General features: G+C 32.2%; 2 protein-coding genes across 2 annotated transcripts; both read left to right on the forward strand.

Moving 5' to 3' along the window:
• Positions 1–15,390: 15,390 nt before the first annotated feature.
• Positions 15,391–29,339, forward strand: LOC132745989 (uncharacterized). Its single transcript, XM_060735023.1, has 3 exons — positions 15,391–16,496; positions 21,270–21,455; positions 29,118–29,339. The coding sequence occupies exons 1-3, from the start codon at positions 15,837–15,839 to the stop codon at positions 29,292–29,294; spliced, it is 1,023 nt and encodes a 340-aa protein (XP_060591006.1). The 5' UTR covers positions 15,391–15,836; the 3' UTR covers positions 29,295–29,339.
• A 5-nt stretch (positions 29,340–29,344) lies between these two features.
• Positions 29,345–47,795, forward strand: LOC132745988 (plexin-B1-like). The gene is made up of 19 exons (XM_060735022.1): positions 29,345–29,787; positions 31,304–31,421; positions 31,838–31,988; positions 33,143–33,248; positions 33,616–33,721; positions 35,080–35,178; positions 37,080–37,178; positions 37,521–37,626; positions 38,378–38,538; positions 38,932–39,116; positions 39,338–39,440; positions 40,135–40,304; positions 40,978–41,151; positions 41,502–41,589; positions 43,310–43,573; positions 43,919–44,080; positions 44,644–44,812; positions 45,885–45,981; positions 46,774–47,795. The coding sequence occupies exons 1-19, from the start codon at positions 29,741–29,743 to the stop codon at positions 47,099–47,101; spliced, it is 2,733 nt and encodes a 910-aa protein (XP_060591005.1). The 5' UTR covers positions 29,345–29,740; the 3' UTR covers positions 47,102–47,795.
• The last annotated feature ends 24,294 nt before the right edge of the window (positions 47,796–72,089 follow it).

The following is a 72,089-nucleotide window of genomic DNA, read 5'->3' on the forward strand; positions in this document are numbered from 1 at the left end:
TGTAGAAAACAATGTTATAGGCAACTGAATATAAAAGAAGAGGTGGTCTTATGGTAATGGCGTTTTCCTGCTCCTGAAAAAAAAATAATTAAGCGGATGACAAGTATACTATTTATAGAGAGAATAGAGTTCTAACTCAATCGAAATCCTTGCAGAGTTAGAAGTCTTGTTAATGACCTACACTTATGACCTGGAAGACATGCGATGTTTTCACAGGAAATAAAACATGCAGTGTATTGGTGAAAATAAGGAATCAAAAATCACTGCACAAAAGTTGCATCAACCCAATGTCCAAAGAAGATTGCCACAAGTCCCATACTAAATAAAGCCTCACTACAGTTGTTGTCTTGTACTGCTTAAATTTTCTTCTTCAATCAACCCTTGTTCGATATTTGCGAGAAATTTCTGAGTTGGCAGCCCCTGTCTGAACGGCCCTATGGACAATCGCTGACATCCAAAATCTGTTGATACAAATATCAAGATTAGAAACGTTAAATATAGTAACTTGATTAGTATTTGTTTCCGAGGTGAGGTAATATACTTATCCTGTAAAATAAAGACAGATGAGGTAAATATGAATCTTTATGATTTTAAAGTTTAACACGTGTGAGCAGAAATATGATCTTATACGTTTTAAATTAAACAACCGAGTGAGCTAAATATCTTATTTGTAAAAAACACGTGTGAGTAAAGGATCTATATTGTATATAAACAAACCGATGAGCTAATATGAATCTTATAATTCGTAAATACAACACCGGTGAGCTAATGATGACTGACATTGTAAATTAAACACGGAGGAGCTAAATGATCTATATATTTAATAACCCAACGAGTGAGCTAATATAGAATTAATTGTAAAATTAAACCCAAGTAGCTAATGACTTATATTTGTAAATTAAACACAAGTGAGCTAATCATGATCTATATTTGTAAATTAAACACCAATGTGAGCTAATTATGATCTATATTTTGCAAATAGATCACCGAGTGAGCTTGATATGGTTTAAAACTGTACATGAAGTACCGAGTGAAAGGTATCGGTGTTATACTTGTAAATTAAGCCACCGACTGAACCTATTATAATCCATATTGTAAATCAAGTACCGAGCTGATAGGTTTCTGATTAAAATTTCGAAAAATTTAAAAGCACCCAGTGAGCATTGTCTTATATTTGAAATAGCACCCAACTGATATGGTCTTATATTTTAAAAATTTTGCACCCAGTGACTGTTGGGCTTATATTTGTAATTTTAAACAAAAGATGGCGATTGGGCTTATATTTTTAAATTTAACACGGAGAGCATATGGTCTTTTATTTGTAAATTTAAGCACCAGGAGTGAAAAGGTCTTTTATTTTTAAATTAAAACCCCGGGAGCTGATAGGTTTTATTGTAAATTTGCACGATGAGCGATATTTGTCTTTATTGAAATTAGCACCGGGGTGAGCTGATATGGCTTATATTTTTTAAATTTTGCCCGATGAGCTGATATGGCTTTTTGTAAATTAAGCACCCGGGGTGAGCTGATATGGTCTTATATTTTGTAAATTTAAACACCCGGGGTGAGTGATATGGTTTTTAAATTTAAAAGCCCATTGAGCTGGGTTTGGGTTTTTTTTTTCTGAAATTTTTGGAAAGGGGGAGCTGATTATATTCTTATATTTGGGAAAGTTAAGCCAGGGGGACTGGGTATGGCTTAAAATTTGTAAATTTTAAGCACCGGGGTGAGTGATATGGCCTTTTTTACTTTTAAATAAGGGGAACCATGGTTTATAAAGGTTAAACAGGGGAACAAAAAAAAGGGAAATTTTAAACAAAAATAAATTTTTCCCCTTTAAAAAAAAAACCAAAATTAAATTTTTTTGTTTTCCCAAAAAATTTTTTTTTTGGGCCATCAAAATTTTCATTTAAAAGCACAAAAAGGGGTTTTTAAAAATTTTTAAAATAAATGTAACTAAATAAACAAGTTTTTAAAATTGGGGGGAAACAAGCCGGGAAAAAGGAAAACATGGGAAAATTTAAAAATTCCGGCAAGTTATAAATTTAAAAGTTTTATATTTAAAATTAAAAAAATTTTGGAAATATTAAAATTTTCAAAATGAAAAATTTTTCCCTTAAATGAAAATTTAAAAAACAAATTTTTAAAAGTCTGGCTTTTGGGGAAACAAAATTTTTGTAAAATAAATTTTATGGTTAAAAAAATTGGAATTTTATTTAAACAAGTAATAATTTTTGTTTTAAAAAAAATTTTGTAAAATTTTTTTCACTGAAAAAAACCTTAAAAAAGGGTTTTAAATTTTAAAAAAATTTAATCATTAAAAATTTATTTTTAAATTTTTAAATTTTGGAGTGGCCCCGGAAAACATTCCCAAAAAATTTTATCCCCCAAAAAATTAAGGGGCACTTTTTGTATTAACCAACACAAAGTATGGAAAATTTTTATTTTTAAAAAATTCATTTTTGAAAATTTGTATAGGAAATAACTGATCTAAAAAATTTACCTGTTTCCCAAAATTTTGGGTTTACGCCCGATCCCTTTTTTAAAATTCCCTGTTTTTGTGGTCCTTTGAACTTTTTTACTGCTAAAAAAATTTTAGGTTTTCCCCCAAACCCACAACTAGCCAAGGGCTTTTTTCCAAAGTTTAAAAAAACGGTTCTTAAACATAAAAAAGATAAAAGATTAAAAAAAAAAAGGAAAAAAAACTTTAAAAAAAAAAAAAAAAAAAAACAACAAAAACCAAAAAAAAGGGGAACCCAAAAAAGTATCATAAAACTATTTTGCAAAACTCGGAAAATTTGAAAGGGGCAAAATTCTTGTTTAAAAATTTCCCAAAGAACTGTTTTTAATTTTTAATGCCTTTAAATCTAAAAATTTTTACAAAATAAATTAAAAAATAAAAATAAAAAAAAAAAGGGAAAAAATAAAAAAAAATAAAAAATAAAAATTTAACAAAAAAAACCCAACTATAAAAAAAATTTAAAAAAAGGAAAAAAATTGATACTTTTAAATTTTTTAAAAAAATTTTTTTTTGCCCAAAAAGGTTGTTTAAAACAAACGAATAATTTTTTAAATTTCAGTTTTTTAAAAAAATGGGATTGAAACCCCTCATTCTGCCCGTTCGATGTTTCATTTTTTAGTTCCGACACCCAATATTAAATTAAAAAATCTTAAAAAAAGGAAAAAAAACCCCCTATAAAAAAAATGTACCATTTGTTTTAAATGTCCCCTCCCGCTTTAAAAAAGCACCCCATCCTTTTTCCCCCTGTCACTAGAGACGCAATTTAAATTTTTCACATTTCCCCGTGAAAACCCCAACAAAATTTTTTTAAAAAAAATCAAAAAAAGTGAAGCCCAGCTGTTTTAAAAAAATACATAGAATATTTCCAAACCCCCTACAAAAATTAATATTTCTTTTAATTTTTTATTTCAACCCTGCAATGAAAAAATTTTTATTTTTAAATTTTCGTTTAGTTGAATAAAAAAAAATTATCTTCATTTCTTTTCTTAATATGAAAAAAAAAACAACAACAAAAAAACCTTACTACAACACAACATCAACAACACGAAAAAAACACGATAATTGAACGAACTAACAATAAAATGTTCAAATTGAACAATCTGGCTGGAACAAATTAAAACTTGACTTGTAAAGCAAAATCGAACGTTCGTTGTAAGAAATCCCTTTCATTCATACAAAGTCGTTATATAATAAAAAAAAAACTTATCATAAGCCGCTATAAGAATATTTGTTTTATTACACGTTCTGATTCCGATAAGTCAAATTTATTTAACATAGAGAACACATTCTAATATCTAATAAAAACATAGCTTTTCACACTTTAAATGTTCGATATATCGATAAGCCAAACACTTTTCCAATATTAACAACCATTAACGACCATTGACTAAGAATTCCCATTTTTATTTTACAAACTATATATTATTTTACAAAGTATATATTGTTTTACAAAGTATATATGAGTTTAAATTTGTATAAGCTATTTTCTATATTGTAGTTTATATGATATTTCAAATTCAATATTATACAATTTGTTATAGTATAAAAGAAGAAAAGTCAACCTTTAACCCGCCGTATATGTATTTACCCTGCATTGAATTTTGCCTTGCCTTAAATCAATTTAAAATCAAAATACAAGCTTCACAGAGCCCGGTCAGAGTACATGGATGTGCAGACTGGCCTGGCTCCATACTAGCGGCAAAGGCTGGTCACTGCAAATTCCAACAGGTTAAGAGTGAAAAAAATATATATCGCATGTTAAGTATCTCCAAATTTTACAAAAATACAAACTTACATATGTATATATAACACTTTTAGCACAGATGGCGCACTTGAGTTACATTCCCAGTACATAATAAAAAAGTTCATGTTTAAAATGAGAAGGGGAAATCAATAATTACATAAAATTGTTACAAAGGTTAATCCATGTGTGGATTAACCTCAAACCAAATAATCAGCTTAATTTAAGTATACAACTTTCTTTATAACTCTGATACACTAAAATATCGAACTTAGGTAATCAATACAATTAAATAATCTAAATCTAATTCTAGATCGGTCAAGATTGAGACCGAATTAATAGAAAAAAATCCAGCCCGCCTTCAGGTTTAATAAGGGGTTTATATCGGTGGTTCTAAATAACCCCGATACCAATAACAGCAGAGGCTTTGTATCATCTGATGTGGTAGTGCTGTCAAGCTGTCGTACGGTAGGTAGGCTGGTTCCTCGTGGGTACCCGCTCGTGCATGATTAAATAAATGGAGGCCTTCATGTACTTATGCTTTAAAAATCGATGTTTGTGTAAGTTTATATTAACCCTTTCTTGTGAAAAATGGCCGTTTTCATTGAAAAGCCTCCTGTTACAAGTTCAAACTGCTATATCAAAAATTCCAAATCGGTAAGATAACATTATGACGCTGGTTCTGATTTTATCTTTTTAATGATTTTGTTGCGTCCTTTCTTATTTTATGCATTTCTGCAACATAATCTATCAGTTTTAAAACTTAATGAATTGGCAAAACTTAATGAATTGGCAAAAATGTAAACTAAAATATTTCACTTAAGATAAAATATGTACATAAGATGCTGTTGATGTTTCATAACACTCTTTTTCTAGGATAACATGTTTGACTGGATCTTCCAAGAACCTGTCATATTGTCAGTAAATAGACTAATTTCCAGCTCGGCTGTCATATTCTATTACATATGTGATATGTTTTGATATTAATTAGCTTATAAATATCCCGTTCTCATTTATTAAACTTTCCCTGTCAATATACTATTATATCTCAAAGCAGTATCGTCTAGTTAACATTCTCTTGAATTCAAAGGTCAGCTTTTTAAATAAAGATAGTGATCCGCCTTTTAAATAACCTGACATTTGAAAGATTTAATATATTTGTTATGTAGCAGGTATAGTGGACGTCTCTGGATGTCTAAAAAAATGAGTTGTCCCCACTTGTATTACGTTCTAATTGGTGAACAACGTGGTTCTATTGGGACCTCGTACTTGTTTGTTTGTTTTAATTGTGATATAATGAATACTATGGTGGCTGATTTGGGCCATTCGTGTTTTCGCCCCGTGATCCCGCCAAGCGAAACATCGAAAATTAGTAAGTTAAAATGGCAAGGGCGCGGAGCGAAAACACGTTAATAAGCGACGGCGCGGGACGAAGTTTAATAAATGAAACGTGTTTTCGTTCCGCGACCCCGCCAAGCGAAAACTCGAGAATTAACAAGTTAAAATGGCAGGGGGCGCAGAGCGAAAACACTTATTAGCGGGGACCCTAATTAGCATGTTTTCGCTCCGCGCCCCTCCGTTTTATTTCTTAAATCTCGTCCCGCGGCCCCGCGGGGCGAAGTTTTATGTATTAAACTTCGCACCAGGTCCCAGCTAATTAATGTTTTCGTCCCGCGACCCCACCGTTTTAACTTGTTAATTCTCAACTTTTCGCTTGGCGGGGTCGCGGGCGAAAACACGAATGGCAGACATCAGCCACCATAGAATGCAGTTATTCTATAAGCTGTATACATTGTTCGCTACGCATTTGCCCAATTTTTTTTTTCATGTTACTTTGACCAGTGATGTAGTGTTGTATTATGAATAATGTGGTCATTTAATTGAGGGGTGATGCTTGAAGCATGTACAAAATAAAACCGAAAAACTCTGCATTGTCTGTTTTCATATATATTCTATAAGCAGTTAATTACATGTATAACAAAAAAGTGTAATAGACAAAAAAACCCCATCAAGTTCTATAATAATAGAGCAAGAATTGTTTTCAAAAGAATTCTTTTCTAAACCTCTTAACTAATTAGTTAATTAAGAGGTTAACTAGTTACGTAACTAGTTAATCTCTTAGTTAACTAGTTAGTTATATGGTTATCTGGTGGCAGAAATATGCTTCCATACATGTGACATGTTGCGATTTTGAAATTATGTTGCCAATCATTTTATCACACATTAAAGGGATAATATATTTACTACACCCGCCATAAAACATCAACATCAACATAAAACATCAACCAAGACATTACATCCTGAAAGACCTAGTAAATCCCACCTTAATGCAGCACGCCTCCAGATTCATACTAATTTTAATGAAAATTTTAATAATGTATTTAAAAGTAAAATATTGTGAAATGAACAAAGAAAATAATTTTCACTTTGCTCACAGCACTTGCAATCCATGTAAATTACGAAAAAGATGTAAAAATAAGCAAAATAAGCACTTACTGCGTTACTAACGGAGTAGAAATGTGGTGATAAATACCGCAATCAGTCCTTAATAGCACAAAACATGTACATCATTACTTGAATCCTTAATAGTTTTACTTTTCTTAAAATATTAGTCCATTTTTCACAAGTTTGACTTTTTTGAAATATTTTGGCTTATCTGGAGGCATGCAGTTTTAAAAGAAACATCAAGTCATTGCACTTTAAAAGGGGAAATTCATTTACTACACCCCGATTTTTAAACATTAGTTCATAAATCAAAATGTTTCTTCGCACCGCAAAGTCATGCATACTCATACTCATGCATATATGTCTTGATTTTTATCTTTATTTAAAGCATCAATAAACTCTACAATTGTTTGCACGGTTGTTGAAAAGGAAAATAACACAGCAAGCAACAAAACAGTTTATGTCTGGATGGATCGCCGCATGCTTATTATACCCGATCCATTTACATATGTCCCCGATCCGACTCTACATCCTTCAGTTCCCAAAAAAGCATTTCAAGGTATTTTTTAGCTTCTCTGTACACAAAACTTAATATTATCAAGTTGGATATATGCACCTTGATTTTTCAATCGCAAAGAGATGGAAAGCTCTTATCTTCTGAAAAGTTGACCATTTGAAACTCAGATGAGAGTGTTTTATTGCACAAATTCAAAATTGACATGTCTTTAACTGCTTTAAAGAATTTGTTGCATCTAATATTGCTTTTAGAATGAATAGGTAGTATACAGTCTAAATTTTTAACATCTTTTTTATTGGTTAGATTTTTTGTTTATTAAACATTTTGATGACTAACATTTTCGGTTAGGAGTGCTCCTAATCAAATTCAGATTGAAGATAATTAGTATAACTCGATTGAGCTAAATGTCTTTTTTGCCTTTCTTAGTGGAGGAACTTAAATTACAATTGAAGGAACACATTTAGACAACGCCAATAGTGCAAGATTAACAATAATTTACATGCAAGACGTCGAGGTAATTTTGTAATATTTTACTGGATACACTTACATGTACCTTATTGAAATATTTGGAAGTCTTTTAATTCTTTGCCCAAGTAGGGTATAAGCAAAAAGTAGACTCTTGGTGCTCATTTCACACAGCCCGACGGAAAAAAGTAGTTGATGTTATATTTTGTATTTATGTATACCTTGTATCAAATTGCGAATGAATGATTTACCAATTTTCATGTTATCTTGATGTGATTAGTCCTTCCAAATGGTTACCTCTTTTCAGATGTTTATACTTCACAACAGCAGGTGTCAAGTACCGGGTGGCAGCTGTAAAAAAGTTGTCATGTACTTCTCTTCAGTGTTGTTATACTTTTCTACTGAATCATTAATTCCAGTACTGTTCGAGAGAGATGTTGCATTTTCTCATTATTCCTCATAATGATAAATATTATTCGTTTATTAAAATGTATTTCAATGGTTTACCTAAAGAAATATTATTATTGTAAATATTGCTATAATCTGTTATGGCTAGTGCTCTTAAATAACTTAAACCGGACGGACTAGGTATTTAAACAGCTGGTTCACTAGAATTGAAGAACATTTCATTTCTTTTTTAAGAATAAGGGTTGCTGTTATATTTGCCTCAACTGCTAACTATTGAACTAAACCTGTGCGGCGTTTAATAGCACAGGCGTACCGCTCATTGTGCGCAATACGCATGTGTGTATAAAAATTCACGACCAATCGTCATTTTAAACAGGCTAACAATTTTTGGAATGTAAACGGAAGTTTCCTTATTTAAAATGTGTGGTCTGTTGTTTCAATAATTTATAATTAAACAAATCATTAAAATATCACAAGAAAATGGCTGATTTTATAACACGATAATTGTACATAATTGTAAAAATATTACAGAAAATCTTATTTCGTTTATGCTGTAAATATCAAACATATTTGTTGTTGTTAGTTTATATAACTGCTACAAAAGTTTAAAAGAATTCAAAACTTATCAGACAAGATGGTAAACTTTTGTAGTTTTTTGCATTTGTGTCAAGACTATGTAAGGTAATAAATAATGATCAAAAAGTTTTAAATTACACATTAAACATTGTCAGTTATACATCTAATACCTTAATACACAACATGCTGTTTATATTACAGACTGGCGACTGCATTATACTGTCAGAAAATTTGGCATGTTGTGAAACCCCAAAAGCGCCAAAAAGTATTGAAGATCAATTATTTAAATTGGAGAATTCAACTGATCGATTATCATAACATGTAACAGTAGTGTGTTCTATTCATCTGGATAACGTTCAAGGCAATATTGAAATAAAATACTATCAAGATCCAATTATCAAACAGCTAGCTTAACATGACCATATCGTAAAGTTTGAAGCTGATGAAAGGCATCTTAATATTACTTTACGTTTTTATCAATAAATGATTATTACTTTCTTCTTTAAGCGTTCTATTTAAAAACATAAATTAAGATAAAATCTTAATTCAATTTTCACTCATTTTAAGATTAATCAAATTCAGAGACAATTAATATGATGGCTATGAATTAGCATGTTTACATAATACCTTTACTATTTTATTGCCTTTATTATAGTTACCTTAATTGACATCTTATTTACATTGAATCATTGCTGTTATTGTAAAGTTAATTCAATTGTACATTCACGGAACGTTATTGAAAGACATATTTTTAGACATATTGCTAACAATATAGCTACAATTTTGACTGTGGGTTTTAAAAGACGGCGAAACAAGAAATGCTTCCATTCCTTTGTTATTTCAGGGTAATATGCTGAGCCGCGACAAAATTTTATATAAATGTAACAGTCGGCGTGGAATTATGTGTCGTAGTGGGGCTTAATCTAACGTGCCTCTAAATACGAACCAAGGAGTGGAATACCAAATGCAACACGACCGGAGGTTAATGTGAGGAATATTCATTTTCCTGATAACGTTTTGACTTTTTAAATTATAAATCAAGCATGCAATGCACCGACTGGTTTTAATTAATTTCCTATTTGAAAACATAATTAATTAAATAGAAGTGTCAATACTTAAAGTATTTGCAGGTGCATATGAATATTTATATACTGGACGGTTCATCGTGTAAAACTGTTGTATTAATTTCCGGTGTAGCATTGGTTGTGTAGAGCTTGACAGACTGAATGCAATACCCGCCGTAATAAAAATATATCTCTGTGCAATTCCTGAACGTTTTAGCGAAGAAAAAACTGATATTTTTGTTGTGTACGTTGTCAGTTCCATAGCAATGTATAACTGTTGTTTCGAGGTCCTTATCCGAAGTCTGATGGAAAGGGCCATAAAGTTGCGATCGAGAAATACCCAAATTGATGAGAATATATCTCTGTGCAATTCTCGAACGTATTAGCGAAAAAGATCAATAGGACTGTACATTGTAACATGACAAAGAGACATGAGTAACAGCCACACCCTTTTACTGTGGAGAATAAATCAGTACTAATGTAATCGTGCTAACGTCATAGGAGCCGAAAATCGTATACAATCTTTCTCAGCCTATAAAACCACCAAAACGTTTACTTTCTTGTCTCCTGGTGCTCTGTCATGCTTTATGCAACCATATCTTATATGATATAATAACCTTGGTACATTTGTGAACATTTTTGTACGTTACCGTTCAATTCTAGGTAACAATAGGAAACATACACAAGATGTGTTGAGTTTACAAAAAAGTCGCCGGACACTATCAGAAGTTCTTCTAGTTCTCCAAGTACTTCAGTTACTTCTGTTGTACTGTCGGCGACTGGAGCGGGTGCTGCGCTCATTTTTATCAGTGCAACGGGTAAAGTTGTCACATATACATAGTTTCCAACTTCGTTCATTTTATAGCTTGTGTAAACGCATGTGTGTTCATTGGAATTTAAATTTAGCTATGTTTTGAAATCCATTGAGTGTTTATAACAAAATAGAAAACAATCAGAATCCCTAACAAACGCCCAAAACGGCAAAATTGAAAATGCTGCAGGCCTGGTTTGATTGAGCCAAGCATTAATGTCATTTGTGTGTAACTGTTAATTCACTGTCGCAACTGGGATAAATGTTTATCAAAATACATTCGTGACAGAACATTTGAAATAACATGTATTTTTCTTTTCTATTTTTATTTAATGTATACATGTTGTTTAGCACAAGTTTATTTCATGTTTGCAATCGATAATTGTAAAATATACTTGAAGTTAAACCGATGTGTGTGCTGCTTATTTCAGAGAATACAATCAATTTTGCATTCTGTAAAGTGAGATATATTAACGATTCAGAGTACAATCATATTCAATGGAATACAACAATTTCTAGGTAGTTTTGCACTCTCTTTATAATCTCTATAACAACGGAAAAAGAGAATGGGTTGTTGGTTATGTAGTATTTGTTCAATATTTCAGTAAAAATTGGATTGCATTAGGCATACTGTACAGAAATCATTCTGAATGACATTTTAATTGATTTATTTCGAATTGTCTTATCTAATAACATTTATTTCATATTTACATCTGCAGTTTTGATATGTCAACAATACAGAAAATCGAAGTCAAGAGCACAAAATCTAGTAAACCAGAACAGTACGAAAGAAGAAATCCATTGTGAGTTACGATTGAGAAGGTATATTATTTCATTGCAATATATTCAGTTGTGATATTCATATTTGGTATCCTTTATGTTAGATCCAATCGTATCAATTTAGGTTCATTATCATTTCCCGATTGCCAAAAAAAAAAAAAAAAAAAAAAAAAAAAAACAACACCAACAACAACAAAAACACAACAACAACAACAACTGCATGTCAAACAAGAAGTATCTTTAAAAAGATTCTCGGCCGAAGTCAAACTTGTTAACTTGCATAGGATAAGCTACTACTAACCATACTAACCGCAAACAGAACATTTTATTCGTCCTAAATAGTTTTATATCAGTTTATTTTTACCCGCAATGTTTTTCCCAACTTAATTGTCATCTTAGATTTAAACAATATTACTTAAATTATTTGATTTTAAGAAAAATGGACTTTGGTTTGAATAGGAATTTATAATAAACAAAGATTTAGTAGATACTGTACACTAATTCCACGGATAATTTTGCAACTGTAAATTAGTCGAAAGTAGTCAACAAGGAAAGGCGGCGTTCAATGAACGCAACCCCTACACGGCCCAGCAACAAGAACCAGCGTTAAGGAGCCCAGGCGTACATGGACAGGACATGACACAAGACAGAGCACGGACAGGTTAATCACTAAAAAGACTAAAAGATAAATAATTTGTAACTGATACGAATCCAAAGAAAACAAATAAATGATTGAATAATAGGAAATAATTTGTAACTGATAAGGAATTCAAAGAAAACAAATAAATGATTGAATAATAGGCCCACAAAGTCAAAGGGCACAGGGGAAGGAGACAGGAGACCGGGGAAAGGGGGGGGGGTTGGGTAAAATCAAAGAAATAAAATCTAGGGGAAAAGGGGGAAGATGCTTACCGTAGACGAGAAAACAACAATGGACACAAACAAAAGTGTCACAAAAACAGTATAAAACAACATAGACATACATCTGAGGAACACAGAGGGGCGCTGCCTTGGAACAGTCAGCAGCACAAGTACTGCTGGGGAGTTTAAACCGGTTAATGGTGCACCAAATCTCACTCTTAGCCCCACCATGTTCCTATAAATGAGACAGTGTAAATAAAATGAATCCCTGTCAAGTTAAAATTCTAACAGTTGTTATGGTTACAAAAGGTTAAATAAGTAAAACACCAAAATGATCATGTAGAAACATATAAAATTAAACCCAATGACCATAACAAAAGTACTCAATGTTCTAAAGGAAGACAGAGCAACAAGAAAATCACCTACAAGGACCCGACGTAGCAAGACAGAATACGAACATCAAGGCAATTCAGTCCCAAAGGGCTATAAAACTGTCCATCATAGAGTCTCCCACTTGGTCCGTCAGATTGAAAGTTCGTTTCAATCGTCTTATGCACGGTTCGAGAAGAGAATATAATGACTAGAACAGCTTAGAAGAGGAACCCAATCAAACGCAAAAGTATCAAAAAGACGATCTGACTACCTATAACGGAAGCTCTTCTAAAGTATCAATCGAACAGGCTATAAGTGTAAAAATGACCAATAAAAACTCTGCCTATATTCATTTCTTTACTGTTAATTTTAGCGGAAGTCAAGGTGAAATCCGACGGCCTTCGGCCGAGAAATAGAGAACGGTATCCCTAAATGAAGTACAACACTGCAAAATTGAAAAGGTTGCAGGCTCGGTTTGATTGAGCCTGTTTATCGGTACTGTCAAGTGCAATCTACCGTCAACGCTACCTATCACCAGCTTAAGCAGAGTTCAACATTTAAAGACGAAGATGGTGACATTTTGAGTTAAGAAACACCCGTAGATGATTTCATATTAGTGTCATTCTAAGAAAAACGGCGTCTGGTCCCCATGTAATTGAAAGATATTGTACTCCATGAAGTCTCGTTTTTCATTTTCAAGTTCAAAAATCCGTTTCAAATTCATGTAACTACGTCTTGTCTTTTTAATTAACTTACATTTTATTAGGTGTGATATATGCAGCAAATATAGTCCTGCAAATAAAAGTGATTGATAAAAGTCATATATGTTGGAAAGGTTTGGTTTAGAAGAAATGTGTGGTTACCAGCTGAACACTTCTCCTGAAGACCTAAATTGAACAAGAAACGAAATGAGATCTACTACCAATATAAGGCAATTGCAGTCAGTGTTCAATTCTGGTAAAATGAAACTGCTATCGAAAAGAACTGTAACTTTTTGATACTTCGCCGATGGAATCAGGAGGGGATATTGTTTTGGCAGTCAGAATTTCGTTTCCACACGCTCTTTCTCTGCAACTTCTGGCTGGAAATCAGCGAAATTTTATGAGAACCATTAATACCAAGAGAAAATGGGCACATTGTCACCTTGTTTGGGTCAGACCCTTCAACACAGTTATGGCCTTTGATAAGTTATGCAGTATGCATATAGAGCAATAATCGTTTCCGTGCTACTTCTTTGCAACTACTGGCTTGAATTCATTTAAGATTCACATATCGTCGCCTTGTTTGGGTCAGACCCTTCAATACAATTATGGTCATTGATTAGTTATGTAGTGTGCATATACAGCAATTATTGTTTCCTTGCTATTTCTTTGCAACTGTTTGATTGATTTCAAGAAAACTTGTGAAAACAGTCAATACCAATAGGGAATGCGCATATCATCACTTTTTTCCAGTCAGACCCTTCAACACAGAGTTATGACCCTTGATTAGTTATGCAGTTTGCAGATAGAGGAATAATCGTTTCCGTGCTATTTCTCTTCAGCTGCTAGATGGATTTCAAGAAAACATTGTGGAAACAATTATTACAAATAGGAGTTTTTGCATATCATCACATTGTTCCGGCCGCTCACTTCAATACAAAGTTATGGCCCTTGATAAGTTTTGCAGTATGCCTTAAGAGGAATATTGCGAAATTTTCCTTGCTGAATTTATTTCAAAAATACTTTATGGGAGCCTTTAATAAAAAAGAAATTTGCATCTCATTGGCATGGCAAGATAATACCTATATAACACGGAGTTATGGTCCCTGTTATATCCCGGAATTTTTATCAAGTACATAGAATAACATGTTTATGCAATTTATTTTGCAACAACTGACTGAATTTCAGCAGTTCTATGTCAATCATTAAAGACTGGTTTTAATGAATATATATAAAAAAACTTTGTGTCTCCAGTTGTTGTGTTAGTGATAATGAGTGCCTGCCAGGGGATATTCCGATAAAAAACGTTATCCTTGATCATAATTTTTATGTCTTGGTTTATTGTCTTCATATTTAGCCGCGCAACAACCGTTGGGGCAAGGCCATTAAGTGGACCAGACTAGATTTGACCTTCATTCATAAGTGACCTTGATCTTCAAGGCCAAATGTCGGTTTGCATTTCTGATTATGACTCATGTATGACGTTGAACTTGAAGGTCAAATTTAATTATTTTCACTGATTATTGCTATAATTGACTGTAAATTGGTAATTTATCTATGGATTATCTTTATACTTGGACAAAACAACCGTTTGGAAGAGACCTTGTAAAAGGTTGAACTAACCTTGACCGTCAATGTCAAATCATTTAATTTTGGTTCAGTTGTCATATATTAGTTATTTATGTACGGATTTGATTTATACGTAGATAAAATAACACTTGTGGCCAAACAAACATGTTAAATAAATTCGATAAGACCTTTTATACTTGGACAAAACAAGTGTGACGAGACAGACCTATTAAAATGAAATAAATGAATGAATCGGTGTCCTTTGAACACTTTTTTTAGTTTATATTACTATTTACATTTGTAATATATAAAAAGAATTGATATGATAGAGGAAAACAAAATGAATAATCTGAAATGATCATATAAAATAAATTGTAATAATTTAAAACTATCACGAAATGTCGCTGTAACAAGAGGCAAATATCTCCAATAATGAGCAATAATTAGAAATAATCTCTTTTTAATGAATACTGACGTGTGTATTGCTTGTTGTTTTTATGTATTTAATTTCCTTAACTTTTGGAACAATTGCAATTGGACGTGCCTAACTAATGAATAATCTTCCGCGTTGAGTAGTTCAAAATAATAATGTCTATGATTCATGTCTTTAGTAAGAAATGAAATTGTGTTCCATAGCACTAATGATTGTCGATGTTATTTGTTTCATGTCATATATTTTCTAATATGCCGAGTTACAAAAGGATATTATGTTTTATAATTTTCATTTTATTTTTCCTGACCGCCAATGCTTTGATTGAGCGGTTTAGGTCTGTGACACTTAGTGGACCGTTGCAGAATCTCCGCGTATTTAATGACAAAATCTACATCGGAGGCACCAATATGCTGTACATACTTAATAATGACTTAAGTATAAGTTAGTCAGCCACAATATGCTCCAATTCTTCGGATTTGTGCCGAAATTTGAAGAAAATTTTACTTGTGCTGGAAGATAGAAACGAAATTTTCGTATACAGAACTGACAACAATGGCATTTTTGAAATACGAATGAGTGATAAAATCGAAAATGTTGTGAGAACAAGGGAAATATATAATTTTTATTTTGACAGGTATGAAAGTGTACCTGTGCAAGGTATTGTAACAATGGATGGTCATATTACGGTAGCTGTTTCTCTGGATGCGCGACAGCAATACACTCGCTTTTCGTTTGATGATTTTATCTGTATAGTGGACGTAGTAAGCTTAAGGTACAAAAAACGTCTTGATACTTTTCATATAAAACTAGATTTTCCAGAATTCGTCTGCTATTTCAAAGACGTGTTTCAATTTAACTGGTACACCTATTTTGTAACGATACAAAAGAAGAATCTTAAAAGTACAAACTATGTTTCTAAATTGATTAGTCTTAACCAAAATGATACTAATTTTGATTCATATACGGACATAATTCTTAGTTGTATATTTGATGATATTGAGTATAATCTTATTCAAAAGGCAGTACTAATAGATGCCCCAAGTTCCTTCGGAATTTTGAACAACGATAGAATTTTTGTGGGCGCGTTCTCAAGAGGAAATGATCCTACCAATCCAACCGGTAACACTGCGATTTGTGTATCAAAAATTAGTGACATATTTCAGGACATACTAAATGCTAAAGAAAGCTTTGAAAGTTTGGCCAAAGGAAAACATGCAAGTTTCTGTGCTAAGGTAATGACATTTTTAACGAGGTTCAAAGTTTATGATTATAAAATATAATACAAGTAGTCAATAATATATATCAATAATCATTGAAGCTAAAATATAAAAACAAAGTAGACTAATTCATGATATTCTTGACCATACTCATAATGATATTGGTAAATGATTATCAGGAGGAAGAAAAGATTATGATGATGATTATAATGATATTGACGATGTTTATGACAATGATGTATATGTGAAGCAAGAAATGGCCATTTTCTAGAAATGGCAATACAAAATGATAATGATGATTTAATTTATTTATGTAAAGCTTTTAACTATTTCAAAAAAGAAACAACAACAAAAAAAAATAATATCAAAAATTTAAATTCATAATGTGTCAATAAACTCTTTACTTACTAATTTGATGACAAAAACAAAATTTTATTAAAATAAAAAAATCTAAATTTTATTAAAGCCACTCATAAATAATTTTAATAAAAGTGCTTTCAAGATATTTCTACAAAATATCGGCCTTTTTTTAAATTAAATGCTCTTTGCGTTCACTATTTTCTTTGTTCATTGACCCGATTTTTATCAATTAATCCATTCGATTTACAGCTAAAATGAATTCTGAGTTAAGAATTCCTTCCGATTTCTATTATGAAAAGTCAAATATTGGTTTCCCATTCGGTGATTCGCAGCATGTCTTATTAACATGTTTCACGCCTCCATCGCTGGGAAGACAGTATTAAATACAAAACAAAAAATAAACTAAAATTCGGTAATTTATTTCTTACATTTGTATCTTCTACATGAAACTACTAATTATTTTGTAGTACACAGTGCGTAATTGTATACTTAATTGATTTTATTGCTGTAGCTATAAATAGATGAACAGTCCGAAAATCTATTTATAGACTGAAGTAGTTTTACTTTTACGAAACGGTCATTCATGTCATGCTATGGTAATAAATAAAGCACTGGGGAATTTTGCAGAAAATTAAATGCAAACATATTCAAACAATAAATTGCACTCTTTATTTAAAGAAAAATTTTAAGAAGGCCATGTTATATCATAGTATCATCATTCTTTTATGGTCTTTTTCGTAGGTTCTTTTCGGTCCCTGATTGCATTTATGACATTTTTTACCGTGAATATTTAGATCGACCTGGTTTTGGCTTCCATAACTTTATATGTCGCTGTGCAACAGTAAACAGGTCTAGCAATAGTAAACTATAAAACCTACTTGATGTTTAAAGTCGACCCTTATTACCCGACGCTTTGCTGTTCTATATTTTGTTTGAAGACAAGCTGTTTTATAAATGGTATGTTGATTTGCCGAATTCTGTGACATTTTAACAACAGAAACTTTCGTCTGCAATTTTATCATGAGTTGTCATAGGTTTATTGATAGGAATGTAAAACACATTGGTGAGTCTGACGAGATTTTTGAAGAAATTTCATGACCTCGCAATAAATCAGTTAACTAACTTTGTTCATTTTGACTTCAGTTTGTATGTGCCAAAGAAAATACATTTAATATTCTAATCTCTAGCATGCCTACCAAAGTTCATGATCGACGCCCATTCATAAATTATATACAATCGTGGTAAAATCAAATTAACCAATGAACAGTTTTTAAGAATATCTGGCCATCAGATGGCTACCAGTTCATCTTCACTTGCTGCATATCTTGCTTGGGCGTCCTTTGATGCATTGCATCAATGCTTTTCTTGTTATATCATGTAAAATCGTTTGCCGCAAAACATGTAACGGACATTTCGAAAAATAAACTCAGGATCGGTTTTTTATCGTTCAGGCACGTCGTACAATGTTTTTGATGGCAACGTCTCTTCAAAATGACATTGCTAACGCTGCAGGGGTGCGTGTTTCCACGCAGACGTTACGTAAAAGGCTGCATGTCGAGAAGGCCTAGCATCCCATTGACGCGTCGACATCGCCAGGCCCGTGGATCATGGAGGATACACGAGGACCATGCAACACGAGACACGTTCTGTTTGATGAGTCGTAGGTTGTATGCTGGAGCGGTCATCGATCAGTTCATTATAATGGACGATAGCACTCTCCCACATAGGCTAAGGGTGGTCCAGGACTACCTAGAGAAGGAGTCTATTGAGGGCATGGACTGGTCAGGACGCTCACCTGACTTAATTTCAATAGAATACATGTGAAATCAGCTGCAGGTTAGTAATTCAGCTCGTCAGCTGCAACCCAGAACCATCCAGCTTAGTTGGTCCAAGAATGGGTAGCCATATTCGTTAGAACAATCAGAAACCTAATAAGGAGTATTAAAAGGCGCTGCCAAGCTGTCATTGAAAGTCACGGGTCACACACACGGTATTGAGTCTAAAACTGTAAACAAACAAAAAACAATTGAGTAAATTTGGAAAACACGCTGCATGTTATGAAATCTCTTCATCCTCTTTTCTAACACAAAATCAGTGTAAAACTCATTTATAAGGTTAAATGCGTCTTTCAGCTGAATTGATAAAACAGAAAACCAACATTTAAAACCTTTTGCACGGCGTTAATAAAATTGTCCGAAAATATATTCTCACTTAAACATATGGTGCTTAGAAAAAGTAGTTGAGTAGTATTAATATACCAGTGTAGCAATACCACGTGACCGAGACTTCATTTTCGGCATCATTTCAAAGACAAATATTGCTTGATTCGAAAAAGAAAATAAGAAAGTATTTTATTTGTTGGAATATGCACGATTCTATAAGCTTGCCATAGACTATTGTATCTTCTTCAGTATATGAGACGTTTTTTCAAATACTGTGACTTCAGTTGCAAACTACATGTATTTCGTTTTCTGGCTTTATCTGATCTACGCCATGATTTAAAAGTCAAGTTTACATCGACCGGGAGTACAGAAGACAAAATCCTACCAAAATAATTATGTTCATATTGCTATTATATTTCGCGTAAATCTAACCATTTTCTCAATTGTAAATTATGGCACCAGTTCGGAATTATCTAAGCAATAATAAGACAGTTAGTTACAAACCAGCTTGAGTGACAGAAGATATAAAGAGCATTTGGGGAAATATTATCAGTAGAAGAAGAAAGAAGAAGAACATAGTAATGTAATAAAAACGGAATAGTTTTAAATATATGGCGTATATGATTTATTTTTCTAAATAACATTTTATTCAATCTTTGGCATTTTATGGGCACGAATTCATTAATAAAAAGCAAAATGGTTGGGGTAACGGGCATACAAAACCCAAGTGACACAACATTAAAACAAGCAAATGGATCAAACATTATGTTTTTATTCTTCCCATTTGTTTTCATTGTTAGACCATTTGACGTCAGCGTTAAAAGGACATGACGTAACTACAGTGCTTACGTCATTACAATAGCAAGGCAAAATTTATTTCCCCAAAAATATTTTTTATAGAAATAGCCATTCTTATAGAAAGAGAATGGAGGACATGTTGCTTTGCATTTGAAACCAATACTGAAAACTGCTTTATTTATTTGTTTTCTTTGACTTCCTTATCAGTTACAAATTATTTTTATTATTCGATCATTTATTTGTTTTCTTTGAATTCCTTATCATTTACAAATTATTTATAATTTTAGTGATTGGCCTGTCCGTGCTCTGTCTTGTGCCCTGTCCTGTTTTTGTTTGGGTCCGCCTGGGCTCCTAACGACTGGTTAATGTTGTTGGGTCGTATGGGGGTTGCGTTCATTGAACGCTGCCTTTCCTTGTTGATCTTGTTAATCATATTTTAAACTAAAGTCAGTTTTTTTGGCTTGGAACTGGTGTGCATAATTGGTAATAGAAGAAAAAGGTAAGGCTTATACCAAAAATTATTATACTTTAAACATATTTAAGTAGGTTTTTCTCTTCCGTACTCCTGGTTAATGTAATTGTGAATTTTAAATCATGGCAAAGATCAGATAATACAAGAAAACGAAGTCCGGTCTTATACAAACAACTTCCAGAGTTATACAAAGTGTTTGATAAAACGGCTCATATACTGAAGGAGATACATTATTCTATGGCAAGCTTATATTTTTCTCCGTAGAAAGGTGTATATCTCAAAGAAATTGGTAAAGAAATAAAATACTTACGGCTTTATTCTTTTTCAAATCGAGCAATATCTGTCTTGGAAATGATGCCGAAAATGACGTCCTGGTCACGTGGTAATGCTACACTGAATACAACGGCAAAATATTTGTGCGTGTTTTGGTGGGTCGTGTGTTGCTTGAAGGTTTATACGGCAAGAGTACTTTAATAAATTCGTACCTTTCATGAATTTTATTATTTATGTCTTGTGTATATTTAAGCTACGGTGGCATAAAAGTGACCTTTCCAAATTATTTTGTTTTTGTTTTTCATACTTATATTTGTTTTGTTTTTCATACGTATTTTCTTTATTTTTCCGTACATATTTTATTTTAAAAATATGTACGAAAAACAAAAACAAAACAAAAATATGTGCGTAAAACAAAAAATATGTATAAAGAAAATAAGTACGAAAAACAAAACAAAAATAAATTTGCAAATGTAACTTTTATACCACCGTAAAGCTGATAACAAATTATATGTTGCATTAATTTCTATTAAAAAGAAATGCATTTATCATGCATCAATTTCGCTACGCAGAAGTAGTTAATAATATTATCAATAAAAATAATGTTAAGATCCACCTTCAGGGTATTCCATACATACATGGTGATGAAGATGATTGTGTTGATGTTGATGATATAATACTGATGATGATGTAGTAAACTATGTTTTGTTGCATTTTTTCCAGTTGATTTCTTCTGGCTTTATGGAGTATTTCAAATTGCTATGTGGGAGCGGAAATTATTCGCATAAAATGACAGCGACATATCTACATCAAACGAAGACAGGTCACGTGTCCGCGCTTGATGGTACTTCTATTGGCAGAGATTATATCGTCCTTATTGCAGGACTATCGACTGGATCTTTAATACAGGTATGCCTTTTATTATTTAAAGGTATGTTAAGATTAATAAGTATTCAAAATCAGTATTTCTTGAAAAAAGAAAGATCACTTATTCATTTGCTTCACCTTGTCTTGCGAGCCTATAAAATTCAATGTGTGGCATGTCTTGTGATTACTTCTGTCTTCTCCTCGTAATGTGCATGTAGTGCAGAAACACATGGCGTCGGCATGTGAGTAAAGGTCCACTGCAACGTGTAAGTAGGCTAGTTTACATAATTTTACATTTCGATAACGCTTAATAAGGCGTCACGACTTCTGTATGAAGTAAGCTGCCTATGGCCTGACCTACTACGTGGAGAGTGACCCTAAAATGTGGCAGAGGCAACGAGTTAGTATACTGGGGTGCGTAAGCTCCTAATTCGAAATGACAGCTTGAATGGTGGTGTCATTTGCTCGCACTAACAGCCCTTTTTAGGTTCTAGCACTGGTGAAGGAAGACCTCAATTGTACCTCCATACATTGTTTCAGGCACAAACAATTTAAGTTGAACCGTCAACGTTTCGTAAGCTAGTTTGATGCAAAGATAAGTTTTCCTCAATCCATTGCAGTGACACTTAAACTTACATGAATTAAACAACATTACTTTTAAATTTTAAAATTAGCAAGCTATGTGTCTGGTGTATTTATATTATAGTTTTATAGTCAAATAACATTTTGATTGTATTATTTTGGTTATTACCGACGTTTCCAACATATTTTTGATCATAGTTTGACGGATAACTAATCTATGATGGCTGATTTGGTGCACTTTGCGCTTGACGTTGTCGATAGCTACAGCACAACCTATATCGTTATCGCCTTTTCGTCTTGGTCTTCTTGTCGCTAGCGAAAACTGCCAAACGGCGCATTTGCACTGTCGTCTTGTCGTCCTGTCTCTAACGTTGTCGTGAGGCGCGTTGTCGTTATTTTCCCCATGTCTCTTTTCTAATAAGCTACTCCGAGCGACAATGTGACATCACGATAACTGCCGCACGACAACGCACCGTTTGGCGTGAATCGTTAGCAACAAGACGACAAGACGAAAGTCCGACAATGCGGCGTTTGGCGCTTTGTCGTTCTGTCGCTACAAAAGCGTTCCAAATCAGCAACCATACTAACCAGTACGTAAAATATTAACTATAATTTCTCCGTCAAAATCGACTTTTAATACCACATGATTACAATATCAGCGGTGAGAGACAAATGATAATTAGACACAATGTCTGATGTCATATGTCACGGAGTAATGTAAACTCGTCGAATAACAATCGCCCACTGGTTTACTAAACAAAAGGTATCCTATTGAGCTTTAGAAGCGGGTAGACAGTCAGTCGAGTAAGATAATTCTCAGAACCGGGAATGGCTCATTAAGTACTTACAATGTTTTAGATATTTTATTTAACAGTGTTGGTATGACAAGAATGTTACTAGTTAATATATGTTTGATATCACAGATGCATATATGTATGGAAGGGTATTAACGCAAAAATTACATATTGCCTTCTTACGTTATATTGTGCTTTCTGACTTGTACATCTTGGATTTTTACTATTACATTTTGCATTATGACATGCACACAATGCATTATGACTTGCACATTTTGCTTAAAATTGCATGAATCGTTCATTATTTGACTATCTTTAAATTTGTCTACATTAAAGTTATATGTTTGATTCTTAAATTAGTTCAGTTTAATTATAATGATCGTAAACTGTCAACATTTAATGTGTACAAAAATAGGAAACCTATGTTAATCGATTATACATGTATAAATAATACATGGAAGCACGCACTGTGTGTAATACAACAAGGCAGGTTGCAAACTACACTCTTTTTTCAGCATAGGGCGCAAGTTCGGAAACATGTACGGAACCATATGGAAATTACCGAAAATATACGAGTATCCGGAATATCGATCACCTTCCATACCCGAGCACTTTGAACAACTGTTTTATTTTATAATTATTTTGTTGATAAAAAAGGTTAAGTTATTGAATTAATAAACCAGATCAACAAATGAATAATAATTTATCGTTAAAAAATGATATCAACATACCATTAAGCAAGACGCACAAAGCAGAAAGCATAATGTGCATGTAAGAAAGCAACATGTACAAGTCAGAATGCAAAATGTACAAGTTAGAAAGCACGATGTAACGTAAGAAAATATTATTAAGATGTAATTTTTGCGTTAATACCCTTCCATATATATGTATGTCGTCTATGTTTAATGACGGCCCAAAAAGTAAGAAACGCGTGTATGATACCATTGAAACCTAGTTATTGCTGGCGCATTTTTGATATAAGTTTACTCTCGTTATTCTTAATATTATAGCCTTGAAGCCTAGTATATATTGATGTAACTATAAATGTTATTGTACTCTAGTTATACGAAATATTATAGCCTTGACGCCTTGCAATTACGTGTGAATTAATTCATTTATTTCTGACATGATTCGAACACATATGTCTGGCTGTAAGTCTAGTTTTTGCCGATGTACCTTTACTGATATGTAACTTTGTATCATACAATATAATAAATGTTTATATTTCCATATTTAATAATTGTTCTAAATATGTACAAAGATGAACTGTATATACTGTATCATGTTAAGGCAACATATTTCTTTTTCTTATATTAGATATATAATTTATGTATAATATATATGTTAAAAAGTAACTGTGTATATTTTGACATGTTAAGTTAATAATTTTTTTTCTTATGTAATGATTCATGATTCAAATATTGATGTGTATGTGTCTCCAAACATTAACATTATAATCTTTTCCTTGCTTTCAGCAAAATGATATTTCTATCACACATGTTCCATTTTTTGTTTGTTTGTTTTTTCATGCCTCAAAAATAATTCTGATATAGAAAACACACTGTTTTAAGAAAAGTATTTAATCAATTATCAAATATGTTCAGATATATCTTATTATCTCATCAATTCCATCATATCTCATATTATTATACCAATTTACATTTTTCACATCTATTCTCAAGTTCATTTTTTTCTTTCTCAAATATACTTCTAAATATGCTATCTTCCTTTTTACTTCATCTACTCACAATCTCTTCTTCAACTCATTTATCTCAAATCATAGTCTCAAGATCTTCATATAATGATAAACAGATAAATAATGTGTACATTCTTCTCAACGTGTCTAACCTTTGTATGGTCCTGACGGCAGAATCCATAGTCCTGATACTCTTATCATCTATAACATAGTCAACTATAAATATTATACTGCAGTCACTTGTCCATACAGGTATTATGGGTTGTTTCCTCTATTCACTCATTTGTTGTTATGTCTATATACATTTTTCTGCCCTATATCAACTTTGTCATTACAGTATAGTCTATTAGTTGCTGCCAACAAACATAGGTTAATTAAACTTCCTTATAAGAATGTAATTCCAAATCTTGACAAACTTGAATTAAACATAAAATTTACATATGCATTTATAGAGACCTTATTTAGAACTGTCCTTTGTATGTGGCTATACTTACTTATTTTGATGGCCGGTGATGTCCATAAAAACCCTGGCCTCGAATCATTGTTTTCAACATGCACAGACCAATCTCAGTCCGATTTTACTAATATTCAACATCACCTTTCGTTCGTCCACTTAAACGTCCAAAGCATTCGGAATAAACTTGACTTAATTTATTCAGAACTTCGTGACTTTGATATACTGGCTTTCTCTGAAACATGGCTTTGTCCGAATATAACTACCGAAGATCTCGCTCTTACCTCATATTTAGTCCCGAACGCGTACAAAATACTTATGGAGGAGTTATAGTATATATCAAAAATAACTTACATTACACCAGAAGACGTGATCTTGAACTTAACTTTCTTGAAAATATCTGGATTGAACTTATTCTCGAAAACAACAAACATATTCTTTTTGGAGTTTTTTATCGCGCACCAAACTCGGATGCAATTTACAACGGTCTAATTGAAGACTCAATTGCTCTTGCTGTTGATACTAATATAACAAATATAATTATAACAGGGGATTTTAACTACAATGCCTTAAACAATTTGTCAAATAGAAAAATTTCAGCACTTACACAACAATTTAGTTTATATCAACTAATCGAAGAACCCACACATTTTACTGAAAATTCTGAGTCAATTATTGACTTGATATTTGTAACCAACAAAGAAAACATTCTTCATTCTGGTGTTGGTGAACATTTCCTAGATCAAGATTCGCGATATCACATTCCAATTTATTGTTTTTTGAAATTTAAAAAGTATAAACAAAAATCTTTTCAAAGATTTATTTTGGAATATAAGCGTGGTGATTATGAAAAGTTAAGAAATGATATACAGATTACTAACTGGAACAATTGCTTTGATACTGACATAAATATATATACTAACAAAATGACAGATAAATTATGAGATATTGCCAAAGATTGTATTCCTAATAAGATGATATATATTCGCCCTTCCGATGTTCCGTGGATGACAAGTACTATACGAAGTCATATTCGAATAAGAAAACGATTATATAAAAAAGCTTAACTTAAACAAACAACAACTCATTGGCAAAAATTCAGACAATTTAGAAATAAAACTACGTTACTGATCAGGGAAACAGAATCCAATTATTACTGTAATATGGCAAATAAACTAAAAGAACAATCATTATCATCTAAGGATTGGTGGAAAACTTTTAAAACATTCATTTCATCTACAACCAGTCAAACAATGCCCCCACTTAAGAGCAACACAAACAAATTACATTTTTCTGACGAAGAGAAGACAAATCTCCTAAATGAATATTTTCTTCAGCAGACACAAGTCGACAACTCAGATAAAGATGTCCCCGATCTTGGTCCTCCATTGAATGGAAATATATTATCTGAACTTGTTCTTTCTCCAGACGAAACACAATCTGTCCTTAAATCTCTTAAAACCGATAAAGCATCCTGTCCTGATGGAATCAGTAATACAATTCTTAAAGAAGCTTCTCAAGAACTTTCTGTCCCCTTATGTAACCTATTCAACTACTCTCTCCAAAGTTGTATCATACCATCTTCTTGGAAAAGAAGCTAATGTAACTGTAATTTTCAAAAAAGGTGATCCATCCTTGCCTAAGTAACTATCGTCCTATTTCACTTCTAAACACCATGGAGAAAGTATTTGAAAGACTTATATTCAAACATCTCTTTAACCATTTGCAAAATAATAACTTCCTTACTCCAGTTCAATCAGGATTTACACCAGGCGATTCAACAGTCAATCAATTAGTGTCTATTTACGATACTCTCTGCAAAGCCCTTGATAACGGTCTAGAAGTACGAGTTATTTTCTTTGACATTAGTAAAGCTTTCGACAAGGTTTGGCACAAGGGTTTACTTACTAAATTGAAACATGCTGGAATTTCTGGAAAGGTCTATACTTGGTTTCTCGAATATTTAAAAGATAGACAACAACCTTTGGTTACCTTTCAGCTGGTGTCCCCCAAGGCTCAATTCTTGGTCCTCTCCTCTTTCTCATATTTATTAACGATATTGTTAAAGATATACAATCTTGTATCAATTTATTCGCCGATGATACTAGTCTTTATCTTGTTGTTGAAAATCCACAAACAGCTGCTATCACATTACAGTCGGATATAGACAGAATTTCATTATGGGCAGATACATGGCTTGTTTCATTTAATCCTTCTAAATCTGAGTCTTTATTAGTCTCTAGAAAGAGATATCAAAATCAACACCCAGAACTACAAATGAATAATCAGAGTATTACTGAAGTTTCTGACCACAAACATCTTGGAGCTTAATTTCGAATAACTGCACATGGCACTCACATACAGATTATATAACAAATAAAGCATGGAATAGGGTAAATATTATGAGAAAACTTAAATTTCGCCTTGATAGAAAATCACTAGAGACAATCTACACTTCTTTCATTCGTCCATTACTTGAATATGCTGATGTTATATGGGGAAATGCTACAAATTTTGAATTAGACGAACTTAACAAAATCCAAAAGGAATGTGCTCGTATTGCTTCAGGATGTACAAGACTTGTTACACTCGAAAATCTTTCAAATGAAATAAACTGGGAATCTCTCGAAGAAAGACGATATATTCATAGAATGATCTTACTTTTTAAAATCCAAAACGGACTAGCTCCAGACTATCTTTTCTCAATTCTCCCAACATCAACTAATGATAGGTACGACCTAAGAAATATTGACAATATTCCGGGAATATATGCAAGAACTACACTTTATTTTAACTCTTCTTTTCCGACTGCAATAAGGGAATGGAATAATCTTCCACACGACGTCCGTACCCTTCCAACTATCACATCATTTAAACAAACTTTGAAGAAAAACATACGGCACACGCCTAAGTATTGCTTGTCTGGTGAAAGAAAACTTCAAATTCTTCATACAAGACTTCGAACAAAGTGTAGTTCTCTAAACTACCATTTGTTTTTGAAAAACATAACTGCATCACCTTTATGTCTTTGCGGCCAAATAGAAAATAACTTTCATTTCTTCTTCGAATGTACACAATATGACACAGCTCGACAAAAGTTACTTCGAAATTTGAATAACTTTGACATTGATTTAAATGTTCTACTTTTAGGCAACCCAGACCTTTCTGACCAAACTAATGACATAATTTTTTCACACGTACACACTTACATCCAAGAGACAAAAAGATTCATTTAACACCCAAACACTTAAACATTATATTCATATACTTTATACCTCATTACTTATCTTTCTCCTTCTTCACTACCTTTTCACCTTTCTGTGTTCTTTTCAAATACTATTCTACTTTGTATGATAATATTTATTTGAATGTTAATTCAATCTATTGATATATTCATTCTAAATATATATTCATCCTAAATATATTCAATGGAACCTGTCAATGTTTCTTAAAGCATTTGAATACATATCAATTTCTGTGTGTTTTTTTTCTCTAATATATTTTGTTTTCAAGATTTTTTTTCTATATTATATTCATCTCAGATTATAAAATATGTAATTATTTAAGCGCCTATTACATGTCAATTACTCACTTAGGAGAAGAATTTCATAAGACATGTTGTCTTTCATTCTAATCCTGTTTTTTTAAGAATATTTGAATTGCATCAGTATATTGTGAATTATAACATGTATATATATTCTGAGAAATAAAATATGTTTAAACTAAACTAAAGTAGGTCACTATACACCGGTCAATGAGCACATAAATATACAGTAACCAGTAACAGTAATGGAGGAAGTTAGTAATCTTCTTAGGACAATAGGTTCGCAAAAGAAAAACTTTATATATTCTACATATACAGTAACCAGTAACAGTAATGGAGGAAGTTAGTAAACTTCTTAGGACAATAGGTTCGCAAAAAAAAACTTTATATATTCTACCTCATCTGTGTTTACATCAAAACCTCGATCACGTGTACTATGTATGTGACAATAAACAAGTGACAAAGTTGTTGGGTGAAAATGAACATGTATTTTCTCTTTGCCAGAAAGGTTTAAACATTTTTAAGGATACATGTAAGATAATTTTACATATCTGGGTGATAAAAAGCGACACCGAAGACCAGGATATTTGGTCTGATGCCTATAAAACAAAACTTTATAAATTATATTTTGCAGATAACCATGAAAAGTTTGAAATCTCCCATGGAGCTGTTCAGTACGACAGAAGTGAAAACACCAATACATAAAGTTCATATACAGGATGAAGATACCATTTATGTTTTAGGCTCTCACCACGTTAACTTAATATTTTATTTTTCTATATTCAATTTAAATATGTCTTGTAATGTTTAAATAGCAATTAATTACTTACGTTCGTAACAAGTACTGTTTTCCTCTAAGGAAGATATTTAATATAACTGATTCAATAAAAGCAAACGCTTTCCTTAGCTTTCTTCGAAAAAAATGACTTTATGGTTTATAAAAGAAATGCTTATAACATTACTTATAACATTTTTTTTCCTAACACCAAATGTATATTCAATATCTTAGTGCTATAAGAAATATTTTGGTCTTCACGACAAATCAATTTAACAGATCTACAATCGGTTTCGCTATCGAATCCAACAATAATCATTGAATTTATTCATGCGTGAAGAACATAAAGCAACTTTCAATTTCGATTTGGTTTTAACTAATATTTTTGTTATTGTTCTTATGAAAAATAATTATTTTCTATCCAAAAGGTGTATACGTTTTCACAGTCCAATTGCTCGGAGTTCAAATCTCTTGCTGAAACAATGGCAGGCCGGAACCCTTTTTGTGGCTGGTGCGCCATCAAACAAAGGTACAGCATAGAAAACTAATTTCCAATTGCAAAGACATGTGCCCAACATAGTGTTAATATTTGGGGATGTATTGTAGAACCGATAATGTGGGTATTCTTAAAAAATGATATAAATTTTATAGAGCCCAATTCGATAAATGGCCAATAACCTGAACCATTTGCTGCTTCTGTTGCCGTTAAGCAAATGATACTGTCATTAGGATTTAGCATTTTGTATTGAAGTAGATATACTATTTGTTAACAATTTCTATTTTTAGTTCTTTTATATTTGCGCTATTTCTCCAAATTATGCTCATCTCAATGCTGTAAAACCGTAATTCAAACAATATAACAATTTAGGTCATGTTGCCTTTTCCAAAGAAGAAAAAAGTCGTTTCTTAGGCATAATATTCCTAAAAAATTAAAATGTTTCTTAAACCGTGTATTAAAATGTATTAAGTTTCAAATCAAACTGTGATTATAATAAATAAATGAATGCCCTGTGGATGGCATATCACTGTATGCATTGCTTATTATTTTACAACATTTAGAAACAAAATTCCATATTTTGACAATTAAAGCAGCATGCCTCCAGAAAATATCTGAAAACTGCCCATTGTACGAATATTTTAAAAGTTTTCTTCTGATACATTAAATTATTGAAATAAATCGAAATATTGGTTTAAAACGTTCATATTTCGAAAACAGACTATCCACTTTTCACCATCGCGATATGTATATATTGTTTTATGCAGGCGTCACACTTTCCCGAAATTGGCACTAGATGAACACTTAATAATGTTCAAATGCGGATCTGATCGTAATAACATCGGGCCATTCGTGAGAACGACTTGTGCCATCGTATGATCCCCGGCTTAATTTTTCAGGCTCCGGCAGCAACAATAAAGTACAATCAAATTTAAAATACAGTTTAAACGTAGTTGTGCTCCGAATATTATCAGCAACTGAATTTAACCGAGGTTGACCGAATGTTTTATACCATCCGGAGGTCACGTGACGCCTTCGTGACCACGGCCGAATGCATCGTTTTCAAAATACGACGTCGTGTACCTATCGCGTGGTCTTTGCGTGTCCTGCGGGCAAACTACTTCGTAAAATTTTGTATCCTTGAGGTGACTTCGTGTGTGGATCGGATGCCATCGCGTGACCTTCCGTAAAAATCTTGTGTGGATCGGATACGATCGCGTAACATTCTTACTTGCTTCGGCTGTGTATTGGCTGTCGACCAATTTAGGGGACATCTTCATTCCATATTTGTATGCCCATCTGGTGTTAATTTCTTGCATTATCATACTACGGAATTCTTTTGCCGTGTTTTTTCTAGTATCTTTAACCACGTGATGGTAAAGGAAGTTATCATGATCTAGAATCATAACGCACGTGATCTGGAATTGTAACAAACGGAAAAAGTAAGCGAATACATTCTCAAGTTTTAGTGATGTGAACATGCTGCTTTAATTGTATAAAAATTAATCCACAATATAATAAAACATGACATAAACTTATTATTTTACAGAGAAACAAGGAAATCTAAATGCTCAGAAGCCCCCTTCCATTGGATATCGTCGTTAAACAACTTTCGTATAATTCCATCAAAAATACCCGTTAAGGTTTCAAAGATTTCAAACGTGAAGGTAAACTTTATTATTTATTTATTCATTCTATTATTTTGGTGTATTTGTGTGTTTTTCTTTATTTGTATCATGACGCGTACTCAAACAATATTTAGATTGGTGTTTCATGCGTTACAATTCTTAACCTTATATTTAGTCTAAAGTGCTAAACATTAATAATTGAACTGGTATCTTAAACAAAAATTAAAATGATAACAACTTTTGATAATTAAACATATTTTGATATTTATTTGTGTGTGCGCGTGTGTGTTGTTCTTTATCAACAACAACAATAAGTAATTTGCTTTCCCGTGTCAAAAAAGCAACTTCTACTCCGAAAGTAGAGTAGAAGCAATATATATGAACATTTAAACATGTCAGTGTCCGAGTCCTTTTTATGTAAGTTGCCTTATTATCTTTTGAATATTACACTTCAGGTGACGATAACTTTTGAACATCTTCCGAAGCCGCAAACGGATGACGTATTAAAATGCAGACTTGCAGATAATAAGAACGACATCATTGCCTCGGATATACAAGCAGAAATAAACGGAAGTGTGGTTTCTTGTGTTTTGCCTTTCATTAAAGGTTTTGTTGCAATTATTACAGGTTTATTTTCAAAGATGACTTTAACGTTGCCTCTTACGTCATTTCATCGTCTTTTATCATTTTGGAAGAAAGTTATCTCAACATTTGTACATGCTAAAGATTGAATACAAGTTGAATCAGTACAAGAACGCTTGAATGATGTTACACTGTCTCCTCTGAACAAAATTAAATCATGCAAAAAATTATTTTTCCTTCCTGACCTTATACTTTAAGCTGACAAATTGATCATTTTGGTATTTAAATGAAAATCAGCAATATTCGTTTATAAATCTGAAGCAGAAAGGTAAACTATGCATTTTTTAATTCATGTTAATGCCAGTGTTAATATTTTTATCATCAACTATGAGCATAGAAACATTGTTCCCCGCATTCGTCGGAGAAATTATCCATATTAATTAAGCCTCGACAGACCGTAGGATTAGAAGTACAACACCCATTAAATTTTTGATTTACAGGAAAATCATATTGTGTAAAGCCTACCATTTCCTGAATTCCTAAACCTTAAACCTAGATTTACAGGATAGAACATGTTCTATTTTGTAATTCTCGTTGTTCAGAACTCCCAAGATGACAGTTGACAGATTTCTTAACTGTCAACATAAATAAAAATCAAACAATTAGGGCTAAATTGTAAACATAGTAGTAAGATGGAGTAAAAAGGATGTGGAAAAACATTGTGAGCCTCCAAGTTGTGGAATGTTCGAATTCCAAATTACTTAGATAATGATTATAGACTAAAAGGTTTTTTAATGAAGAAATTTTTCTATCGTTACTCATGAAAGAAGTATAATTCCTCACCTCAATACATTAATTAAATATAGATCTTTTAGGTGCACATTTTTAAACATTCCTGGACAAGATAATTTCCTAAATACTCCCTCCATGCTATCCACGGTTGAACCTTTTACGCTTCCTTCAAAACAATTCCCTTATTAAGCAAAGACCAATAATTATAAGATTTACACATATACCAGTAATAGTAGTATGCAAGTTTTTTTGGAGGGAAACGTTTTGGAGGGAAACCTGATACAATTTTGAACTGTCTGAATGCAAGTGTTGTATTGCTTTGGAAATTGAACATCATGTATCTTTCATTAGTGTTGTTTATACTAATATATATGTCTTTATTTCAGAACATAGGAAGTTAAAACTTGGGCTGTCATTACAGGCATACGTAAATGAGAGTTTTCTTATTTCAGAAGCGGCCGTTTTATTTTATGAGTGTGGTAACTTCACAAGGTACTGTCATTGATAAAAGTAACTTACAATACATGGTGTTGAAGCTTACATAGATATTTTTTATAACAACTAACATGTATGGATAATTTCAATAAGAAGGTGATATTTTTATCACTAGATATTAGTTACTTCATTTAATATAATTTTGTATTTGGATATGAATATTTACAGTTTGGTCCTGCTTTATTCGTGATAATCTGAATTGTTAAAATTCTAACTGAAACATATCTCAGGTGCACATTAACAAAGTGAGGAAAAAATCATTGTTTGCATGTTTTTAATAGTCTTGACTTTAGGGCGGTCAGGATAATTCATGATTTGATAAACACCACATAAATATTTATTGTTTTGATATTTTATTCAATAGATGTGTTGACTGTACAGAAAGATCGGACCCACAATGTTACTGGTGTAATGATGCAGCAATGTGTATGCCGCCAAACTCTTTGTGTAAAAGTCAATTGATAGGTTCAGTAAGTTTTTATACATTGTTTTATAATGAAACATTATTTGCAATATGGTAGAAGATATTTGAATATCATGTATGAAATAATGATATAATGGAATTCAAAAGAACATAATTGCTTGTTAAGATACCATAAACTTTATGCTATAATGATGTGCAATGATATATTGCATATTCTAACACGTTTCACACTATTACCCTAACAAACAGATTGGACAGTTAAGTGCATTATTACATAATATATGAGCAGGATAAAACAAAACGCGTACAAGTCATATTACGTCTTACATGATGACAATAATCCAAATGACGTCAGATAAGTTACTTCTACATCCAATGTAGTTCAGAATATTCTTTTCAATCTTTGTTTTATTAGCATTGTAAAATGGAAATTAATAATGATTTTTCTTCCATTATACTATCGGCATTTGAAAAAAATATTCCTGATATTTGAACTCGACACGGCCATTATTCTACCAAAATGTTCTCAAAATTGATATATTTTCCTGAATAACGATAAGTTGTTTCTATATTTCAATGACACGAACAACAAGGTAATATGCATTATAAAATATGATAAAAAGCTAACATGTAATCAATGAGCATAATTATAGTGACATGGTATGAAAAAATCAAAATACAAATGTGTTCAAATATAAAACGATGAAACTTCCTGACATTACTAACACGCGGCAGTATACATTTTTATTCTAGTTTTGATCATACATGTATATTGTAAGAAAATCATTGTCCGTATAAAGTAAATCTCTGTATGAATCAAGTCCACCTCCCCCGCTTGACTTAATATGTAGATCATCGGAACGTTGGAAAATTTGTTATAATTATATATTGCATATAATACTTGAACATAAAAACCTTTGAAAAATATCTTAAAATAGGCTCAAAGGTAAATTACTGTTAATGATTGAATTTCTAAAATTTTCCACAACATTTTGTTTTTATCTAAGAAAGCACTTACATCTATAACAAAACTTACGTATTGAAAAATTTCAAGTACGACATTGATCTTTATGTGACCATTTAGCATTTGCTTAAATTACCATTGTTTTGTTATTTATTTCTGTACATATTTGATTGATATTTGGACACAACTTTAACACTATCAAACGGACCTAGTTTTTATTTGGGCAAAACAACATTCAGGATCAAACATTTATATTCAGTTACTAAAACTAACCTTGATCGTTGAAAGACGTAACTAAAATATTTGTTATTCCAAGCTGCTTGTGATGGTTCGTGTGTTTGTTTGCAATTCAGCTTGGGCAAGGATATGTGTCACATTCAGTGATAGCTAATGTCATTATAATTTCATAATGGCAATTATTATGTTGTATCTTATTTCAGAAACATTTTTGTCCACAATTGATAGATTCACGCGGGTGCATTTTTATTCATGCTGGCAGGTTGACCCCTGTGCTCTTTCAAGGAAAATATCTTCCAAAGGTAGGTATTTTGCATTATAAAGCATATCGTTTAAAAAATCGAAAACATCAAGTACCAGGTATAATGTAGGCTTTTATTGTATTTTACACTTGTTTTATGATATTGTATTGCTTTAAAGGCAACTAAGTTATTCTCGTCTGAAAACATATTTATTGATGCTTGCAATCATTTTTGTTATAAATTTTGTATGACTTTTCAAGGGTGTCCGTGACAGAGTCGTTAAGGTAGCTGACTTCAAATCACTTCTTTCTCATCGCTTTATGTTCAAGCTGGGTCACCGTCTTGAAATTGTGTCATGTGAGAAAGCTATCCAGCTAGTTGGCGATACTTTGTTTGATTTACGCAGGTGCCTGTTTTGGCCTTAAATAACGCACAGAGAAGGGTCTGAATTATCCTTGATCTACTGCAACCTAATTGTTTTGTTAGCAGGAAGAAACGTTTCATAGAAAAAGTTCTTGCAGATGAGTCGGTGTATTGACAATCACCCATTCTCTTCATTCTATCAGTAAACTAAATTTGTGAATAGCCGTTAATTCATTTACAAATGTATATGCTTTCCATTCTGTTTTTTCATACCTCTGAATACTTTACTTTAGTTTAATGTTCTGAACGAACATTTTCACCCAACGTAATATTTGAACGATGCGATTTTGCTAATCCAAAACATCTACAAACAGCAAATTATACAAATGCGTTCATGACCGAGTGGTTAAGGTCGTTGATATTATATATCTGTTTGTCACGGATGCGGTTTACAATCGCGCCAGATTCTTCAATGTAAAATTGCTATCAAGAAGCTTACAAAACGTCGGTAGTTCACTCAAGTGTCCGTTCGTGCCCGAGATAATGCACAAAAGAGCACTTGAGTAAAGTGGCCCTAATGCAAATTACCTTCTCGATGCTATTCTCCATTTCCCAAGTGCCTACCAAAAAACAAACAAAACAATCAGACAATTTAGACACTTGCCATATCAGATTGACAAAATAAGTCATTTTATAGTAGAAATTCATTTCTAAAAAGACGAATTTCGGAGTGAGATATATCTTTTGTTTATTTCTAATCGATACACCAGTAGATGCGATCTTCGGGTCCTGAAGCATAAGCTTGTAAGGGGAGCCAAACGTGGAATTGTATTTATGGACTCGGAAGAATCCGCAGAAGTCAGAAATGTTTTGAATGGCAGAAAGATATCTGAAAGTCCTCAAGGATGTCAGAAACAGTCGCAGACCGATGCAATGGACTCGGTAGAATCCCTAGATGTTAGAAATTGTCCTTAATTTATTGTATTGTATGCTTACTTACCATAAACAGTCGTTTTACTGCGTTCGTTTCTGCAATTGTTGTACTCAAAGTTTTCATAATGAGTTAGAAGCAGTTCCACACTTTTGCTTCTAAAAAGTTATAATTTGCTATTACAGGCACGATAAAATTATAATTCTGGATACACAGTCACAATTTATTCAACAAATTAAAAGTATTGTTATAAGCTCGGTCGATAGCTTAGAGCAAGCTGGAGAAAAAAATCCAAAAGATCACTGAAAATGGAAAATCACCCAGCCTGGTTTGATTTGTCCGTTCCCACATCCCTAGCACTGGCTTAAGCAGTATTCAACAAATAATATAAAATGATTAACTTTTGAATTCGAAAATATCTGCAGATGTGCCCATACCGTCCTTATTATAAAGCATACAATGTGACAAACTAGTGTGTTTCCATGAAAAGCGGCGTATGGTCCATAATTAAAAGTATACTTGTTCCCTAAATGAGTAAACATCAACAGTTACGAAACCTGCATGTCACAAACAAGCTGTTAAAACAAATTCAAAAAGCAGGCAACATATCTTTAGGGTGATTTTACATGTACATATCTAAACAGTGGTGTTTTTGTCTTACTTAAAGTCGGAAAATACTAGCAGGTTCTTCTACACTTGTAAGATGTTTTCTACAGCATACTTCAGAGCTTATACAGTCAACGACTCAGTCTTCTGCAGCATAAATGTAAGTTTTCTCAATTTCATCACCCCCAACTTTCCACAAATTTTGGCTTTAGCGCGACATTTCTGATATCATTTAACACCTATCAATGTTGGTTTACTTTATTAAGTTCACGTTTTGCTTTAATAAAGTCGAAACTTCTTTTAAATAACTTACATTTTAATGTGATATTCATTTCTAAGTGGTTATGCTGAGGCATGGAAGTAAACGTTAAGCTATTTCTGAAAACTAAATACATGTATACGAAAAGCAATTTAAAAAGAAAACATAAATAATTTAAAATATGAAAGATATAACAAATATTATATTTTTCAAGAACGTACTTGACACTTTAACATTTTTCAGGCACCTCAATTGTCGGATAGACCGCTTCAAAATATATCAACTGAAATTTACTATGGTCAATCTGGTAAAGGAACTATAAAATTAGAGGATCCATTCAAACATTATGGTATGATCATTTTTTTAACATAACTTTATAATTAAATTGAAGATATAATCATAAAAAAAAGAGAGAAAAAAAAAACATTTTAAAAAATAAGGTTACTATACACTGTACACTGTTATGGTCGAATTGCCTAGAGTTTGTAATGGTATATGTACCTATCAAAGCAGTAACAGTAGTGTGGAGTTTTATAGCGAGAGTTTTTATCATTATTATATATAAAATGGTTAGGAAGGACTATCGAGAAAAAGCATTATATTTGTAAAAATTTTATTTCCCCGAAAAAAGTTAAGATATAATGTTATTCACCTGGTAACCTGTCCTTCCGTCTTTTGAGCGATTATATAAGATTGAAACTACTTGGCAGAAATATTAACCATAATGAGACAATGGTCAATTTGCAGAGCGCAGGCTTGATGTTCCTCGCGCCAAGGTAACAGTTCTTCATTTCCGGGTATGTATGAAGTGTACATATCTATTGAACTGACGAAAAGAGATTTAAACAATTTTGAAGAAGATTAATCGCAATGAAACGATGTCCAGAGTGCAGGTTTGAGCTTCCTCGGCTAGTTTGCCAAGATAACGACTTTTCTTTCCGTTGTTAATGTTCATATCCGATATTTCTGAGAGAGAGACATTTATACAAAAACGATTCTGCTTCGATTGGGAATGTTAACAAATTATATCCATGTATCATAAAACATGTGACTGTATATGAAATCTTCCAAATTGTCAATGACATGTTTCACAATTTTAGTGACGGTTTACAATTGTACAATGTTGGCCACAGACTGCAGTCACTGTAAAGCACTAAACAAAACACGATTTCTTTGTGACTGGTGTACGAACACCAACAGATGTGGTTATAAAGATCAAAATTGTTCATCGGCAAACTGTCCGGCACCTTCTATAATAGATGTAAGTGTCTTGTCTAGACATATTTAAATACAATGGTTACGTTATCGTTTAGTATATAACTTGTCGTTATTACGGTGTTATTTTAGTTAAATATTTATTCGGGGATGAAGGTACATCGTCCGGAGTTGTTGTTATTAATAGACTTTTTTTGAATGAATGTTGCAAAATTTAATATCTTATTTCTAAATCGTATAGAAAAATATGGACCAGTTGGCCGTTTATATTTATCAAAATGCGCATATATAGTTTCATTTTTAAAAATCTACCAATTCCAATAATTCCAGAATGTGTATCTAGTTCACAAATAAATTTAACCCGTTTCCGACTTTTTAGTTCAGATGTAGAATTTAGTTATGATTTACTGTTTTTCAAACAATACTAATATTATCAAAGGTCATTCCAATGGACGGTCCTGTAGAAGGAGGAACAAGAGTAACTATTAACGGATTAAATCTGGGCTCAAGTTTGTTGGATATCAACAGCGTCGAAATTGCAAACATTCCTTGCGAAATAAACGACGATATGTCGCAGACAAATGACACACACAACGGAATTTTTGAATCAAAATGTCCAAATTGGTAAGATAACTTTATGACGGTGGTTCTGATTTTATCTTATTTAAGATTTTTTGCGCCTTTTCTTATCTTTTGCATTTCTGATTTACCCCACTTGATCTCTTTAAACATAATATATCAGTTTTAAAACTTAATGAATTGGCAAAAATGTATACTTAAATATTTCACTTAAGATAAAAAATGGATATAAAAAGCTGTTGATGCTTCATTACATTTTTTTCCAGGATAATATGTTTGACTGGATCTTCCAAGAGCGAGACATCAGGACCTGTCATATTGTCAGTAAATAGACTAATTTCCAGCTCGGCTGTCCAATTCTACTACCGAGTATGTATAAACGTGATATTTTGGGATATTAATTAGCTTATTAATACCCAGCTCTTATTTATAAAAACATTCCTTTCAATATACGTTTTAAGTAATTATGCACACTAAATAAGCCTACGCCGCGCGCCCCCGCTTACAAGCGTGTTTTCGTCCCGCGACCCCGCCAAGCGAAAACTCGAGAATTCACTAGTTAAAATGACAGGGGGTGCGGAGCGAAAACATGCTTATTAGCGGGGTGCTAATTATCGTGTTTTCGTCCAGCGACCCCGCCGATTAACTTGTTAATTTTGACTTTTCGTTTGGCGGAGTCGCGGGGCGAAACATGAATGGCACAAATCAGCCACCATAGAATACCGTTATTATTACTTTAAATTGGAATGACTGACTATAAGCTATATACATTGTACTCGACGCTACGCATTTCCCGCTTTAGTTGGTACATATTACTTTGATTAGTGATGTAGTGTTTTATTATGAACAATGTGGTCATTTAATTGAAGCATCGTACGAAATAAAACCGAAAAAAATGCATTGTCTGTTTTCATATCATATTCTGTAAGCAGTCATTTACATGTTTAACAAATAAGTGAAATAGACAAAAAACATAATGTTTTAGAGCAAGGATTGTTTTCAAAAGAGTTATTTTGTAAACTTCTATAAAGTTATCAAATTATTTATATATGTCACTCCGTAGGTTCCAGTTGTGACGGACATTGTACCTTATTACGGACAGGAAGCAGGTGGCACCCGCTTAACTATATTCGGCAAGAATCTAGGAATTGGAAATAGAAATGTTAATGTAAAACTTGACAATTTCCCATGCTTAAGACCTGAAGTGAGGCCAAAAGTTCCATTAGAAAATTTGTAAGTTAAATGTTTTATAAAACTTAGGACGAACTTAATATCATATTCTTTCTTGTTTTTTTAAGATACACAAACAACAACCAATGCAACCATTCGTCAATCCATTCAAATATCAATTTGGTCATTTTATAAATAGTCTAATTACGCGTAGTATAACCAATTCTTTTTAAGGTGCTATTCTTTCCGCATGCCATCAACTTTGAACATGATATATTGCTCATGTATTTGAACCATAAAACACTAATGTCGTTTGAGATTCCCAGTTTATATAAGACATTACGCGATTTTGACATTCTGATGTTTTCTAAGGTACTGCCTAGCACTAAAGTTTAATTTTACTCCTATATCGCACATGCTACAATATTCTGCTTGGACACAAAATGCTAATTCATCCCGCCAGAAAATGTAAATCAATTAACCATACACTCCACCATAAAATACCAATCATTTCATCACTACACCCGCCATAAAACATCAACCAAGACAGTAAATCCTGAAAGGCCTAGTGTATATAATTAACCCAGTCTTTAAAGAATCATCGCACTCTGAAAGGGATAATTCATTTACTACATCCCGTTTTTTTACATTAATCAATACATCAAACTGATTCTACGCACTGCAATGTCGTGCATATTCTGATCATATACGTCTTGTTTTATTTATCTTTTTTCAGAGCATCAATAAACTCTATAATCGTTTGCACGGTTGGTAAAAAGAAAAATAACACAGCAAGCAACAAAACAGTTTATGTCGGGATGGATCGCCGCATGCTTATTATACCGAATTCATTTACGTATGTCCCTGATCCGACACTACATTCTTCAGTTCCCAAAAAAGCCTTTCTGAGGTATTTTTAGCTTAACTTAATATTACATAGTCGAATACGCGCCCTAATTTTTTTCAATCGTAGAGTTGGAAGATTCTTATCTTCTGAAAAGTTGATATTTTACTGTTTTATCGGACAAATTCAATTTGATTTTTTCCTTTTATGCTTTTTTGCAAGTATAGAATTCCTTTTATTGCTTTTAAAATATATAAGTATTATATAATTTTAATATTGAACATCTTGGTTTTGTATTGTATAGATCTTTTGGTAATTTAACATTTTGATGATTAATTTTTTTCGGTGACAAGTGCTCCTTGTCAAATTAAAATTGTAGATAATTAGTATAACGGTCTCAGTTTTGTCTTTCTTAGTGGAGGAACTAAAATTACCTATGAAGGAACACATTTGAGCAACGCCAATAGTGCCAGATTAACAATAAATTACATGCACGACATTAAGGTAATTTTATTCAATACTTTACATTAGACTTATTGAAAACTTAAAAGTATTCCCCTGAGCCCTTTGACTTTATTGGCCTATTATTCAATCATTTGTTTGTTTTCTTTTAGTTCCTTATCAGTTACTGATTATTTATGATTTTAGTTAATATCCTGCCCATGCTCTGCCTTTGGGGTCCTCCTGGACTCCTTGCCACTGGCTCTTGTTACTGGGTAGGGTAGGGGTTGCGTTCATTGAACGCCGCATTTCCTTGTTGATCTTGTTTATCATGTTTTAAGTCTTTGCCGAATTGGTTATCTGCAAAAAGTAGCCTCTTGGTGCTCATTTTTACACAGCCCGACGGAAAATGTAGTTGATGTTATATTTTGTATTTAAATATACCTTGAATCAAATTGTGGATGTGTGGTGTACCGAGTCTGCAATTTTCATGTTATTTTGTTGTGATTAAAACTTCAGAGGGATGGCCTTTTTTCCAGTTTTTTTTTATACTCACAACAGCAGTTGTCAAGTACCGTGTGGCATCTGTAAAAATGTGTCCCGTAGTTCAGTTCAGTGTTGTTATACTTTTCTGCTCCTTCGGAATCATTTATTCCAGCATTAATTATGTGTATACAATCGAGTAATTTCTTAAGCCGTACTGTGCGTGATTGGAGTTGCATTTTCACATTATCCCTCATAATGATAAATCTTGTTCGTTTGTTAAAATGTGTTTCAATGGTTTTCCTATAGTAATATTGATAATCTAAATATTATTTTAATACGCTTCAGTGATGTCAAGTTAATTAAACCAGACGGACTAGGCACTTTAAAACAGTAGGTTCATTAGAATGGTAAAATTCTGTACAACAGTTCATTTCTTTTACAAACTAAGGGACCCTGTCAATTTATTAACCTCAACTGTTAATTGTCCAACCAAACCTGTGCGGCATTTAACATCATATGGGTACCGCTCATCACGCGCAATAAGCACTTGCGTATAAAATCCACAACCAATCGTCATTGCATATAGGCTTACGTTTTTTAAATTGTAAACGAAAAGGTAAACATATTCAGAATTTATTGTCTGTTGTTTCAATAAGTTATGATCATTCACCGAGTAATAAACGAGTTATAAAAAAAAACACAAGAAAATAACTTGATTTTAATAGCATGACAATTGTACACAACTTTGGAAATATTTCAGAAATTTTTATTTCGTTTATGCTGTAAATATTATAGTAAAAACATACTTTAAATATTGTCTAAAGTTGTCATATTTTAAGGTATTAGACACCTAATGCATGACCTCCTTCCGGAAGAGAATTGAATTCATTTTGAGGATACAAAGTTGGCAGGGCCTGTAGGTCTTTTCCTTTCTTGCATTAAGATATGTTTCCTAATCCATACGAATATTTCAGGTGCTAAATGAGTGATTAAAATATAGTTTGTTTAGTTTCTGATATGATATGTTACTATTTCTAGAGTAAGGTAAAGATGAAATATATATAACTGATACAAACATTTTCAATACTTCTCAGACAAGATTTTAAACCTTATTATTATAATTATTTTAATTATTATTGTAATTATTATTATTATTTTTTTATTATTATTCATTATTATTATTATTATTATTATGTGATAATATAATGATATAATAATCATAGTATAACATAAAGTTATGAATATTTTCAATTATACATCTAATACCTTAATACTCGACATGCTTTTTACATTACAGATTGGCAAGTGCAATATATTGTCAGAAAATTTGGCATCTTGTGAAATCCCAAAAGCGCCAAAAAGTCTTGAACAGGAATTATTGAAATTGCAGAATTCGACTGATCGATTTTCAAAACATGTTACAGTAGTGTGTTGTATTTATCTGGATAACATTCCAGGCGATATTGAAATAAAATACTATCAAGATCCAATTATCAATAAGCTCACTGAAAGTGACCATGTCGTAAAATTTGAAGATGATGAAAGGCATTTGAATATTACTGTACGTTTTTATCAATAAATCAATATTACTTTCATCTTTTAGCGTTCGATTTAAAAACGTAAATTTAAGAGATTAGTTCAATTTCATACCTTTTAAGATTAATCAAATTTAAAAAAAGATAATTACTATGAATTATCATGTAAAAATAGACTCCATCTATCTTAATGTCTTTTTCACAGTTGCTTTTATTTAGATCTAATTTTCATTTAATCATTGTTGTTATAATTATAAGTAAATGATACATTTCCTCAAAGTTATTGCAAGAATAATTTTTGGACATATTTCCAACAATACGAGTATAGGTACAATTTCAATGACGGGCTTTCCATTCCTTTGTAATTTCAGGGGTATATGCTGAGCCTTGTTGCGACAAAATTTGATATAAATCTAACAGTCGGCGTGGCATCGTGTGTCATAGTGGAGCTGAGCATGACGTGTATAACATGCATAGCCCCTAAATACGAGCCAAAGAGTGGAATACCAAATGCAACACGATCGGAAGTTAATGTAAGGAAGGAAAATTCATTTACCTGATTACGATTTTGTTTTCTAAAATTATAAATCAAGCATTCAATTATCGGAGTGGTTTTAATTTAATTTCTTATTCATAAAAACAATTGATTAAATACACTTGTTGATATTCAAAGTATTTGTAAGTGCGTATGAAGATTTATAATCTGGACAGTTCTTCATGTAAAACTGTTGTATTTATTTCGTAGAGTGAATGAAATACCCAACTTGATGAGAATATATCTCTATATTATTCCCGAAGGTATAAGCGAAAATGGTCAATAGGATTGTACATTGTAACATGACAAAGAGACATGAGAAACAGTCACACCCTTTTACTGTTGAGCATAAACGCAGTAAGAAGCCACTGGTACAAATGTGACAGTGCTAACGTCATATGAGCCGAAAATCATATTACATCTTTCTCAGCCCATAAAACCACCGAAACGTTTAGCTTTCGCCTCCTGGTGGTCTGTCATGCTATATGTAACCATATCGTATTCGCTACTATAAACTTGATACGCAAGTGAAAATTTATGTACGTTACCGTTCAATTCTAGGTAACAATAGGAAACATACACAAGATGATTGGATATGTTGAGTATATAAAAAAGTCGCAGGACACGATCAACAGTTCTTCTACTTCTTCAAGTTCTTCTGTTACTTCGGTTGTACTTGTACTGTCGACGACTGGAGCGGGTGCTGCGCTAATTTTTATCAATGCAATGGGTAAAGTTGAAGTATACATTTCCGTCTTTGTTTTTAGTGTTTATATAGACGCACGTGTGTTCATTGGAATTTAAATTTAGCTGTTTTAAAATCCATCGAGGTTATTACAAAATAGAAAAATATCAGAATCGCTAAAGAACGCCCAAAACGGCAAATCAAAAATGCTGTAGACTCGGTTTGATTGAGCCAAACATTATTGCCATTCTTGTGAAAATGTTTATTTATTGTCGTCACTTGGATAAATGTGGGTCAAATTAATCTCGTGAACAAAATTTTGAAATAGCCCCTATTCCGTACATTATATTTTACTTTTCTATTTTCATATAATGTATACAAGTTATTAAGCACATGTATATTTTATGTTTGCAATCGATTATATAAAAAAATTATATCCCAAACTGTGATTTCATCGCTCAATAACATCACTGTTTGGAGTTCGGGTGCGAGGAACGACAAACAGTGATGTTATCCAGCGATAAAATCACCGCTTTGGATAGATCTATATTATTTCGATTCTAACACATCAACAAATAAATGCTGTAGTACCTGATATTAAGCAAAATTGCACCTAATTTGTTTCCGTACTTATTGTCAGCGCGTCGGATTTTATAGTGGTTTCGTCACATGTATAATGATTACGTCACATGTCTAAATATAGAACGCCAAACAGTGATTTTATAGCATAATAACACACACTTTCGGTTCTTTTATGCTCAATAGGGAGAAATGCGGGTCGTGTTAGAATGTATGATATATTTTAACCGATGTGATCGCTGCTTATTTTAGAACACATAAACAACTTGAAATCAATTTTGCATTGTATGAAGTATGTTGTATTGACGATTTAGAATAAATGTTCAATGGAATACAAACTTTTCTAGGTAGTTTGGCACTCTATAATCTCTATATCCGCGGGGAAAGAGAGTGGATTGCTGGTTATGCAGTATTTGTCCGGGCGTTAAATATTTCAGTAAAAAAGGATTGCATTAGGCATACCGTAAAGAGGCCATTCTTTATGACATTTTAATTGATTCGTGTTACTCTGTTTATTACATTTATTTCATATTCACAGCTATAGTTTTGATTTGTCGACAATACAGAAGATTACGAAATAAAGTAAACCAGAACAATACGAAAGAAGAAATCCGTTGTGAGTTACGATTGGGCAGGTACATAAAATCAATGCATTTTTTTTAATTTTGTGCTTTTGTTAAGGCATCATCTCAATATTAATAATTAATTAATAATTAATACAACAATGAAAGTACGCATATTGCGTTTAAATTGGTTTAGACTCTATCAGGGAGTGAAGTAGTGATGTTCATATTTGGTATCCTTTAATTAAGAGATAATTGTCTCAAAATTTTGTTCCCTCTACCAATGTTGCAATTAATCCAAATTAATCCGTATCGTATTTTTATATTTCTAGATAGAATAAACCCCAAATTGAATACCAAAGTTATAAAGTCCATCTGCATTATTGTCAGTTATTGTGTATTTGTCTTTATTGATTATTGGCTAGGCCGGTGCTAGCGTTTGGGAGAGATGTCGCATATTACGTTGCCTCTCATGAGCATACTCAATCAAACACTTTTGTTTAGTTACATTTCAAAATTATTCACTTTACATGTAAACTTGGAGTACTTGTTAAGTATCAAATTGGAAATGTTTTTTTCCGGGAGGTGGGAGTGAGGGTGGTAGATCATCCTGAAAGTTATTTTTGCTTAGTTATTTCCCATTTTATACTTAGTATACTTACATTTAAAATTGATTGTTCGCTTACTCACTCCGAAAGCTAGAACTTCGCTACCAAGATCATTGTCTTTTATACCTTATTAGCAAAACAGAATTTATGGTAAAAAAGACTATACATCAAAGTATGTGAACATTCAAATAATTTGGTCCTGTTATTCAAACTGTACACTATTTATTAATTTATACTTTTATTTTGTTTATCAAAGAATTTGGGGTTCGTCGTGTGAGATGAACTACTCCGGGGTCTACAATGAACCCTATGAATCTGACCACTATGACACTATCGCAGCAGACGACATTTCAATGGATAGATGCGAAACTCATAACAATTCTCTAAATTGTCCGCCCGAGAGCATTTCGGAGGCAAGCAATTCAACAAGTGACCAATCCGAAAACTATCTGCACCCGACTAACCATATTACTGTAGAAGTTCAGCTAGAAGAACCAAAAGCATCCAATGTTGAGTCCGAACCCGAACTAACTGGCGATCAGTTATATTTACATGTTATTAACGATAGTGACCTTTCAGACTAGCTTCTTGAATAACAAATGTATCGAACAATCCGTTCACAGGCAAATTGCTTGAATACGAATAAGAAACGCAGGCTAAAATTGTTTGTTTGTTTTTTACTGTGTTTTATTATTCTTTTCGTGATGTTTTTGTTGCTGTTTGATTGTTTTTTGTTTTATTTTATTTCATTTTTTTCGTTGTTGTTGTTTGCGACTTCTAGTGTCAGATTTCACTTGTTTAAGAGTTTATGATACGCACATATTTGATACCTTAAAATACTGATAATGTCTATAAAGTATTTCTTTAAATGTACGTTTTAAACTCTACAAAATATAGTTAAACACTGTATGAGTACATGTTGTTATTTAAAAAAAACCAAGAAGTTGTTTAAGAAAGGACAAAATCAACATGACCAGTACTAGCTAGAGAATGCAGTTTCCCCAGAATAGTTTGTTTCTCTTATCCAGATAAAATACATCTATATTCAGTAAAGATTTCCTAGATTTCAATTTTCTATATATAGTATATCTAACAGAAACAGGCAAGAACATTTTACAAGTAATGTTGCTATATTTATGTTGACATAATATATGCACGTATATTTCTAATGTAAATTGTTTGTACCGAAAGAAAAATGTGCTTGAATCATGCTTTTGTACATAAAAGGATATCCCACTTGATGAAATGTTTATTCATGTTTATAACAATGTAAATACTTATTTCCTTTTCCGTTTTGTTTATTTCCTTGTTTCCAACATCCGCGCTGATGTGTAATTTGTCCGAGATGTTTCTTTTTATTTATGACAATAATTGTCACTGTCTAAAACAAAAGCTTTTCACTCATAAAGTCCACACTTCACTGGCAAATAAATTAAACCATTTTTTGTCCGAATGTCATCTAAAGTCAGTTTGACTACCAGAAAACTGACAGGATATAACTGAATATTAGAAGAATTTTCATTGGTCATTTTAAATTACAAATTGAAATCTGGGATTCCTATTGGCCATTCTAAAATAAAATGTATAGAATAATTATTGCCATTTTAAACTAAAATTTAAGAATAGTTCTTTTGTCATTATAAAATAAAACATAAAGGATAGTTATAAAATCAAATGCACAGGATAGTTCTTTAATTTAACGAGACCGCCTATAATGTTCAAGATCCTGTAAGTGTACGCATGCACATGAAAATTCGAAACCAAAAAATCCAAACTGAATAGGTACCCTCAGTTTATGATTGTGTCTAATTTACTTGTTAATTTATTATATTTATTATATGATCTGCTCAAATTATATAATGTTTATATTTTGAATATGTTATCGAATATAAATAAGGAAAATATAATATGATTGCCTACCGACTGCGCAGATGTTGGTGTTAGAAATTGAGTTCACTTACAGAAACACGACAGATTCATTTAGGAACACATTCATCTCATAGTGTTCCATTTTTTTCAAGATTAATAACCCCACTATTGTAACAAAAGTCGTTTTACTTATTTTCTTCATAGCTACGCTCGTCCGCAATTAAAGTTTTTCTTAATTAAGAACAAAAAGACATTTGATGTTTACAGAATTCTATGTGTAACTGATTTATGAAATTCATTATACAGAGGTATTAGCAACCTTCAGCATGTGAACACGACAATTAAAGCATATAATAATATATCCAAATTGAAATACAAGGTAATGATAACACTGAATTCATTGTTATATGAACTTGAATTGTTATCACATAACACTGACTATAAATTATGATGTAAAAGTACCACATGTAATTCGTCATAGAACACCAAAGCCACATAGGAAACAAAACCATTTAATGGAAAACAACTTGTATCCGCAGCAAGTGCTAAGCTGCTTGATGCTTGTTTTGTTTACTGTGTTTTATTATTTTTAGTGATGTGGTAGAAATAAGTAAAGCTATTAATTCCAAAGTATTTCATTTGGCCTTCTTAAAAGAAGTAACTAAGAAGGTTCTATTTCTGACCTAGCTCTACATTTTTAATACTGTCTCTGTGTTCGCTTGGTAAATCTATCTACCTTTTTATGTTTAATACTGGTCGATAGATCTGCAGTCTATTTCTGACCTAGCTATTCAACTGACTCATTGTTTGCTTGATAGAGTTTCACTATATTTTCTTGCCTATATTTATGCATGTTTAAAATTGACTATGTTATTGCCTTAAAATGGATATATTTTGTCAGGCCAGAGTGTGTGATAAGAAAAGACCTTTTTATCAGCACATATATATTGAAAATATTAACAAGACAGTCAACAGATAAAAAACCTAAATACACAAAGTTTCTTCATTTTCGGTGAATTAATGAGTTTGTGATATATACGACCACTAGGAGTATATATTTATGTTGACTGGAATGTTCGAGTTGAAGATAATATTCATGAATATATAGCTCTAGCTTAGGACAGTGATTTTGAAAAATCTGGAATAGACATACACACTTCAAACATTGTTCCGTGCACCATTTCACTACACATACATCTTCCCAATCGTCACAACCCACAATTGAATATGTGTGATATTAAGTATTTAAGCAATAACAATAAAAAGAGGATATTGAATGAGTGTCAAGTTTAATATGTGTTTTTTGAACGAATTGAATAAAAACATATGCGAGCCTTTGGTGAGCATACTATTATTTTATTCGACTCAGTAATGAACTTGCCATTAGTTCTTGTTGCTGGGTCATATGGGGGTTGCGTTCATTGAACGCCGCCTTTCCTTGTTGATCTTGTTTATCATATTTTACACGAATTTAATATTTCATTTATCACATACCAAAATAAAGACCGTTCGAAGGGGAAAAAAATCATTTTTTCAATGACACACCTATAGAGTAACGCTAATATTTAGGACGTTTGTGCAATGTTTATATAACGCAAATGACTTCAAGTCAAAACATATGGTCGGCCGTGCAATACCATATTTTCGGAGTCGCAAAAGCGGCACGGGTATGTGATAAAAGTCACTTTTTAATTCACAGTGTATTTTAAAACATATAAAACATGGATAATATACCTGAAATCAATGTTGTTTCCTCTTTCCTCTTTACATAACGCGTATATAATGCTAAGCTTTAGTCTTAGTTAATAACTCTTAAGTCAAAAGTAAAACAAATTGTAAGTTGAAACTCCAAAGTGCCCATAGGCATCCATGGGTACATTTATTATGAAAATCAGAGTAAAAATGTATATTTCTTTGAATTCTGCACACTTAAAAATATATACAGTTTTCCCAAAAAATACATTTACTACAATCGACAAAAATGTGTTAATAATCTTCTATTTTATTGTTTTTATTACAGAGTGGAGATAAGACCATTATCCATTTTTAGCGCATTTCTTTTCTTGTAAAAATTGTTTTAATTTATCCAAATTTGAATTGTTTATATCTATTGTCAGGAATTCTTGTAATGAATTTATATATATCACTACAGGTCAGTTTTATTTCATATTGATTTGACCAATACAAATATGTAGCGGGTTCAATGCATACTTTGTTTACTAATATTTGATATATAGTTTTCGAATCCATTAATTCAAGAAGTCTGCCATTTATCTTAAGACGTTTTTCTGTTTTGAATTCTGATTGCAAAGAGTGAAACGTGTCCAGGCTAGAGGTATAGCTTTAAAGAGCAAGTTTAATTCAACGACGGAGTTTATTTATCTACTAGCTTATTTAAACATAACATTTTGATCTATTTAACCCTGATTTTAAGTATATATATTCGATTTAATCTATGTTGTAAAAAACAAATATTTGTTATTAATTTTAATGAGTATATTGCCCCAAATTATTTGTTTTCTTATTTGTTCAAATATCACATTTTAATATTCCTTTTTTTTAAATTGCATTTTTATCCATATTTTAATACGTTCTTGATAATATTCAGTCACATTTCTACAATTGAGTCTTTTAATAATGTTTGTGTTACTATAAAATTATAATTGTCACCAAATCTTTCAATAGGTGTTTCGGAATTAATTTCCAGTTTGCTTCTGATTCATTAGTTAAAGCTTTTACACTTTTAAGTTTAAAAGAAGTTATATATGAGTCTAAGACTAGCATATCTATCCCTTCTTTAATTTATTGCTTACTAAAGTTAAACGTTTTACTTTTTCATGTTTATTGACCTATAAAAAATTGAATATTATTTATTGATTTCTTTCACGATACTTTCTGGCACAACTAAGATTGAAACAGGTAAGTAAATTTAGGGATCAATATCGATTTCATAATTTGAACTTTCCCTACATCATTTACTAACGTTTCAACCATTTTTTTTATCAGACTTTGACATTCGGGCAGTTTTGATAAGAACACTCTTCATAGTGTATGCCAGAATAGACTCCTAGTGCTTTAATTGGTTAATTCAGCCATGCTATATTTCATTCTTTACCAGTTTGTGATTTATTTCTTCAAATCCACATTGCTTCAGTTTTTGTGCTATTGACTACCAGATTTATTGCATCAAGAATATCTTGTTCAGATTTCAGAAAACAAGTAGTATCATCAGCAAGCTGTGCCTTTTTAATTTGTTTATTATTATTTTCGAATTTTATTCCTTCAATACTGTTTGAGTTTCTTATTTCAATGGCCATTATTTCAGCCAGCTAATATCAATAGAAAGCCAGATAATGGACATCCCTGTTTGATATCTCGATTTAAGTTAAATATATCTGATTTTTGTCCATTCTTAAAGATACATTATTTAATATTATCATAAAATTATTCGACCCAGTTTATAAAAACAAAATAAAAAATAAACATAAATTCGGTAATTATTTCCTTACATTTGTATCTTCTATAGGAACATACTTATTATTTTGTAGTACGCAGTTGTTTATGTATGATTTAAATTGCTGCGCAGGACTGGTTACATGAATTCAAAAGCTATACATAGATGACCTCAACTTGAAAAATCGTGAAAATCCGAAAATCTATTTATAGAAGTAGTCTGAAATTCTTTTAAAAAATATATTAGAAAATAACTAGTCAGGCAAAATGGACTGCAAAAATAATTATACTTTTCAGATACTTATATTACATATCAAATATTCCAGCTAGATGAGAACTTATGTAAGGAAAACTAATGCTTAGCCTCCGTTCGGCATATGAGTGTATTCGATTTGTCTCCCTTTATTTTATCATTATACCATAAATTGATTTTATCTTGCATAAATCGAAATAATTTATAGAAGACTGAAGTATATAACATAGCAACAAGTGTACATGCTGGAATTGGGACAAAATGGCTACTTCATGTCCAGGACTTAAACAATTGCACTATTCGTTATGCCAAATAAATTGTGTGCAGTTTTGTACCGCATACAAATATGTTTGACAAAAAGAATACAACGTATTGTTTCAAACCACGAAAGATTAAGTAATTTCTTACACAGCTGTATAATTTTGAACCGGACAGGTACACAATTTTATAGGTAAACGATACCCAAAATATTTCAAAATAATTCTACTTTTAAAAGTCATGTATAAATATAAGATTGCCTTAACTGTAAGTTTAATTTACATGAAAATGATGCTAGTGAAATAAAATGATAATCAAATAGAGCTGAAGATAAAACCAGAGCTTACATACAGTAAACGAAATGCTTATGTAGTTTGTGCATACTATCAAAACAAAGAACCAGAAAATCTGTTTGCTTAACTAGATGTAATCACCGATATGGAAGAATATTTCGTAAATCGTATCAAAGTAATTTGCATTATTCTGTCAATATAATAAACAACATCATGACTAAAATAAGTCAGACTTGTGGATCTAATGAGAAAATCTCCCTATAAATGAGTAACTAAGTTTCCTTATTTAAGAAATTATCAATGCATTTGTATTATCATTATTATTATTATAATTGCTACTTTTATTACATGTATTATTTTGATTGAAATAGATATTAATTCAAATGCTTAATTCAGAATCAAGAATCAAATATGTGCTTAAGCTGATTATTGATATAATGTATCTGTTACTATTTATTAAGTAAAATTTCAACGATTTAGAACCGCAAAGGAAAAGAACGACTGTAAAAATGTTCACTTATGTCTTTGCTGGAACGCATTAGAATACGATGGGTGGAGCTTATGTATCAGTTATGTCAGTCAGTACATAAATACCAAAGGTAAGTCTAAAGTTCACATATTTTACATGTGTACCGCTGAATTGCTTCAATGTTGTAATTTACTGAAAACTACCTGACGTAAATGATTTTTGTGATATCATCCTAAACCTTTCTTTGTATAAATTTGTCGCTGAAGGTTTGATAACACTTCCATGTTAAATTTACTTAAAAACCCCCTAAACAATATGGAGATAGAAGTGAAACTCGGGTAACTGTGTACATTAATTTATAAATGCTTAAATCACAATCATATTGCATTTGTATATGTTTATTTAAATGACTAAAATGCTTGGGAGTGTCTATTTTTTTCTCCATAGAATTACAAACAAAACGACCATGCCATTTATATTAACAGCAGTTGTTGTTGACAGCCTAAAGAAAGGTTGACCTCGTTCTTGTTGTCCAAATGAGGCGGTGCTACTACATTCAGTTTACAAATGCGTATTTCTTCCCAACTCCTAAGTATTTAATAAGTGTTCGACTAATTGAAAAACTTACAAAAGTTGCATATCTATACAATTAAGAAAGGATTTATTTTTGAAAATTGCGCGATTTCTTTGGTCGGCAAATTAACAATTAATAATTGTAGTCAAATATTACTTTAAACTTTTTTTTATAAATTTTGCCAAAAAAATTCCAAAAGGCTAAATTGCGTGTACCAAAAATATGCGGTAATTTCGACATGTTTTTGTGTATAGAAATAAATAAATAAATTATTAAAGTACAGATATTGAGCATATATAACGGGAGGTTTTATATTTAGTACTTTGAAACTTAAACATCAAACATTTAAGGTGAAACATCATTTGACGCGAAAAATGTAACGGACATTTTGAAAAAAATAAAGTCGATAAAAAATTTTGTTTTGACTATTTTAAATATGAACTTTAATATTTCTTACCATGATAAGTTGTTGATATTTGCAGAAAGTTATATGTGAAAAAGAAAATGTACATACTTTGATATTGTATTATCATCTTATATCACTGACAAATGACACAAACGAAACAATGTACGCACGAATTTCTTGCTCTATTTTTTAACCTTAAATTACTGAACTGTTATGGATTTTCCATTTGGTTGATCAATTCGAGGATATTGTCACCCTTTTGAATGTGTACTACGAAACTTCTATAAAAATGTTAGCTTCATTTCTTAATATTCATAGACTAACGTTTATTCTTCACCACAAATTGATGAATTATTCTCATTCTCAAACTGCGTCAGAGTTTTTGCTTAAATTTTTTGAAAATATTCCTCAGAAGAATTTCTCACCATAACTCTGATGACATATTTTATTCAGGTTAACTATTTAAACTGCGTCAGAGTTTTTTGTTTAAATTTTTGAAATATACAATTGAGTAATGAAAATATTCAGCTGGAGAATTTCTCACCATAACTCTGATTACATATTTTATCAAGTATTTTATTAACTTTTGCAATGCTCTACACCTTAGTGAATCATTGAGAAATGAGCTATCTCTTGTTATAAATCAACCTAAACGAAATGAGGTTGGTCAAAATAAATATATTATGCTTTGTTTATACATTTGACAGCCTATACTGATTTGCTTGCAATATCACGGTATCTTTGATGTGTTTTTATGTAAAATATACATTGTTTTGCCTTGTCTAACCTTATAGAATTCATCTTCATTCCAGAACTGTTCTTAAACTTTGTCTAATTCTAACTGAAATTATTTTTGTGTAGTTTAGCTCGTTTCACACTCGATTAGTAAGTACAGATTCCATCTCTTCTTGCAGTCATCAAAACTATAACATGCAATGTCCTACTATTACTCTCCTTCCTCCTTTACCTCTATTTCTTCTGACCTCTTTTTTCTTCACTTTAGTCTCACATCATGTTACCCGGCATCATATTACTCATAATACCGCATGTGTACCTACCTATGAAATCAACCTTATGTCCATGACGGTTATACAATTTTATCTGGTACAATCATCATCAATTACATAAATATAATACACTAATAAGACGACCATCATGGACACATATAGATACTCGGACTGCTGCCAATATTTAACTCATTCTTTAATATTGTTTGAATATCTACTCATCCCATGTGATGTATTATCTTTGTATATGGGTATATTCACAGCCATGAATAAGCAAAAAAATGATAATTCCATCCCAAAAGGAAATATGTCTAAATCATACAAAAGTGCATATTAACATGGTTTTTACCTATTTCTTGTTTCAAAATTTTATCAGGAGTATTTTGTGTACGTGGTTTTTATTTAGTATTACTTCTGCGGGAGATATACATGAACACCCAGGGCCTGAATCTACAAGCTCTCTTATACTGATACAACATTTAGCATATCACATCACTTATCATTTTCCACCTAAATGTACAAAGCATACGACATAAACTTGAGATTCTTTATTCCGAACTTGTTGACTTTGATATTCTTGCCTTCTCTGAAACATGGCTGAACAATACAATTATCGTCTGATGATCTTAAACTCTTATCTTACAATACTCTTGAACGAAAAGATCGGATTGATGATTCTCATGGCGGAGTTATCCTCTATGTTCGAGAAAATCTGCATTATAAGAGACATTACAACTTAGAACTTAATAACTTGGAGTGTATCTGGATTGAATTGATTCCTGAAAATAACAAACATGTACTCTTCGGTCTATTTTATCGACCTCCTAATGCTGATGCAAATTACAATTATAAGGTTGAAGACTCAATCTCTCTTGCTATCGATACAAATATTACTGACATTATCCTTACAGGTGACCTCAATTATGATGCATTAACCATAACTTCAAACAGAAAAATCAACTCAATTACGCAACAATTTAATATGAGTCAACTTATTGAAGAACCTACTCACTTTACCGAAACATCACAATCATTAATAGATCTCATATTTGTAACTTATATAAATAACATCGTAAAAGCTGGTGTTGGTGAACACTTTCTCAACCAAGAACATCGATTCCATCCCCCAGTTTTTTGTCTTCTCAAATTTAGAAAACCTTCTCAACGTGGATTTCAACGAACTATATGGGAATACAATCGAGGTGACTTTGATAAACTCCGACAAGATCTACTAAATTGTAACTGGCATACATGCACTCACGCAGATATAGACACATATGCGGAAAATATAACAAATCAGATCATAAATATTGCAAAAATCAATATACCAAATAAACAAATACATGTAAGACCATCAGATGCTCCATGGATGACTAGTACAGTGAGAAGCCACATTAGAAAACGAAAACGCATTTACAGAAAAGCAAAACAAACACAGTCCTTTACATCATTGGCAAAAATTCCGACAACTTAGAAATGAAACTATTTTATTAATTCGCGAAGCTAAATCAAATTATTATTGCAAATTATCGGATAAGCTCAAAAGAGGATCATTATCGTCTAAAGACTGGTGGAAAACGTTAAAATTATTTATATCATCACAACAAATAACTCCAATACCCCCATTACAAAATTCAGAAACACTCGAACTAAACTTTACAGATGAAAGCAAAGCAAATTTATTAAACGACTATTTTATTAAACAAACACTCATTGAAGATTCAAATAAGCATGTACCTGATCTTGGTCCATCAATGACAACAAGTTCACTATCTGAACTTACACTAACTGAATCTGAAACAGAAAATGTCCTTAGATCATTAAATATTGAAAAAGCATCCGGTCCTGATGGTATCAGTAATAGAATTCTACGCGAAGCGTCACATGAACTCTCTCAACATCTTTGTGATTTGTTTAATGCCTCACTTCTTTGTCGTAAAGTACCATCGACATGGAAAGTAGCTCATGTATCTGCAATATTAAAAAAGGTGACTCCTCTTCTTCCAAATAATTTACCGCCTGTCTCTCTTCTTAATACAATGGAAAAAGTTTTTGAGCGGCTAATATTCAAACATCTTTTCAAAACCATCTCCAAGCTAACAACTTTCTTACTCCTGTTCAATCCGGCTTTATTCCTGGCGACTCTACTGTTAACCAACTTGTTTTTATCTATGATACACTTTGCAAAGCACTTGATAATGGTCTTGAAGCTCGGGTTATTTTCTTTGATAACAGTAAAGCATTCGATAAAGTCTTACATAAAGGTATCCTTTCTAAACTCAAACATGCAGGTGTTTCCGGCAGCCTCCTCGAATGGTCTACTAACTATCTCACTAATAGGCGTCAACGTGTAGTTATATCTAATTCAAAATCAGCTTGGGGTGCTCTTTCAGCTGGAGTACCACAATGTTCTATTCTTGGCCCTCTTCTATTCTTAATTTTCATAAATCTGTCAACCTTTTTGCTGATGATACAAGTCTCTATATTATTATAGAAAATCCACTATTCGCAGCTCAGCAGTTACAAACAGATATACAGACAATCACAACATGGGCAGACAAGTGGCTTGTCACATTCAACCCATCAAAGACAGAATCACTTATTGTATCTAGGAAACATAACGCAAACCACCCTTCTTTATATATGCTCAATCAAAATATACCAGAAGTTAACGATCTAGGAATTATTCTCTCTAATAACTGTAATTGGCATTCACACATTGAATATATAACCGAAAAGGCTTGGAAACGCGTCAATATAATGCGAAAGTTGAAATATTCCTTGGACAGAAAATCTCTTGAGATAATTTACACTTCATTCATTCGTCCTATTCTTGAATACGCAGACGTCATTTGGGGAAATGCTTTTCAATATGAACTCGAAAACTTAGATAAGATTCAGAATGAATGTGCTAGGATTGCTTCAGGTGCGACAAGATTAGTTTCTATCGAATATCTAATTCAAGAACTTAATTGGGAAACATTAGAACAAAGACGGTATAATCACCGATTAATTCTGTTTTATAAAATGCATAACAATTTGCTTCCCGACTTTCTCTCTTCCTTAATTCCTGATCAAACTAATACAAGGTATAATTTACGTAACTCTGATAATACTGCTGGAATATATGCGCGAACTTCTTATGCTACAGCTCCTTTCTTCCCTCTACTATACGCGATTGGAACAACTTACCAACCGAAGTTCGGAACTTACCAACACTTTCATCATTCAAGAACTTTTTAACACGTTACAGGAAACGCACACCTAAATACCTCTATTCTGGTAACAGAAAATTACAGGTTCTCCATACACGTCTTCGCACAAAATGCAGTTCTTTAAATTATCATCTTTTTCTAAGAAACATATCACCCTCACCTTTATGTGAATGTGGTCAAGTCGAAACCAACTATCACTTCTTCTTTGAATGTTATCGCTACAATTTGTACCGAAATGAATTATTTATTAATATTCAAGCTTTTGATATCAATCTCGATATTCTTCTCTTCGGGAACCCTGGCCTATCAGATGATGATAATTCAACAATATTCTCTAACGTGCAGTCTTTTATAGCAAAAACTAAAAGATTCCTTTAACGATTTAACACATAACAAATAATAATGAGACTCTCCTTCCCCTTTTTCTCTTTTGAATACCTACTTCTTTCATACCCCATATATATTATACGTATGGTAATATATATTTTTCTCAGAAAATTTTACATCACCAGTTCGACACCGAAATATTTAACAACTAAAAGGAGAAGAATTCTATAAGACCTAGTCTTTCGTTCTAATCCTCTTCTTTGAATATTGTCAAATTTTGTATGTGTATATATTTCAAATGATATTATGTACATATTCTGAGAATAAATATGTTTAAACTAAACGAAACAATGTTGCACTACTTCAATTCACATTACAAGTCTTGTAGGTCTTGTTTGTATCGGAATTACTTTTCTTACTAGGTAGGCATTAGTGTAAGCAATTATTATTTAGTACCTGACCCCTCTCTCATGGACAGTGCATACGATAAGTATAATTATGCAAATATAAATGATTTACAAAACATCAGGGATAAAGTACAATAGTAATCTAAACAAAAAATGACCTTTGCGTAGGAATGATTTGGCAAGGTCTCTGTCATGAGCGCATTTTTTAGCAAAGATTCTCAATTGCTGCATTGCAGCAACATTTGTGTGCTTGTTTCTATGAAGATATACAACGCCATACGGCCAAGTACGCTTGACTGTTTTTTGTCAAAACATTGTAATAGTTCTGCTTATATGTGAAAGTCTGGGTTTTTATTTAATGAGATAAAACCAATATTACCCAGAGTATACCACTCTTAGTGTTGTAGATATAGCTTTGCCGATTTCTTTTCTTTTCTTTTTTTTACTCTGGCCTACGTACTAATCTCTGATTCATAAATTTCCTCATGATTGTATTGTGTATCTTGTTCTGTAAAGTATATTTCTCAGTTCAAAGACAATTACGGTATTAAAAAATATTTAAAACAAATATAAACTAGAAATGTGTCCATAGGACACGGATGCCCCCACACGCCACTGTTCTGTCAATCTTATGACTCTAGGTCAAATATTTTTTGGACTACATGTGCCACAAGTTGAAAACTAAAAATCAACAAAGGGCCATAATTCTGTTAAATTTGGTCGCAGCAAAAAATCCTTCCTTTACTACTATCTACACATTAAGGTTGTTCATCCCTGGAAGTTTAAGCAAAATCTGCCATCCGGTTTAAGAGGAGTTGCGTTCACAAAATTTCTACATAGTATATAGTGAAAAAATCAACAAAGGGCCATGATTCTGTTAAATTTGGTCGCAGCAAAAATTCTTTCCTTTACAACCATCTACACATAAAGGTTGTTCATCCCTGAAAGTTTAAGCAAAATCTGCCATCCGGTTTCAGAGGAGTTGCGTTCACAAAATTTCTACATCGTATATAGTGAAAAAATCAACAAAGGGCCATAATTCTGTTAATTTGGTCGCAGCAAAAATTCCTCCCTTTTCTGCCATCCACACATTAAGGTTGTTCATCCCTGGAAGTTTAAGCAAAATCTGCCATCCGGTTTCAGAGGAGTTGCGTTCACAAAATTTCTACATAGTATATAGTGAAAAAATCAACAAAGGGCCATAATTATGTTAATTTGGTCGCAGCAAAAATTCCTCCCTTTACTACCATCTACACATTAAGGTTGTTCATCCCTGGAAGTTTAAGCAAAATCTGCCATCCGGTTTCAGAGGAGTTGCGTTCACAAAATGTCTACATAGTATATAGTGAAAAAATCAACAAAGGGCCATAATTCTGTTAAATTTGGTCGCAGCAAAAATTCCTTCCTTTACAACCATCTACACATAAAGGTTGTTCATCCCTGGAAGTTTAAGCAAAATCTGCCATCCGGTTTCAGAGGAGTTGCGTTCACAAAATTTCTACATCGTATATAGTGAAAAAATCAACAAAGGGCCATAATTCTGTTAATTTGGTCGCAGCAAAAAATCCTCCCTTTACTGCCATCTACACATTAAGGTTGTTCATCCCTGGAAGTTTAAGCAAAATCTGCCATCCGGTTTCAGAGGAGTTGCGTTCACAAAATTTCTACATAGTATATAGTGAAAAAATCAACAAAGGGCGATAATTCTGTTAATTTGGTCGCAGCAAAAATTCCTCCCTTTACTACCATCTACACATTAAGGTTGTTCATCCCTGGAAGTTTAAGCAAAATCTGCCATTTGGTTTAAGAGGAGTTGCGTTCACAAAATTTCTACATAGTATATTGAAAATATCAACAAAGGGCCATAATTCTGTTAAATTTGGTCGCAACAAAAATTCCCCCCTTTACTACCATCTACACACTGAGGTTGTTCATCCCTGGAAGTTTAAGCAAAATCTGCCATTTGGTTTAAGAGGAGTTGCGTTCACAAAATTTCTCCATAGTATATAGTGAAAAAATCAACAAAGGGCCATAATTCTGTTAAATTTGGTCGCAGCAAAAAGTCCTTCCTTTACTACCATCTACACATTAAGGTTGTTCATCCCTGGAAGTTTAAGCAAAATCTGCCATTCGGTTTAAGAGGAGTTGCGTTCACAAGATTCGGGACGTACGGACAGACGTACGGACGGACACTCGGACGGACAAGTGCAACTCTGTGGGGGCATAAAAAATCAACAATATTATGTGCTGATAAAAATATCCTATTCTTATCACACTATCTGACCTTAATGATTAAATGAGTAAATGATTTCATTAAATAAGTGCTTATAAATAAAGACCTATTCATTATAACACACTCTGACCTGACAAAATATATCCTTTTTACGACATTTACATAGTCAACATTAAACATGCATAAATATAGGCAAGAAAATAGTCTGTATCTTTATCAAGCAAATAATGAGTCATTTTGAATAGCTAGGTCAGAAACAGACTGCAGCTCTACCGACCAGTATTAAACATGAAAGGACAATAACTTTACCAAGCGAACACAGAGACAGTATTAAAATCTAGAGCTTGGTCACAAAACAAAGCCATATAGGGACAAATAACACTAATTTATTGTTTGATTTTAAACATTTAATTCAGAAACGACTACTAAGCTACTATGCTGAGGTACCAACATCTATGACACAAATAAATAATGTTTACAATATAATATATTCAGTCGGTGGCCGAGTGGTTAAGAGCACTTGCCCCTCTCCGCTGTGAGTTCAAATCCCGACCAGGGCTTTGGATTCTTTTATGTGCGGAAGCTATCCAGTTAGCTTAGGGGTTCTACTCAGGTGCCCGTTCGTGCCTGAAATAATTCATGGAAGGTTTGCCTCAACCAGTAAAGCTTGAAAGTCGCCATATGACCTTTACTGTGTCAGTGCGACACAAAACCCAATCAAACAAAGAATACTTTCAGAAATTTTAAGATCTATGAATGTTGCATTTTACTGACACATAATGTCAATTTTATGTCATTAAGGCCAGTGGATAGGATACTACACAATGTATATAAAATGTATTACTTACATGTTTATAATTGTGATAACTAGAGATAAAACTAAAAGTGGTTTTACTCAATGTATATTGTAAGCTTATGTAATTTTATTTGAACAATAAAAGTTTTATCAAAACGAAATTTGAAAACAACGTTTATGCGTATAAATGTGAGCATATTACTTTTGTAACGTGCTTACATTACTCTTTTGTTATTTTGCTTCTGTAATATTTTAAGGAAGTTTGCACGGATTTCTTGTCAGGTGGGCGTTCTGTATTTATGTATAACCAATTTGTAGCTTGTTTTTCATTCAACGGGCGTTACAGAAAAAGAGTAAAGTTGTTTGCTAGTTCGATTTATCAAACCTTATTTAATTAATTCAATATACTTTAAATATATACGTTACATACGAATATTTGTGGAGTTAATGATCGAAAAGCTTTTGATTTAAACAATGTCAATTATTGTCATAAATAGAAAGAAACATATCGGACAAATTACACCGATGATTGAAAATCAGCGCGGATGTTGGAAACAATGAAATAAACAAGACGAAAAAGGAAATAAGTATTTACATTGTTATAAACATGTATACACATTTCATCAAGTCGGACATTCTTTTATATACAAAATCAAAAGCACACTTATTTATTCGGTACAAACTATTTACATACTTAATATACATGCATATATTATGCCAATATAAATATAGCAACATTACTTGTAATAAAACATTTTTTGCCTGTTTCTGTTAAATATACTATGTAGATATACATGTATACAAATATAAAATACTGATATTGCAGAAAATTGAAATCTAGGAAATCTTGACTGAATATATCTAAATAAATCTGGGTAGAAAAAACAAACTTTGTTTTGGAATCTTTATTCTCTAGCTATTAATGGTCATGTTGATTGTGTCATGTCTTAAAACACTGATTATGATAACTAGAGATAAACCTATAATTTATTTACCTTCAATGTATATTGTTTATTATTTATATACTGAATGTCATTTTACTTAAACATTGAAAGTTTAATCAAAACAAAATTTGAAAAGGATGTTTAGGCCTATAAATGAGAACGTTTTGTTGGTATAATAAATCCACGGATTTAAAAACGTACAGAGATAAATACTAAACAACACTGAAAAAAATAACAAAGAAACAAAACAACAACGTAAACATTCAAGTTCATACGACAATGTATTCAGTGTTATCATTACCTTGTGATTTCAATTTGGATATGCTACCTTATGCTTATATTGTCGTGCTCACATGCTGAAAGTTGTTAATACCTCTGTATAATAAATTTCATAATTTAGTCACGCATCGCATTCTGTACACGCCAAATGTCTTTTTCTTCTTTTTAGCAACATTCCTAATTAATAAATACTTTATTTGCGGACGAGCGTAGCAATGGAGAAAATAAGTTAACTACTTTTACTATAACAGGCAGAATAATCAATGGGGTTATTAATCTTGAAACAATTGAATACTGTAAGATGTATGTGTTCCTAAATGAACCTGTCGTGTTTCGGTAAGTAAACTCAATTTTTAACACCAACATCTGCGAAGTCGGTAGGCAATTATATTATATTTTCCTTATTTATATACAAAAATATATTCAAATTATAAACAATATATCATTTGAACACATCAATGATCATATAATACATACAATAAATCAATAAATGAATTAGACACAATCATAAACTGAGGGTACCTGATCAGTTGGATTTTTGGTTTCGAATTTTTATGTGTATTACAGTAGTACACTTACAGGATCTTGAACATTATAGGCGTGTCCTTGTGTTAAATAACTATCCTGTGCATTTTATTTTAGAACTATCCTTAAATTTTATTTCAGAATGGCAATAACTAACTATTCAATACATTTTATTTTAGAATAGCCAATACGAATCCCAGATTTCAATTGGTAATTTAAAATGACCAATGAAAATTCTTCTTATATTCAGTTATATCCTGTCAGTTTTTCTGGTATTCAAACTGATTTTAGATGACATTCGGACAAAATGGTTTAATATACTTGCCAGCGTGGACTTACTCATCGTAAAGCTTTTGTTGCCACGGATACCAATTATTGCAATACATAAAAAGAAACATATCTGACAAATTACACAAAAGAAATAAATATTTACATTGTTATCAACATGTTATACACATTTCATCAAGTAGGATATCCTTTTATGTACAAAAACGTGATTCAAGCACTATTTGTTTCTCTGTACAAACTTTTTACATATTGAATATACATGCATATAATACATGTATCTCATGTAAATATTGCAATATTACTTGTAGTAAAAATGTCCCTTGCCTATTTCTGTTCGATATACTATATAGATACCAGTATATCTATAGGTAAAATACTGATATTGCAGAAAATTGAAATCTAGGAAATCTTCACTGAATATATTTAATCTGGATAATTAACACTATGTTTGGGGAGCTGCATTCTCTTGTAATAACTGGTTATGTTGATTTTCCTTTCTTAAAAACACTGCTATTTTTTAATGCAACATGTATTCATTTAGTGTTTAACTATACCGTGTAGAGTTGAAAACGTACATTTAAAGAAAGACTTTATAGACATTATCAGGATCTTTAAATACCAAATTTGGGCTTATCTTAAACTCTTAAACAAGTGAAATCTGACGCTAGAAGTCGCGAAAAACGGTAACGAAGAAAAAACAAACAAAAAAACAAACAAACAAAATCAACAACATCATTAAAAAAATGAAGCACAGTAAAAAAACAATTTAAGTCTGCGTTTCGTATTCGTATTCAAACAGTTTGCCTGCATGTGTACGGATTGTGCAATACATTTTTTATTCAAGAAGCTAGTCTGAAAGGTCACTATCGTTAATAACATGTAAATATAACTGATCGCCAGTTAATTCGGGTTCGGACTCAACATTCGTTGCTATTGTCTCTTCTAGCTGAACATCTGCAGTAATATGGTAAGTCGGGTGCAGATAGTTTTTGGATTGTTCACTGTTTGAAGTGCTTGCCTCTGAAACGCTCTCGCGCGGACAACTTAGAGAATTGGTATCAGTTTCCCATCTATATATTGAAATGTCATCTGCTGCAATCGTGTCATAGTGGTCATTGTAGACCTCGGAGTAGCTCATCTCACACGTCAAACCCGCAATTCTTTGATTAAGAAATTAAAATTAGAGCATATGGATATAGATAGCAGGTTTTACTTTGAATAACAGTACCATGGTATTTGAATGTTCACATACTTTGATCTATAGTCTTTACCCCTAAATTCTGTTTTGCTAATAAGATATAAAAATATTGGTAGTAAATGTCTAACTTTCGGAGTGTTTAAGCGAACAATCAATTTTAAATGTAAGTGTACTAAGTATAAAATGGGAAATAACTAAGCAAAAATTTGAAGTACTCCTAGTTAACATGTAAAGTGAATAGTTTTGAAATGTACCTAAACAATTGTGTTTAATTGAGTATTCTCGTGAGAGGCAATGTAACATGCAACATCTCTCCCTACCCCTAGCACCGGCCAAACCAATTAACAATAAAACAACTAAACAATAACTGACAGTTATGCAGATTGACTTTATAACTTTAATATTCAATTTGAGGTTTGTATATAGAAATATAAAAATACGATACGGATTAATTTGGATTAATTGCAACATTGGTAGAGAAAAAATGAGACAATTTTCTCTTAATATAAGGATATCAATTATGAACATCACTACTTCACTCCCTGAAGGAGTCAAAACCACTTAAAACGCGATATGCGTACTTTTATTATTGTATCAATTATAAATATTGAGATGATGCTGAGTTATAAAAAACTGCCTTAACAAAAGCACAAAAAAATGCATTTAATTTATGTACCTGCTCAATCGTAACTCACAAGGGAATTCTTCCTTCATATTGTTCTGGTTTACTATATTTCGTAATCTTCTGTATTGTCGACAAATCAAAACTACAGCTGTGAATATGAAATAAATGTTATAAACAGAGTAACACAAATCAATTAAAATGTCATTAAGAATGTCCTGTTTACAGTACGTATACCTAATGCAATCTTTTTTTACTGAAATATTTCACGCTCGGACAAATACTGCATAACCAGCAACCCACTGTCTTTTCCCGCAGTTATATAGATTATAGAGTGCCAAGCTACCTAGGAAAGTTTGTATTCCATCAAACATTTATTCTGAATCGTCAATACATCTCACTTTATACAATACAAAATTGATTCAAGTCGTTTATGTATTCTGAAATAAGCAGCAATCACATCGGTTAAAATATATCATACAATAATCGATTGCAAACATAAAATATAGATGTGCTTAGTAACTAGTATACATTTTATGAAACAGAAAAGTAAAATACAATGTACGTAATGGGTGTTATTTTAAAATTTTGTTCACGAGATTAATTTGACACACAAAATATCCCAGTGGTGACAGTAAATAAACAGTTACACACAAATGACATTAATGCTTTGCCCAATCAAACCGGGCCTACAGCATTTTCAATTTTGCCGTTTTGGGCGTTCTTGAGGGATTTTTGATTTTTTTCTATTTTGTTATAAATTCTCGATACATTCAAAACATAGCTAAATTTAAATTCCAAATGAACACACATGTGTCTACACAAACACAGAAATGAACAAAAAAGGAAATTATGTATATTTGACAACTTTACCCATTGCACTGATAAAAATGAGCGCAGCACCCGTTCCAGTCGCTGACAGTACAACGGAAGTAAAAGAAGTACTTGCAGAGCTAGGAGAACTTCCGATCGTGTCCGGCGACTTTTTCATATACTCAACATATCCAATCATCTTGTGTATGTTTCCTATCGTTACCTAAAATTGAACGGTAACGTATATACATGTTCACGGGCGTACTAAGCTTAAAGAAGCAAATACGAAATGGTTACATAAAAGTATAACAGAGCAACAGGAGACAAAAAGGTATATGTGTCGGTTGTTTTATGGGCAGAGAAAGATTGTATATGATTTTAGGCGCCTATGACGTTAGCACGTTCTCATTTGTATAGTGCCTTTATACTCAATTAAAAAAGATCTGGCTGTTTCTTAAGTACTTTTGTTATATTACAATGTATACTTCTATTGAACTGACAAAGTACAAAACAAAAATTCAGTTTTTGTCGCTAATACATTCGGGGGGAATTAAACAGTGATATATGCTCATCACGTTAGGTATTTAATTCAGTCTGCGAAGCTCTACACAGTCAGCGCTTCACGGGAAATGAATACAACAGTTTTACATGAAGTACCGTCCAGAATATAAATCTTCATACACACTTACACATACTTTAAATATTGACAAGATTATTGAATTAATTGTGTTTTCACAAATAAGAAATTAAATAAAAACCACTCCGATAATTGAGTACTTGATTTATAATTTGAAAAGCCGAAACGTTTCCAGGTACAGAATTTTCCTTACATTAACCTCCGGTCGTGTTGCATTTGGAATTCCACTCCTTGGTTCGATTATAGGAGCAATGCATGTTATACACGTTAGATTTAGCCCCACTATGACACATATTTCCACGCCGACTGTTACATTAATATCAAATTTCGTAGCGACAAGGCTCAGCATATAACCCTGAAATTACAAAAGAATGGAAGCATTTTCAGTGTCGCCGTCTTTTAAAACTCACAATTTAAGTTGTAGCTATATTGTTAGCAATATGTCTAAAAATAATTCTTGCAATTACGTTCAGCAATGATTTAATGCAAAATAGATCTCAGTTAAGGCAACTGTGAGAAAGACATTAAGATAGTAAAGGAATGTATTTACACATGCTAATATGCTTATTCATAGCCATCATATTTATTTTCTCTGAATTTGATTAATCTTAAAAGTTGTGACAGTTGAAGTCAGCTTTTTATTTAAGTTTTTAAATCGAACAATAAAAATTGACAGAAATATTAATTTATTGATAAAAACCTACAGTAATATTCAGATGCCTTTCATCAGCTTCAAATTTTACGACATGGTCACTTTGAGTCAGCTCATTGATAATTGGATCTTGATAGTATTTTATTTCAATATTGCCTTGAACGTTATCCAAATAAATAGAACCCACTACTGCAACATGTTTCGAAAAAGGATCACTTAAATTCTCAAATTTAAAAAATTCTTCTTGAAGACCACTTGGCGCTTTTGGGGTTTCACATGATGCCACATTTTCTGACAGTATAATGCAGTCGCCAGTCTGTAATATAAACAGCGTGTTGAGTATTAAGGTATTAGATGTATAACTGACAATGTGTTAAATGATCGTTAAAACTTTATCACTACCGTACTCTTGACACAAATACAAAAATACAAAAGTTTACCATCTTGTCTTAGAAGCATTGAATTCTTTTAAACATTTGCATCAGTAATCAAGAACAACACCAACAACAAATATGTTTTCATCAGTTCAACATGAGTTTTTTTAGCATAGGTTAAAAACAACAATAGCAGAAAAGCATATTTGAAAAACATGTGTTAACTGAACCAGCTTTACGATGTCAGGGGATGCAACTATCTATTTATTCAAATATAAACATTTTTAGCTGTAAAACCTTTTAATCACTCATTTAGCACTGAAAGGTCATATGAATTTGGGAACATATTTTAATTAAAGAAAGAAAAAATAACTCATAGTAGGCCTAGGACCCACAGCACATGCAAACTCTGTATCCTCACCGAAAATGAATACTCCGGAAAGGAGGTCATCATGCATTAGACTTCTTATACCTAAACATATTAGACCTTAAGACAACATTTAAATAACATTTTACCAACATACTTACAGCATAAATAAAATAAGGTTTTCTGTAATATTTTCAAAGTTATATACCATTGTCATGCTATAAAAACACTTATTTTCTTGCAATATTCTTATGATTTGTTTATTACTCGAAGAATAATTACAACTTATTGAAGCAACATACTATAAATAGAGGATACTGAACGAGTGAAGATTCAAAACTGAATTTATTCCGGATTATTCATTTTCAGTGAGGATACAGAGATATAAATATACATTTCAAGAACGTTAGCATGAACACTGCAGACCTGATTTGACTGAGTCTGTTTATGGAGTATAATAAAGAAGTGTAACATCCCACACCCCCAGTACCACTGGCTTGAGCAGTTACTCAATTTTCATATTTTAAAGTGCTGGAATCAATTATTCCAAAGGAGCAACACTGAAGTGAATTACGGAAATTTTTTTTACAGCTGCCACACGGTACTTGACACTTGCTGATGAGAAGTATAAAAATCTTGAAAAGCGACCACTGGGAACTATTATTCAAAACAAAATAAGGTGAAAATTGCTGACTCGGTTAACCACTGATCCACAATTTGATTCATGGTTTACATAAATACAAAATATAATATGAACTACATTTTACGTCGGTCTGTGTGAAACGTTTAGCTTATACCCAACTTGGGCAATGATTTTTATACTTCCTAAATTTCAATAAGTCTTGGGTATCCAGTAAAATATTAAATAAAAATTACCTCAATGTCTTGCATGTAATTTATTGTTAATCTGGTACTTTTTACGATGTCTAAATGTGTTCCTTCAACTGTAATTTTAGTTCCCCCGCTAAGAAGCAAAAATAGTGACATTTAGCGCAATTTTGTTATACTAATTATCTTCAATCTGAATTTGATAAGAAGCACTCGTAACCGGAAAAATTAGTCATCAACATGTTAAAATTACCAAAGAAAATCTACACGATAAAAAACAAAACGTTTTATATTTAGACTAAATGATACTAATTCATTTTAAAAAGCAATAAAAGGATCGCTATAGTTGCAATAGATTCTGTAAAACTATTAAAAACAGATCAATTTTGAATTTGTGCAATGAAACACTCTTTTCTGAGTTGCAAATGGTCAACTTTTCAGAAGATAAGGGCTTTCTATCTCTTTGCGATTGAAAATTATATCCGACTTAATAATTTTATATTAATAATATTGTTGTGTACTGATAAGCTAAAAATACCTTAGAAATGCTTTTTTAAAGACTGAAGGATGCAGAGTCGGATCAGGGACATACGTAAATGAATCGGGTATAATAAGCATGCGGCGATCAATCCCGACATAAACCGTTTTCTTGCTTGCTGTGTTATTTCCCTTTTTATCAACCGTGCAAACAATTGTAGAGTTTATTGATGCTCTGAAAAAAAAAACAAGACGTATATGAACAGTACATGCTGACTTTACGGTACGAAGAAAATATTTTATGTATTGTTAAATATATAAAAAATGAAGTGAAGTAAATTCATTATCCCTGTCAGAGTGCGATGACTTAATATACTACCCTACTTTTGCTTAGCACCATATGTATGAGTGTGAATAGTTTTGGGATAGTTTTATTAACGCCGTGTGAAAGGTTTCAAATGTTGATAAACTGTTTTAGGAATTCAGCTGAAGGATGCATTTAACCCTATAAATGATTTTTACACTGATTTTGTGCTAGAGAAGAAGATGATACCCCCGTTGGAAGCTTTCAGAACATGCAGCGTGCTTTCCAAATTTGTTAAATTATTTTTTTGTTTACAGTTTTAGACTTTATACCTTAATACCGAGTGTGTGATCCGTCACTATAAATGAAAGCTTTGCAGCACCTTCTCATTATCCTTATTAGGTTTCTGATCGTTTTAACGGGTATGACTGTCCATTCTTGAACCAACATGGCTTCAAGCGCCTGGATGGTTCTGGGTTGCAGATGACGAGGTGAAATTATAACCTGCAGGTCATTCCATATGTGTTCTATAGGATGTAAGTCAGGTGAGCGGGCTGGCCAGTCCATGCGCTCAATTGACTCAATGACTAGGTAGTCCTCTAGGATACAGCCGGCCCTATGGGGGCAGGCAATACAGTCCATTTGAATGAACTGATTACCGCTTGCTCCAGCATACAACCTAACCTGGTTGTCTAAGATGCCGTGTTAATTTCGTACAGGGTTTAACAATAAAACGAGAGACGTCATGCTGCTTGTACACGGTTAAGTTAAGGACGTGACCATAAAACACCAAATGTCCACGGGTATGCTTTTCAACGTGCTTATCGTGCAAGGTGCACATGACAAATTGATAACTTAAGTACACGATTATGAGGTCCCCGTACAGGTGTATCGTAAGCGGATATATGATTTTAATATGATGATAATAGGACTTAAATATGCAATGTCAAAAAGGTGACCCTAAGCAAATTCTGAGTTGTATAATGCTTAAAGTGGCATACAGAAATAATAGTACATGGAAAAGTATGAAAAAACTAGCTATGAGTAAATAGAATATTTATAAAACTACCAAATTGATAACTTGAATGGATTGACGAATAGTATTTGTTTTTCTGTTTCTCTTAAAATCATTTGATACACGAGAAAGAATATGCAATTTAGTTCGTCTTTCAATTTTATAAAACATTTAACTTACATATTATTTAATGGAACCTTAGGCATCACTTCAGGATTTAAGCATGGGCGATTGTCAACTTTTACATAAACATTTCTATTTCCAATTCCTAGATTCTTGCCGAATACAGTCAAGCTGGTTCCACCTGCTTCCGGTCCATAATCTGGTACAATTTCCGTCACAACTGGAACCTACGAAATGACATTTCACGATAATGAATAAACATGACTTGATTATTTTATGTAAGTTTGCAAAAGTACCCTATTACATCGCTGGTCAAAGTAACATATACCATATTAAGCGGGAAATGCGTAGCGTATAAACTCATGTAAAGCTTATTGGCATTCATTTCAAATTTAAAGTGAAATAACGTTATTCATTTATAGACAATTAAAAAAAACAAGTACAAAGTCGCAACAGACCCATGTAGTAAATGAGTAAATGTAAATGTAACAAGTTATATAAGTGGCGTAACTCTTTATTGACACCAGGGGATGTCCACAAGACCTTACTACCAGATATATTTTGTC

Source organism: Ruditapes philippinarum, unplaced genomic scaffold (genome assembly GCF_026571515.1).
Source record: "Ruditapes philippinarum isolate M1 unplaced genomic scaffold, ASM2657151v2 ctg1124_1_1_1_1, whole genome shotgun sequence".
Taxonomy (NCBI): domain Eukaryota; kingdom Metazoa; phylum Mollusca; class Bivalvia; order Venerida; family Veneridae; genus Ruditapes; species Ruditapes philippinarum.

Bases quoted from the DNA above. Each gene is read 5' to 3' on its own strand.
- LOC132745989 (XM_060735023.1), top strand. From the start codon at position 15,837: ATGAGTGATAAAATCGAAAATGTTGTGAGAACAAGGGAAATATATAAT. The intron at 16,497-21,269 runs GTAATGACATTT...CATTTTTTCCAG, and splicing joins ATGCAAGTTTCTGTGCTAAG to TTGATTTCTTCTGGCTTTAT. The intron at 21,456-29,117 runs GTATGCCTTTTA...TATATTTTGCAG, and splicing joins CGACTGGATCTTTAATACAG to ATAACCATGAAAAGTTTGAA.
- LOC132745988 (XM_060735022.1), top strand. From the start codon at position 29,741: ATGGCAGGCCGGAACCCTTTTTGTGGCTGGTGCGCCATCAAACAAAG. The intron at 41,590-43,309 runs GTAATTTTATTC...TTTACATTACAG, and splicing joins ATTACATGCACGACATTAAG to ATTGGCAAGTGCAATATATT. The intron at 44,081-44,643 runs GTAAGGAAGGAA...GTTCAATTCTAG, and splicing joins CAACACGATCGGAAGTTAAT to GTAACAATAGGAAACATACA.